This window comes from Musa acuminata, chromosome BXJ3-4, assembly GCF_036884655.1.
Source record: "Musa acuminata AAA Group cultivar baxijiao chromosome BXJ3-4, Cavendish_Baxijiao_AAA, whole genome shotgun sequence".
Classification (NCBI taxonomy): Eukaryota; Viridiplantae; Streptophyta; class Magnoliopsida; order Zingiberales; family Musaceae; genus Musa; species Musa acuminata.
Window position 1 is genome coordinate 5,202,320 of NC_088352.1, and position 59,466 is coordinate 5,261,785.

The 59,466-nt window shown below is 40.4% G+C and overlaps 8 protein-coding genes across 11 annotated transcripts; 5 read left to right on the forward strand and 3 right to left on the reverse strand.

The window, feature by feature from the left end:
• The first annotated feature begins 11,077 nt into the window (after positions 1-11,077).
• Positions 11,078-12,387, forward strand: LOC135635546 (LOB domain-containing protein 41-like). Its single transcript, XM_065146686.1, has 2 exons — positions 11,078-11,370; positions 11,457-12,387. The coding sequence occupies exons 1-2, from the start codon at positions 11,181-11,183 to the stop codon at positions 12,122-12,124; spliced, it is 858 nt and encodes a 285-aa protein (XP_065002758.1). The 5' UTR covers positions 11,078-11,180; the 3' UTR covers positions 12,125-12,387.
• Positions 12,388-19,016: 6,629 nt separating this feature from the next.
• On the forward strand, positions 19,017-20,646 carry LOC103980800 (ethylene-responsive transcription factor ERF014). The gene is made up of 2 exons (XM_009397303.3): positions 19,017-19,321; positions 19,415-20,646. The coding sequence occupies exon 2, from the start codon at positions 19,585-19,587 to the stop codon at positions 20,431-20,433; it is 849 nt and encodes a 282-aa protein (XP_009395578.2). The 5' UTR covers positions 19,017-19,321; positions 19,415-19,584; the 3' UTR covers positions 20,434-20,646.
• A 362-nt stretch (positions 20,647-21,008) lies between these two features.
• LOC135635706 (superoxide dismutase [Cu-Zn] 2-like) lies at positions 21,009-24,148 on the forward strand. The gene is made up of 7 exons (XM_065146983.1): positions 21,009-21,167; positions 21,270-21,371; positions 22,757-22,852; positions 22,923-22,954; positions 23,054-23,129; positions 23,768-23,821; positions 23,908-24,148. Exons 1-7 carry the CDS (start codon positions 21,074-21,076, stop codon positions 23,934-23,936), a joined length of 483 nt encoding a protein of 160 aa, XP_065003055.1. The 5' UTR covers positions 21,009-21,073; the 3' UTR covers positions 23,937-24,148.
• A 3,720-nt stretch (positions 24,149-27,868) lies between these two features.
• On the forward strand, positions 27,869-29,855 carry LOC135637157 (uncharacterized). Its single transcript, XM_065149637.1, has 8 exons — positions 27,869-27,998; positions 28,070-28,135; positions 28,216-28,313; positions 28,397-28,434; positions 28,536-28,623; positions 28,713-28,931; positions 29,305-29,370; positions 29,455-29,855. Exons 1-8 carry the CDS (start codon positions 27,953-27,955, stop codon positions 29,644-29,646), a joined length of 813 nt encoding a protein of 270 aa, XP_065005709.1. The 5' UTR covers positions 27,869-27,952; the 3' UTR covers positions 29,647-29,855.
• Positions 29,856-30,328: 473 nt separating this feature from the next.
• Positions 30,329-33,926, reverse strand: LOC103980803 (F-box protein At1g55000). The gene is made up of 2 exons (XM_009397310.3): positions 33,420-33,926; positions 30,329-30,978 (listed from the first exon to the last, which is right to left on the reverse strand). Exons 1-2 carry the CDS (start codon positions 33,846-33,848, stop codon positions 30,604-30,606), a joined length of 804 nt encoding a protein of 267 aa, XP_009395585.2. The 5' UTR covers positions 33,849-33,926; the 3' UTR covers positions 30,329-30,603.
• LOC135635105 (blue copper protein-like) lies at positions 33,847-35,688 on the forward strand. The gene is made up of 3 exons (XM_065145961.1): positions 33,847-33,888; positions 35,026-35,194; positions 35,336-35,688. Exons 1-3 carry the CDS (start codon positions 33,847-33,849, stop codon positions 35,686-35,688), a joined length of 564 nt encoding a protein of 187 aa, XP_065002033.1.
• Positions 35,689-35,909: 221 nt separating this feature from the next.
• LOC135582257 (chloride channel protein CLC-d-like) lies at positions 35,910-53,701 on the reverse strand. 3 transcript variants are annotated; one of them, XM_065149632.1, is made up of 23 exons: positions 53,146-53,701; positions 52,973-53,045; positions 50,228-50,449; positions 50,104-50,150; positions 49,935-50,033; positions 46,317-46,391; positions 45,164-45,252; positions 43,950-44,090; positions 43,785-43,855; positions 43,587-43,666; positions 43,308-43,457; positions 43,104-43,163; positions 42,936-43,010; positions 40,853-41,004; positions 38,819-38,954; positions 38,617-38,748; positions 38,450-38,527; positions 38,304-38,359; positions 38,138-38,215; positions 37,898-38,054; positions 37,692-37,793; positions 37,555-37,596; positions 35,910-36,264 (listed from the first exon to the last, which is right to left on the reverse strand). In XM_065149632.1, the coding sequence occupies exons 1-23, from the start codon at positions 53,314-53,316 to the stop codon at positions 36,229-36,231; spliced, it is 2,322 nt and encodes a 773-aa protein (XP_065005704.1). In that variant the 5' UTR covers positions 53,317-53,701; the 3' UTR covers positions 35,910-36,228. The 3 variants fall into 3 exon arrangements, with proteins under 3 accessions (XP_065005704.1, XP_065005705.1, XP_065005703.1); XM_065149633.1 differs by having other exon boundaries at positions 35,910-36,271; XM_065149631.1 differs by having other exon boundaries at positions 35,910-36,271; positions 37,550-37,596.
• A 721-nt stretch (positions 53,702-54,422) lies between these two features.
• On the reverse strand, positions 54,423-58,620 carry LOC135637156 (uncharacterized). 2 transcript variants are annotated; one of them, XM_065149636.1, is made up of 5 exons: positions 58,158-58,620; positions 57,733-58,074; positions 57,425-57,628; positions 54,957-55,190; positions 54,423-54,867 (listed from the first exon to the last, which is right to left on the reverse strand). In XM_065149636.1, the coding sequence occupies exons 1-5, from the start codon at positions 58,554-58,556 to the stop codon at positions 54,550-54,552; spliced, it is 1,497 nt and encodes a 498-aa protein (XP_065005708.1). In that variant the 5' UTR covers positions 58,557-58,620; the 3' UTR covers positions 54,423-54,549. The 2 variants fall into 2 exon arrangements, with proteins under 2 accessions (XP_065005708.1, XP_065005707.1); XM_065149635.1 differs by having other exon boundaries at positions 54,423-54,870.
• Positions 58,621-59,466: the final 846 nt, after the last annotated feature.

A 59,466-nucleotide genomic window follows, 5' to 3' on the forward strand; every position in this document is an offset into this window, starting at 1 on the left:
TTATGATGTGATGAGAGGAAATTAAATCTTTAAGAATATTCAGATTAAAAAATGATTTACCAAAAACCCTCAAGTTTTTTATTTATTAGGTCTTATCGGGTGACACTCAATTTTGAAAGAAATATGTTATAGAATTTCTGCAAAAACTTTGAAAAGACCCCTAAAAAGTGAGAGATCTCTCTAATGTTTTTTTTTTTCAAAATTGATTTGAAAATAATATAATTCCCTCCTTTGTGATTTTTGTTAGGATCAAGAGCACTAAGAGGGGGGGGGGTGAATTAGTGCAGCGGAAATCTTATAATAATTTAAAAACCAAAAGCTGCGTTCGTTCAAAAACTATTATGATGCAAACGCAAATTCTCAGTTTGTATCTAAGTGCAGTTTGCGTCTAAGCGCAGATTGCGTTTAAGCGCAGTTTTGCGTCTAAGCGCAGTTTTGCGTCTAAGCGCAGTTTTGCGTCTAAATGCAGATTTACGTCTAAACGCAGATTTACGTCTAAACGCAGTTTTACGTCTAAACGCAGTTTTACGTCTAAACGCAGATTTACGTCTAAACGCAGTTTTACGTCTAAACGCAGTTTTACGTCTAAACGCAGATTTACGTCTAAACGCAGTTTTACGTCTAAACTTTGAAACTCGTTTGTATACTCGCAGAAGGCAGTATGCAGTTGAAATCAAGACGTAAATGTGAACTGAAATCTGATGATTGAGCGAAGAAAGCCGATTTACGTCTGAATGCAGTTTTACGTCTAAATGTTGAAACTCGTTCGTAAAATCGTAGAGGACAGATTGCAGTTATTAATAGGATTAAAATGTAAGCGTAAACTGCAAAGAAGCTCGTTCGTAAAAGCACGGAAAACAGTTCTGCAGAATCAAACGTAAACGTAAACTGTAATGTATGAAAATACGAGTTTACGTCTGAATGCAGATTTGGAAGAACAGCACTTAGAACTTGTTCGTGAAAGCGCAGAGAGCAGTAGTGATGAGGGAGGTTTGCAGTAATGATAAAGTGCTCGAAAATAAACGCAAACCAGAGATTTAGAGTGGTTCGGTCAGCCTTGACCTACTCCACTTTTGGCTTCCTCCACCGATGAGGTTGCCGACGTCAACTAGGTGCCTTCCTTCAATGGGCGAAGGCCAAACTTCCCTCTTACAATTTCTCTCCTTTTGACAGGCTTAGGAGACAACCTTTACAGACCTTTCTCTCCTCACTTTACAATCAAAAACTTGAAGAACAGAAGGAGGAGACTTAAAGGCTTTACAACACTTTTGAGCTCTTTAGAATCACAGAAAAGATCACGATTTCGGTATAGGTCTGTATCTTTTCAATGCTGAATGGGTGGGGTATTTATAGGCCCCAACCCAATTCAAAATTCGAGCTCAAAACAATCAAATCGATCAAATCCCAGAATTCTGGGATCAGGCGGTTGCACCTCTCGACTGGAGAGGTGGCACCGCCTGGCAGAGCTCGAAGACTGAGCTCTGCCGATTGCTTCTCTCTGCCAGAGCTCGAAGACTGAGCTCGATGGTTGCATCACCTGGCAGAGCTCGAAGACTGAGCTTGGTGGTTGCATCACCTGGCAGAGCTCGAAATCTGAGCTCGGTGGTTGCATCACCTGCCAGAGCTCGAAACTGAGCTCAGGCTGATCCACCTCTCTGCCAGAGCTCGAAGACTGAGCTTGGTGAATGCATCACTTGGCAAAGCTCGAGACTGAGCTCAGGCTGATGCACCACTCTGCCAGAGCTCGAAGACTGAGCTCTGTGGTTGCATCGCCTGGCAGAGCTCGGAACTTGAGCTCTGGCGGTGCAACCTCTTGGCTGGGGCGGTTGCACCTCCCAGCCTCGTAGCCCTGGCGGTTGCACCTCCTGGCTAGGGCGGTTGCACCTCCCAACCCCACAGCCCAGGCGGTTGCACCTCCTGGCTGGGGCGGTTGCACCTCCCAACCCCACAGCCCAGGCGGTTGCACCTCCTGGCTGGGGCGGTTGCACCTCCTGGTGCAATCAGGGTCCGAATGGTTCACTCCATTCGGCCCACTTTGAATCTTTTCAGGGGCCCATTTGCCCCAAGATTAAGCTAATGGGATCACCTCCCATTTTCATGCTTAATCATCATGCTAACTACGATTAACTCTAAGACAACTTCTGCAGCTTTGCTCCGATGCGTCAATCGCTTCTTCCGGCGAGTTTCCTGCCAACTTCCGTCGATCAACCGATAACCCTCGGTGATCCTTCTGCGGACATCCGGCATACTCCTGGACTTTGCGACGATCCACTTGGCGAGTTCCGACGAGCTTCGCTTGGCAAGCTTCTGGACTTCTCGGATCTGTTCTCTCTGAACCTCCGACGACCGTCCGAACTTCCGTCGAACTCTCGAACTCCCAACGTGATCATGATCTTGACTCCGGCGCAACTCCTGCTGCTTGTCTTACTCTCATCGTAGTTAATCCTGCACACTTATCTCAACACATAGATTAGATAACAAATGACAATTGACTTCATCATCAAAATCCGAGATTCAACAATCTCCCCCTTTTTGATGATGACAATCAATTGATAAAGGAGTTGTCCTTAACTCCCCCTATCTATATGCCATAGTTGAGATAAGTCAACCTTGAATTCAAGACCTAAGAATTCAAGTGACGTATTGATAAGTTAGATCAGTTAAACTTATCAATGCTCCCATCATGATGCCTATCATGATGTATCTCTTCAAGAATTATGTCAAGGCATGACATACATCATCAAGTTTGTATGATAGTGTTTGTAACCATTCATCATGTAATCATATAAAGCAACGAAGGACTTTTTACATGATGCTCACATTTGAGATTTTCTAGTAGGTTTGCATTTTCTTCACAATATCACGATATGATGCAAACTATAGTACATGTTCACATATCTCTTAGTGATGCAAGGATGGCATAACATTGTTTATAGCATCACTCAAGTATTTACAACTATGACATAGATATGATTATGGCAGTTCAGCTATGACATAGTGTTTATCAATTCATATTTTTCTCCCCCTTTATCATCAACAAAAAGCATGATAGCATTATCAAGCATATAAAGGAAGTCATGACACATATATCTCTTTATTGTTTTTGCTTGACGGAGGAAAGTCATTTTCCAAAGAGTTTTCATAAGAGTGTACGGGAACATCCCATTTTTAGCATACAACCCGAAAAATGAACTTCTTACATGCATTTGGTTAAAAATATTTGTCACATAACATGTTATTTGATCAAGCGTTGTCAAGGCATGTAATAGTAATAACATTCGAAAAATAATTTTGATGTAGTAACACAATTATTTCAAGTGCAGCATTATATCATATTGCATAGCAGGATTTTTATTTCAGCAAGTGTAGCATCACATGGTAAGATATCAGCTCGTATGATGCAAATTTTTGTTTGATACATGGCATGATAGCAATCATATTAGCAATAGCAACCATATCAATGTCATACTGCTGACTTATCAACTTACATTGGTATGTTGCTTCATATTTTCAAGGCATAGGCTTTTAAACCGTTTCAGTGCAAAAACGGAGATAAACAACAAGAGATGTTTGCAAATATGCTTACACAGACAAAGATAACCATATCAGGGTAACATATGTACAGCATATCAGGTAACCATAAAGACAAAGTCCTTCATGAATAACATAAGGAGTTTACAACATGTCATTTCAAAAACATCAGATGTTTATACAAGCTTATTCATGAGGTGGAAGATTAAAGTGCCTAAGTAAAGAGTCAAATTGTCGATGGATTTGTTGTAGCTCGGTTAGGATTTGATCTTGTCGAAGTTCAAGCCGTTCTTGTCGTTGCTCAAATCGGTCCATCCGAATCCCGATATCTTCGATGGATGATGTGTGAGTTTGCTCAACCGGATGTGTTTCCTCAAAGGGACAGATCGGAGGAGAGTGGGTACTCCTAAAGACTGGGGTTTCCGGCTCTGGTTCAGGTTCAGGTTCAGGCTGAGGGGGATCAGTTCTTCTAGGCATTCTAACCCAGTTACCGTTTCTATAGTGACATCTTAGTCGGTGAAGTAGATTTTTGTTTATTATGCTGAATCTATCTGATTTCATTACTTCTTCTTCTAGTGGTATTTGAATGTCGTAAGCTTTCATTATTCTAGTAATAATTCCATCATATGGGAGCATCATATCTTTCGTAGATAATTCCAACATGTTTTGTTGGATCAGATAGCCAAGACAAATGTCACGTTCTTTCATAATTAGGTACATAATTCCTAATTCCAATTGACTCACTTCATCATGATGGTATTGCTTAGGAAGAATTATACTAGTCATGATATGATGAAGTATCTTAGTGTTAAAGGGCATTAGATGTTCACAACTTTTAGGAATAGATTCTACGTTAGGATTGGCAAGGATTGTTCCTAAGGCTTCAACGTAGGATGTTTCAATAGTTTTTTCATCCCATGATCCTTTAAAGTAAAGTCCTATGCTTTTCATGGGAATACCTATTATATCACAAATGAATCTATCAGTGATTGAAATGTGTTGTCCTAAGAGATAGGTTGATATCCTTTCTTCATCATCTTTTTGCATGTTGTTGTAAAATAATCTAACTAGTCTAGGATAAATGGGTTCGTTGATCTGCAAAATGGGAAGTAGATTTAGGTTTGCAAACCAATGGATAGTCTCTACATCTCTTAGTTCATTCAGATCTACGTATTTTCCCTTATTGATGCTTCTTAGTTCGAAGGAGAGAAATTTTTCAGCATGGTTTTTGGAATCAAAAAGAGTGAGATCAAACTCTTCTACTACTCTCCTCTTTCCCTTGTCCCTTGAGGATCTTCTAGATCCCATTACTACTGCTTTGTGAAATCTTCAAGAGAAGGAAGGATTCTTGATGTTTTGCTCCGAAATAAGAGGTATTTGGAAGGCTTAGAGGAGTGAAATGGGAATGGAGGAGACTTGGAAGAGTAGAGGAGGAAATGGGGGTGAGTTGGGGTCGGTTCCTCAGCCGGCCCTAGCGTGATTTTAAAGGGCAGAGCTGCTGGCGGTTGCACCTCTGGCTGGAGCGGTGCAACCTCTGGCAACCCGTGATGGCTGGAGGTGCAACCGCCAGCTGGAGAGGTGCCACCGCCTGCAGCAGGTGATCACTTAGGATGATTTGATTAGGGAGTCTTTGCCTTGAGGAGAGTTTCAGAGCAATTGATGTTTGTTACATGATTTCGTATGAGTTTTTATTTAAGGTAGAAGCTCTTTGTAAGATAGATTTTTTAACGTGCATACGAATGTTTGTTTGGTGTCCCTTTTAAGATCATGACATGTTTAGTTTCTACAAGAATTAATTCGTAGATGAACAGGTTTTGAAGATCAGGGGGGTATGTGAATTTGGATATCATATGTTTCTAATTGTATCGTATTTGTGATTTCATAGCTTCCACTTGTTACTTAAGCGTTGCGAGTTCCTTTTTGATTCTTGGTTTATGACCATTGAGAGTCAAGGAGCAGAACATTATTTCTTGCTCCGGCCTAGACTTTTAATGTTTTTATAGGAACGGATGATCTTTAGGAACCCATTTGCTTTTGGGTGCCTCATAAATAGATCTACATTTTCTATCATGTTGCATAGAGTTTATCATGGTTCCTTTAGGAACCCAAATCAATTTGTTTGGACTTATTTTCTTGAATGGACAACAATGTGTCTTGTGTCCAGATTTGCAACAAAAGTTGCACTTGGTTTGGTGTTGAACGTGTAAGATGGGGCCTTTTACAAAGGTAGTTGGATTTCGGTGAGGACTCCTCACAAATCCAATCCCACTTCTTTTGGGAGCATGACCCTTGTTTGTAAGGATCATGTTTAATGACTTGCTACCAACCTCGAATTTCTTCAAGGTGTCCTTAAGCAGCAAGTTTTCTTTTTGTATAGTTTCTAAATCATGACATTTGATACATGAGTTTAAACTATCATGATGTTCGACTTTTAACTTATCAAACTCACAAGTAAGATTATCATGTACCCTTTTTAGCAACTTGTATTTTCTATTTATAACTTTGCATTCATCAAATAAATCATGGAAGGCATTTAATAATTCATCGAAAGATAAATCAGCATCTAATAAATCCGTTACCTCCTCTTCGATGGCCATAAAGGCGTAATGAGCAACTTGCTCGGTGTTGGATTCTTCTTCCTCAGATGCGCTCGAATCATCCCATGTTGCTTGGAGCGCCTTCTTCTTTGTTGTTCTTTTCTTGACTTGGGGACAATCACTTTTGTAATGTCCCGGCTTTTTACATTCATAGCAGATCACTTGGTCCTTCTTAGGTTCAAGTTTATTTTTCACATCGTTTTTAAACTTGTTTCTTTTGAAGAATTTTTTAAACTTTCTTGTCAAAAGTGCCAAGTCATCATCACAGTCCTCATCACTTGAGTTTTCTCTCAAGTGGCATTCAGAAGTTTTAAGTGCCATATCCTTCCTGTTCTTTGGAAGGATGTCTTCTTGCTCTTCATGAGCTTTGCAAGTCATTTCGTAGGTCATTAATGACCCGATTAGTTCTTCAAGAGGGAAATTTCGCAGATCTTTTGCCTCTTGAATGGCGGTGACTTTAGGATCCCAACTCTTAGGAAGGGATCTTAGTATCTTATTAACAAGCTCAAAATCCGAAAAGCTCTTTCCGAGTCCTTTTAGACCGTTGACGACATCCGTGAAACGGGTAAACATGTCGCCAATGGTTTCACTCGGTTTCATTCGAAAAAGTTCAAAAGAATGTAGCAACAGATTGATTTTTGACTCTTTCACTCTACTTGTGCCCTCGTGGGTCACTTCAAGTGTGTGCCAAATATCAAAAGCAGTTTCGCAAGTTGAAACACGATTAAACTCGTTTTTATCAAGTGCGCAAAATAAGGCATTCATAGCCTTTGCATTAAGAGCGAAAGCCTTCTTTTCCAAATCGTTCCAATCGATCATTGGAAGAGAAGATTTTGAAAATCCATTTTCAACAAGGTTCCATAGTTCAAAATCCATAGAAATAAGAAAGATCCTCATTCGGGTCTTCCAGTAAGTGTAGTCCGTTCCACTGAACATGGGTGGACGTGTAATCGAATGCCCCTCTTGGTTTCCGGCGTATGTCATCTCTCTTGGGTTTTAATCCTTTAGAGAGTTAACCTTGCTCTGATACCAATTGTTAGGATCAAGAGCACTAAGAGGGGGGGGGGGGGTGAATTAGTGCAGCAGAAATCTTATAATAATTTAAAAACCAAAAGCTGCGTTCGTTCAAAAACTATTATGATGCAAACGCAAATTCTCAGTTTGTATCTAAGTGCAGTTTGCGTCTAAGCGCAGATTGCGTTTAAGCGCAGTTTTGCGTCTAAGCGCAGTTTTGCGTCTAAGCGCAGTTTTGCGTCTAAATGCAGATTTACGTCTAAACGCAGATTTACGTCTAAACGCAGTTTTACGTCTAAACGCAGTTTTACGTCTAAACGCAGTTTTACGTCTAAACGCAGATTTACGTCTAAACGCAGTTTTACGTCTAGACGCAGATTTACGTCTAAACTTTGAAACTCGTTTGTATACTCGCAGAAGGCAGTATGCAGTTGAAATCAAGACGTAAACGTGAACTGAAATCTGATGATTGAGCGAAGAAAGCCGATTTACGTCTGAATGCAGTTTTACGTCTAAATGTTGAAACTCGTTCGTAAAATCGTAGAGGACATATTGCAGTTATTAATAGGATTAAAATGTAAGCGTAAACTGCAAAGAAGCTCGTTCGTAAAAGCACGGAAAACAGTTCTGCAGAATCAAACGTAAACGTAAACTGTAATGTATGAAAATACGAGTTTACGTCTGAATGCAGATTTGGAAGAACAGCACTTAGAACTTGTTCGTGAAAGCGCAGAGAGCAGTAGTGATGAGGGAGGTTTGCAGTAATGATAAAGTGCTCGAAAATAAACGCAAACCAGAGATTTAGAGTGGTTCGGTCAGCCTTGACCTACTCCACTTTTGGCTTCCTCCACCGATGAGGTTGCCGACGTCAACTAGGTGCCTTCCTTCAATGGGCGAAGGCCAAACTTCCCTCTTACAATTTCTCTCCTTTTGACAGGCTTAGGAGACAACCTTTACAGACCTTTCTCTCCTCACTTTACAATCAAAAACTTGAAGAACAGAAGGAGGAGACTTAAAGGCTTTACAACACTTTTGAGCTCTTTAGAATCACAGAAAAGATCACGATTTCGGTATAGGTCTGTATCTTTTCAGTGCTGAATGGGTGGGGTATTTATAGGCCCCAACCCAATTCAAAATTCGAGCTCAAAACGATCAAATCGATCAAATCCCAGAATTCTGGGATCAGGCGGTTGCACCTCTCGACTGGAGAGGTGGCACCGCCTGGCAGAGCTCGAAGACTGAGCTCTGCCGATTGCTTCTCTCTGCCAGAGCTCGAAGACTGAGCTCGATGGTTGCATCACCTGGCAGAGCTCGAAGACTGAGCTTGGTGGTTGCATCACCTGGCAGAGCTCGAAATCTGAGCTCGGTGGTTGCATCACCTGCCAGAGCTCGAAACTGAGCTCAGGCTGATCCACCTCTCTGCCAGAGCTCGAAGACTGAGCTTGGTGAATGCATCACCTGGCAAAGCTCGAGACTGAGCTCAGGCTGATGCACCACTCTGCCAGAGCTCGAAGACTGAGCTCTGTGGTTGCATCGCCTAGCAGAGCTCGGAACTTGAGCTCTGGCGGTGCAACCTCTTGGCTGGGGCGGTTGCACCTCCCAGCCTCGCAGCCCTGGCGGTTGCACCTCCTGGCTAGGGCGGTTGCACCTCCCAACCCCACAGCCCAGGCGGTTGCACCTCCTGGCTGGGGCGGTTGCACCTCCCAACCCCACAGCCCAGGCGGTTGCACCTCCTGGCTGGGGCGGTTGCACCTCCTGGTGCAATCAGGGTCCGAATGGTTCACTCCATTCGGCCCACTTTGAATCTTTTCAGGGGCCCATTTGCCCCAAGATTAAGCTAATGGGATCACCTCCCATTTTCATGCTTAATCATCATGCTAACTACGATTAACTCTAAGACAACTTCTGCAGCTTTGCTCCGATGCGTCAATCGCTTCTTCCGGCGAGTTTCCTGCCAACTTCCGTCGATCAACCGATAACCCTCGGTGATCCTTCTGCGGACATCCGGCATACTCCTGGACTTTGCGACGATCCACTTGGCGAGTTCCGACGAGCTTCGCTTGGCAAGCTTCTGGACTTCTCGGATCTGTTCTCTCTGAACCTCCGACGACCGTCCGAACTTCCGTCGAACTCTCGAACTCCCAACGTGATCATGATCTTGACTCCGGCGCAACTCCTGCTGCTTGTCTTACTCTCATCGTAGTTAATCCTGCACACTTATCTCAACACATAGATTAGATAACAAATGACAATTGACTTCATCATCAAAATCCGAGATTCAACAATTTTCATATTTATTTCTTGTTTTGGGAAAATTTATATTTAATTTTTCTATTATTTAACATATTATTTAGACTAAACATAAATTTTACGGCGTAAAAATATTTATGTGCTGTTTTTGCATGTGATACCTAAAGATTTTTTACAACAAAGAAATTAATCTCTCTATAACTATCATATTATTTTAAAATTACTAAAAATAATGGCATGATCAATGCTTGGTTATATTACTTAACAGTACCTAATCAACATTTTAGCATAAGAACACTTCCACCACATATGACTAATATGACATCATTCTTCGGACCAATTACATCATGTTTGTTATATGCCTTCCGGATTCAATGCAATATGACTCTACCAAGATTGGGAGATGTATAAAATTATTTCGATATTAATGCGTATCTATGAGTGTAATGATCATAGAGTTTATATCATAAAATGTCACCCTTAGATTCTCAAAGATAGTTGAGCTCTTATTCACTTATCTTTAACTATTTCTATTCCCGAGACTACGCTACTATCTCAAATCTTAAATTAACTTACGTGTCATAAGGATTTTATCGGATACATCTTTGACGCATTTGAGATTCAATAGTTCTCGACATCGATAAGAGACAATCACAAAATATGATCTCATTTGGCTCAAAGTTAGCATCTATAAATTAATCAAATTTTGATATAACAACATTGATTATATATGAGTTTAATATCTTACGCATCGGATATATATATATATATATATATATATATATATATATATATATATATATATATATATATATATCTCATTTTAAAGGATATTTTTAAAAATAATTTTTCAAAGAAATCGCTATATAGAAATACTTAAAAATTAAATGTCTCTTTTTTTTAAAGGGTGTTATTGAAATTTTAGAAATAATTCTTAAAAGAAATTGCTACATGTAAATACGTCAAAAGTTAATATGTTTGATTTAACAAAATTCGTGCAGCTCATTTTCATACGAAAAAGGAGATGTTTTTGCATTTGCAGCCAAACGAACTCCTAAGAACAAACCTATTTCGTCCCCACCCAACGCGGCGGCTGAACCGGCGCATGTGATTGCTGTGCACCGAGTTCGGAGACGGGCGTCCGACGCGCACGCGCGTAAGGTGGTCCTGCGTGCGGGAGACGGCAAACTCAACCGGATAAGCACGGGAAAAAGGCGGCCTCGTTTTGTGGGCGGCAAACCGGCGTACGCACGCCCATAGCATATGCGCACCCAGAAACCAGGAGGACACCGGCGAGTCCCGCACGGCTTCCTCAATACCGGGACTGGACTCCCTTTCCCCGGGTTTCATCACCCCCGAAAAGTTCGGCATGAGCCCACGTCATCCCCCCTAAGCCAAGCCTCCGGGTGGAATCGACCGACCTCAGTTGCGTCCGCCCACTGCATGAATTAATTGCTTCATTATTTTACTGTTTATGTGCCGACACCGCCGCAATAGTCTTCGTCCCAACGTGGATTCTGTGCGCCGCGGTCTCATTTAAGTACCGCCGCGGTCTTTTAAAAGATTCCTGCAATCTATTAAAAGATCTAAGTCTTTTTTGTTCCCTGAGATTATTTAGAGTTGAAGCAAACCAAACCCGCTTTCCCACTCTTCGGAAACCGGAGGCACGTCGAAACCCACGGCTGCTTTCCTCCCACACTCTTATAAGCCCTACCCGAGTCTTCCTCCGTCCGCCACTTTCAGCCTCACCTCCCGTAGGTTAATAATAGATTACGTAGGATCGACGCCATGAGGATGAGCTGCAACGGATGCCGGGTGCTGCGCAAGGGGTGCAGCGACAACTGCAGCATCCGGCCTTGCCTGCAGTGGATCAAGAGCTGTGAGTCGCAGGCCAATGCCACCGTCTTCCTCGCCAAGTTCTACGGCCGCGCTGGCCTCTTGAACCTCATCAATGCCGGCCCTGAGCACCTCCGCCCTGGTCAGTAGATTGTTCTGCCACTGCTGGTAGGATTGATTACAAAATCGGTGCTCTGAGTGTGTATGTATTTGGATTTGTTGTTGCAGCGATATTTCGATCTCTGCTGTACGAGGCTTGCGGCCGGATCGTCAACCCGATCTACGGCTCCGTCGGTCTGCTGTGGTCCGGCAGCTGGCAGCTGTGCCAGGCGGCGGTGGAGGCGGTGCTCAAGGGCGCCCCCATCGCCCAGATCCCCATCGAGATGGCGGCCTCCACTCCGGCCCCGCCGCTCAAAGCCTGCGACATCCGCCACGTCTCCAAGGGCTCCGGCGCCGCGCGGGCCGCCGCAGAGCTCCACAAGGTCAAAACGGCCCGATCCCGGTTCAAGCGCTCCGGCGCCAAACCCGCGAAGCCAGCCGCCCCCTTGCCCGACTTCCAGCCCGCCGAGAGCCACGACTCGGCGGCAAGCCACGCGACCGAGCCCGGCCCGGCGAAGGCCGGCGCCAGCGGAGAGGACGGGGAGTGCCGGGAGAACGAGAGCATGTCCTCGGCGGACACCGTGGAGGAGGAGGCGTCGCACGTGAGCCAGGGCGAGCCGGACAGCGCCGAAGAGGACGAGGTTGGTCTGGAGCTCACCCTCGGGTTCGAGCCGGTGTCGCGGCCGACACCGGCTCGACGCGCGCGGTCTGGGGTGGACGGGCGGTGCGACCTCAGCCCCACGGATATGGGTGAGTGCACGGCCGACCTCGGCCTGTCTCTGCCGGCGGCACCATAAGCCAAGCCAAGCCAAGCAGTGATGGATGTGAACAAAGCAGAGATGTGAGTCCTTTGAGCTCCCCTGTTTTCTTGGTTTTCCTGTCCCTATTGTGCAAGAGGATGGAGGAGGCTTATAATTTATTGTTTTCCTTTTTCCTTCTTTGGGTGGTATTTCAGATGGTAGAGGTTAGCTACTTCCATGTGTATAGAAGCTTTGGCCTGAATAGGATCCACTTTGTATACTTCGAAGAAAGAAGAGATCAAAGTTTCTACTTCTGTTTACATCGTGTCTCTTGTTTCTTTATTTGTCCTGAGATGATATTTGCAGAATCCTTTGGGCTCTTCATGGAAAACCCAGCCGAGGAGGAAATCAAATTACTGAAAGAAACAATTCAGTAAAATGGATCCTCACTGACCTTTTGACCTTTCTGGCTATTTTGGAAGAACGTGGAGTCCTTTCCTAGCTTGAAAGATATGGATGGATAGCTAAAACAGCTGGTGTTTGTCGGTTTTGCTCAAAGACAGTGCATGGAATTGGGAAAGAGAGAGAAAAATGGAGGCCAAAAGCCAACAAAAGAGTTGGGAGAGAATAAGCTGCAAGAATGGTTCAAGCCAAAGGTTCTGCACGAAGATGTCCTCTCTCTCTCAGGATTAGAAAACCCTGCCTTTCATGCTTACCGAAGCTGGGGACTATAAATGCTGTGGCTCTCTCTGACATACAAGATAGAATTCCAACACTTTTGTATTCCAAGCAGCCAATCATGAAACATGAGGTTGATGTTTGGCCATCAGTATTTGGAATGCGACTCAGCTGTTGCGAAGCCATTTCTGGGTGCAGGAGACTTTTTGAGATAAAAGGTAGGGCAACTTGCAAGACCAAGTCATGTTGGGGGGGATAACCTTATCCTCCATTAACTCAATTCCATGTTGGTGGTGGTCAATTTTATATATAGAACACTTGGATGGAGTCGAGAAGATACTATCAATGCACCTTGGAATTGATTTGGATATCATCTAAGCGAAATGAAGGATTGGATTGGTTGCATCATTTAATCACCAAGGAAGACTATTTCGAGTGAATGCCATCTGAAATAACGAGAGATGTGTGAGCGAGTTAAAATGGGATAGATCTCAATCTCATATGCACGAATTGAAATAAGCTACATCAATAATAATGGAGTTTTTGGAGCTCCTGTCCACTGTTTTTAGTGGTGTTGCATCTGGTCTCAAGTGGGACTATGATCCTCTTCATTTCGCTGATGGTGTGGATGATTTATGTGTATGAACTATGTAGATTCGAATTTAAAGATATTGTGACATTTTGACTTATGAGATAAAGCCAATTTGTATGACTCCATCGAGTTTAATGCTTCTTGTATCTTACTTCTTTTTCTTTAAGAAATACAAAAATGTTAATAGCCAATTAATTGTAAGAATAAACTATACAATAACAATAGTAAAAGTGATGAGTGGAAACCCACACCACATCATCATTCTGTGGGTCTGATGTTACATTAGTATCAATAAGAATATCTATTCATCTTAACAAGTCAATTGAAGGTAGTACCTTCAGTGTCAATGTGAATTATGATACGTGATGTTTGATGATTCTCCTCTCAAGAATGGTGATACATATATCCATCTCATGAATTAACTTTTGACGATACTTAAAAAAATAAATAAAATTAATCATACGCTTGTTGTGTGTAACACCACTAATTAATCATACGAACAAAATTAAAATTAACTTATAAGAATATGATGAGTATATTATTATTAATTTTAGCTTAATCATTTTATTAATGGTTTAGATCAAACAAAATTGATAGGCTATTTAACCCATCAAACCCCGGGTCATGACATTTGGTATCAAAGCCGACCTAGTATTTAAGTATGGTAAAAGAAATCAATTAGGAAAGGACTATGTGAAGTCATCATTAGCTCACGTCTCACATGTATTATGTTAATATTTAATTTAGGTTATGTTAGCTGAGTCTTGACGAGTTTAGATCAAACGAAGTTGATACACGTTTTGTATATATGATGTAATTCTTATTTTTTAATCCCTTATTCACTTGATGTCAAACATAAGGTAAATGTGTAAGATCTACGTGAACAAATAATACATGCTAAAAAAAGGTCAATTTTTGTAAAATGCAGAGAACAACTTGTGATGCATGCATGGAAGATATTAAACATGGAAACATGACAGTTTGTTTTCCTCATCTCTGAGAGAAGTTTGTGTTTTTTTGTTCTTCAAGCAGGTTGGTAGGTTTTCACGGCCACCCAAATGTGAATTGAACATGGTCTTCACTAGCCAGCTTCGTTGAGAGATGGCTCCTATAAAAGTCATCATTTCTGGTTACAGCAAGTTGTGATGCATGCCACATGAAGAATCTGATGTCCATGAATCCTGCACTTGGATTTCTCTTTTCTGAAACCAAGTGCTAATTTTTATTGGAGAGAAAGTTCAGTCTTTCCTGTAATACCTCGGTTAAGTTTGACATGGATAAAAATTTAGATGGGTATCACATGCATATTATTATTATTATCATAGACTTAACAACTATAGATTAATGGTCCAGACTTAATAAAATAAACACATCCATTATTGTAATAATTGATATCTGACTAACTTAGTATTAATCATATATTAGAAGTCGACAAAGACTTACATTAACTTATAAAAATGTGAGTAGCGTAATGTTATTCAGTTGACGTGAAATTATTTTCGATAGTCAAAAGATCAATCTATTATATTTATACCTTTAAATTAATATATGAATAACTTATTAGTTTATGGATCATATTTAATTAGATATATTATAGATCTAATTGAATTCTGATAATGATTATCAATAAAAAGTAAATTTAATTATAGTAAAATTTCTTAAAAGATAATGTTGATGGGAGGAATTCTCCTAGTTACTTATTCTACACCCTTTACTCTCACATATATATATAGATAAATCTTGTAGGAAGAGAAAAAAAAAATGTGAGTTTAGTTCTCCTTGTAAATCGACATCCTTACGATTTTCGAATCCGACGATGGTATTGTAAATCAAATAAAGATTTTTTTGAATAATATTAAAAGATACGCATCGTAAATATGATTTATTATTATTTGATTTCAATCTTGATATTAAAAAAAATTATATAATATATAATATTTTATGACACTATCGTGTTTTTAGGTTCACAATAGCAAATAGTGGATTCAATTAATCCTTTAGAGTAGATGATTGAAACTACTACACCTCTCCCTTTCTCTACAACCAAATTGGGACGGGATTAGTCCAAATTCAAGAAAATGACAACTTTAATATAGTTATTAGCCACTTGGGATTAATTAGCCGCTATACCTTTAATAAAGCGACGCTACAACAAGAGAGTTGTTTAATTGCTAGTAGTATGAAATGGAGACTCTAATTAAAGCGTCTCTTCGATTGATAGGTTAACGATGGTGATAATTAGGATGGACACATGTGGTGATAACTTCGAATCTTGAAACTCTACTTAGCTAGCCTTGCCAATCTAATGTCCATGTGTTACTTCGTCTCCAACCTCATTTTAATCTCTTCTATCTTAAACCCTTTTCTTTGTTTTTTTTTTTTGATAATAATGAGTGATTGTCGTCATAAAATAATTGACTCATTTACTTGTCAAAAACTTTATACATTGTGTTGATGGAATAACAAGTGATTGTCAAATCTGACTTGATGAAATAATTAACTTATTTATTTATCGAATCTTTATATTCTTATGATGTGGCGCAGATCGAGGTGTTACAATTGATTAAAAAATAGAAATTATGATTATTTAGATTATAAATGATGATACATTAATAGGTATAAAATGATCGTAAATGATGAGTCATCATTAGGTATTCCATATCCAATACTAGGTTTATTGTAATATTATTAATCATGATTTGATTCGACAACATAAATGATGTATTAATTTGATGACCTAAATCACGTGATCTAAATTATTTTAGATAAAATTAATAATAATAGACTCATTATTATGATATTACGATGGTGTATAAGATAAGTTGAAAGTTCAAAACCTCATTGAACCTTTTATGTTTAAAATCTTATTATATGTATTTTATATCTAAATAATATTGATCACAAATGAGACCGGCCACTATAAATGGTCTATCTAAACCTAATATTTATAATTATAAATGGTCTAATACTTACTATAATACATTGGAAAAGGTAAGCCGACGTTTTCCTGTAATTTGCCAAATGAGAAAAAGCAAAAGCATGAGAGAAAGCTTATCGATCCGAATAAAGTAATCCTCTACCTTATGGTATTCCATAGGGTAGCAAACTACAGCCGCCACCTTTCCGTCCGTGGACGACTACCGCTGTAGTCATCCTCGTTACGGAGTTCCAAAAGTGTTAGAGAGAGAGAGAGACGTCTCCATCTCTCGACATCATATTTCACGTCCTTCGTCACTTTCTTTCCTTCGTCCTCTTCTTCAGCGACGAAATGGAGGGGTGCGTGAGAGAGAAAAGGCCACGGCCGACGCAGATCGCAGCGAGTGAGGGAGATGATCAAGAGGAAGAGATGGGGAAGTTCTACGCTGTGCTTGCAAACATCAGAGCAGCGAGAGATGATCTATCGAGGACAACTGCGACCAGGAGGCTGATGAGGGAGGCGGTGCCGCTTTGGAAGCCGAGGTTCGTGATGGAAGACTTCCGCCATGGCAGGGAAGTTGAGAGCTCGGTGGCGGGGGCATCGGATCGTTGGGAACAGAAGACAGGAACTGAGAAGGAAAAGGATGGCGTAGGAGAAGAAGAGAGGAATTTGGATCTCAGTCTCTCTCTCAAATGCTTGTAATTAATCCCACTGCTCCATCACTGAAACGAGGCCTCTCTCACTCGAAATATGTAGTTATCATTCCTCCAATGTGTATGAAGAACCTGCTTTTTTATATTAATTTAAGGTGCATTATACGCGATATTTATGCATCTCTTTCCTGTTTTACATCAGTGCATGATGTCATGACCCCTGCGACGTGCAGTAGCACGTACGCAATACGTGGGCTTATTGGATGGTCTGAGATGGACTGTCCGGCTCGACCACATCATCTGATAGGCCCATGCAATCGTGTCCGGTCATGGCTTGACTTGACCTGTACCAGTTCGAATTATTTTGGATTCACGGGTCTATCCAACCTACTTAAATTAAATCTTAATTATAATTGAAATATATATATATATATAGAAAATAAATACATGAATTGGATGTGATTTGAGTCCATAAAATCGGTAGCTGTTATGCCATTAAAATCTGTCTTGCTTTTCGAAGCACTTATAAAGAAGGAAATGAAATGACTTATGAGCCTACGTCAGAACCAACCGCTCCCGGATTGCGCTGCCACAGTTTTGGCGGGAGCGAGCGACGCAGCTTCGCGCGCTTTCTCTTCACCACCGCGGGAAACGAGACTCAGGGCCCACCCCACCTGCTTCAGTTCCGTGGCCCCCAAACCTTCTCCCCCAATTAGTTATTTCTCGGTCAAATAGGAAAAGAATCGAACGGCCTGATAAAAACATGGGTTGGTGTCGTCGATGCATGCGTGGATGGATGTCATGTCGTTGATGACATGAACGAAACTATATATATATATATATATATATATATACTTTTTTGTATTACCATTCATATATAATTATTATTTAGGGTCCTACGACTAGTTAGAATAAATGATTCAACGGATATGGTTCCTTAGTTAACTAAGTTTCGACTTAGGAATTATCATGAATTATATTATTTGCTTTTCTTTTTGGAAATTCTATTTACAATTGGCTGTCCTGTCCATGGCGTCTTGCGATGGAACTAAAACCCCGTAATTACATGGGAAAAGTGTGGTGTGGTTGGTAGCTCATGCAACTTGTGCTGGAGGAAGGTTGTAGGAGACTGATCCAAAACCTGGGAATTGGGGAGTGAAGCATGTATCGAACCAATTTGGGTTTCAAGTTTTTAGATCTTTGATTAGTTCGGATTCAAATAAAATGAGATTTAAGTATATTATTTTTTGTTTTTCAAGCCACATCTAAAGGTTTGGATGTGACAAAATTAGGTTCATGAGATGCTTGAAGCAGTGTGTGATTACACAATTTGAAAGGGTTAATTCTGATCAAATATATTACCAATTTGATAGGATATGATTAGGATAATGCGGTTTAATTATCTTGTCATATATTTTTCAAAGTTAAAAAATATTATGTTTATTTAGAATAGGTCTCGTTTCAGCTATCCTCCATCATGCCATAAATCCATAAATTTAAATTCAATTCTCAAATTTCATGAGAATTAAATTTAAAGGATACTAACAATTATGATATCCTTTTTTTAATTGATATAATATTTTTTATCTTTAAAAATAATATGATAAAAATAATTAAATATAAGAATATTAAAAATTGACTTGAAATCCGTGGATTACTCATTTAATTTACCAACAACGTTTCCTTAAACCATCGTAATATAATTCTTTTAACTTCTCAATCACGAAATCAACTCATTCAAATTATATGATGTCACCGTAACTTGGTTTCCAAGCATCTCACGGACGGCCGCGATCCTCTCTCAGATCATCGCCGTAATGTCATCAACCTTCTTACCTAATCTTATCACCATCATGCCACCCCCATGCTATCGTGCCTCTACGAACCATAGCATCCATCAATGTTATTATCTATACGTGTTCATCGTTTACTCCCATGGAACACCTGACATAACACCTCCCTTCTGGGACCCAAATATACTCGGAAGGAATGTATCTCAGCGAGTAGCACGGTAACGAGTACGACAAAGCCTTAACATTTGCCGTCGTGCTTCGTGTCGTGCCTATAACGCACTCCCTCGACCACTTCCGAGACGGTGCAGAGGAGAGTAAAAAGGAGGTCCGTTTTCTATTCTTTCGACCACTGCTACTAGACCGTCGTCCTGTTGGGTCTTCCTTCTCTTGCTTCCTCTTGTGGACGCTCCGGTGAACAAAGCAGAGTAGGATAGCAAGAGCAGATAGAAGGGGATTTATGTGGGCGGTTGCCGTACCCCTATTGGTCTTCTTCCGCTTCCTGTTATCCGCAAACGAAGGACAACCAGTTCTCGAGAGGTTTGGCCGTCCTTCTTCTTCTTCGGCAGTGTGCATGAAACAGAGGCTTCTGTGCCTGGTCTCCATGCGCTTCATGCACATCTGGTATAGATCTACGTGAAAAGCAGTCTCTTATACTCACCAGTTTTGTTGTGTTGATGGTATTGAGATGTTCACCCGAATGCTTTGATCTTGCAGGGCTGGTTTTGGTTTCGGAGTGAAGTATTTCGGTTTCCTGCACATAGATCGGTGTTCCATCCTTGCCCTCACATAACAGCAGGAGTTTCTTTCAAGGTGCCGTATTCTTCGCGTTCAGAGTCTCGAATTGACGCTGGTTGTAGTTCTGTTGCAAAGAAGAAAGGTGAAGGATGTTTGCTCTGTGCGAAGGCAGGACGAGGAGGAAGAGGAAAACGAAGAGATTGGATCGGTTGGACTCGTCCGATTCCGATCGGATGAAGAAATCGCAAGGATTGTCATCTTTCCGGCCCAATTCCAGGAAGCATTTGAACGGCCTGATCGGGTCGGGGAAGGCCGCTAGAAAGGTTCGCATATTTTTTGCCGACCCGGACGCCACGGACACCTCCTGCAGCGAAGACGAGGAGGACAAGTTTGGGACCGAATCGAAGAAGAGGAAGCGAGTACTGTACGAGATTCCTTTGTCCCCTGCAGCTAAAACCCTAGAGATCCAAAGGGTATCACAGCATAGGGCGCCGAAATCGCTAACGTCGTCCACCTCAGCCGCTTCGGGGAGGTATAAGGGTGTCCGTCAGAGGCGGTGGGGGAAGTGGGCGGCGGAGATCAGAGACCCCATCCGCGGCGTCCGCCTCTGGCTCGGAACCTACGCTACCGCCGAGGCAGCGGCCGAAGTGTACCGGGCGGCCGCGAGGCGTATCGAGGAGGAGAAGCGCAGCCTGCTCCACCATCGCCACGGGCCTTCCAATGACAGTGCAGGGTCTGTCTCGTCCTCCTGCATGTCGGCACCCGCCGGGGTACCACCCTCCCCATCCTCCGTCCTCGACATCTCCTTGGCCGCCAAGCCCAAGGGGAGACCCGCCGCGGAATTGTTGGAGGAGCTCTCGATGCCGGAAATGGAGTTTGGGCTCGACGAGGAGCCCTTCTTGGTAGGCGAACTCGGCGAGGATGTGATCGGCCTCAATGATCTGCCGCTCAGTGAGCACCAGTTCGACGGTGACGATTTCTCCTTCCTCGATTCCTAGTCGGAGCCCCCAAAACGGTTCAAGATTAAAAGCGTATGCCATTTCGTCTGCGGATGGCAGTTAAGTAATTATGTAAACATGATTTATGAAGGAGTACGTACGTGTTCATGTCTTAGCTCTAAGAATTAGTCGTAGTTAAGTTAGATGTCGTTGGCGATTTCTCTCAAATAAATGTATTCCAAGGTCCGATTTCAGTGGGAATCTTTGGTATCATCTGCCGGGCTTGTCAAGTACTTATAAACCCAATCTTTGCTATGATTGGGTTTATGAATTTTAATAATGTTATATATTTATACTTAATTAATTTTAGATCCGTATATGTTTATACTTTTATCTGATATCGAATGCTGTTAAGAAAGATAAAAGATCCGGAAACTTTTGAACCATATCTAGTTCCTGTGGGCGATGGGTTTTATTATATGCAATCTTATTGGGTCGGGTCGAGCTTTGAGTTTGGGTGGGACGTTATGTGGCTCCGAACGTTCAACCCTGTTTGGTTTGGCTGCGTTTGTTTGATATCGGGATGAGGGTTGGTTGTTCGACTGTATGCGTGTCTTTTTCTTTTATTATTTTTTTCTGTGTCAAATAAAAGAAAATAAAAGGATTAGGTGGAGGGGAAGTGCGCCGGAGCGGTCGAAGAATGGCAACGGGAGGCAATCTGAAGGGCGTGGCGATCGTCAGCGGCGGCGACGCCGTCCGAGGTTCTCTTCACTTCATCCACGACACGTCCACCGGTCGGCGGTTGCTACGCTCGGATAGATTTCTTGGAATCCTCATGCTGCCGTCTCCTCTCCTCCCTCATTCTCTCCTCTTTCGTGGTCGTTTTCTACCTGCAGGGCACACGCATGTGAGGGGGAGGATCAGCGGACTCGCGCCTGGTCTCCATGGCTTCCACATCCATTCTTTTGGTGATACCACCAACGGCTGCAACTCCACTGGTAACCCTCGAATCTCTTTCTCCTCAATCTTTTCTTATTCTTTTTGTTCTTTTGTTGCTGCGAATTGATCGTTTGTAGCAGAAGAACTTGTGAAGAGGGAACCTTCTATAAAAGCCAAATACAAAAAAATCTCCATGTGTTAAGTTCAATCATGCTTATTGGTGATGGATTAACTAGCTTAATCCTGATGAAAAAAGCGAGATGATTTGTGGTTAATAGATAGATAATTATATACAAGCTCAAATAAGTACCACTCCTTGGAGACACTCTTTTTTCAAGTTATTGTTTCCTTTCATGCTTTTAATGAGATCTTCTGAACTTCTATTCATAAGATAAACATTTCTGTCAAAATGAATTGGTACTGAGGAAGTTACCCAAGTTTTTTATAGACTTGGCCTAACCTGACCTGTTTCACTGGAGCTGCTGAGTTGCTTCAAGTCTGACAAGGCAGTCTTTTAGGAAGAGACAATTAGCTACTACTATCCCTGCCAAATTTCCCTATTAACTTTCACTATTAGAAGCGATTAAATTCATTATAACAAAGAAAGGTCACGAGTTTCAAGTGAAGCAAAGGCATATACTCAGTAACCAGAATGATAGAGCCTAGGTTTGGGCTGGTTTAGTGAATCCTTTCTGTTTGTCCAACTCCATCTACGACTATTTCCTTATTATTGATAGTTTGGTGCTATTGTTCTTGTCCTAAAGAATTAGTTTTGAAACATACCACTGTCTATCAATATTTAACCCTCTGGCAGGTCTAAATCATAATCAGGTAAAAGGAAGGAGCATTATAAATTTAACACTGTCAGTTTGGTGAAACTTTAAACTTCAGCCTCCTTAAAGCATATGGCCATATGACATATTCATAACACTTAAATACATTGAGTACTTGACTCGATACATACGTGGGTAGTTCCGAAAGTCTAAATTTGGCATTACCCTAGAAAAGAATGTCAATGTTGAAGTCTCATGAATTTTTTTTCCGTCCAAAGACTTTGAAGTCTGAAAAGGGTGCTTGAAGATAGATTGTAAAAAAATATATGGTGTGAACAAAAAACTCAAGTACTTTGTGGTGAATAAGGGGAAGTGCCAAGTACCATTTAGGTGACTAAAGAAATGGAAGGGGAATTGTGGTGCTTTGGGATGTTATAGGTTGACTCATTGGAGGCAACCTTGGTTATTGGAAATTTGATGATAATTTATAATTAGGTTAAGAGAAAATTTTAACGGAAACTAATAATTAGGTGAACTGAAGAACCTTGTCTTGGTTATCTATTTTCAATGATGCTAATAAAACAATTGTAGTTATTTGGTGTATACAGGGTAAAGGAGAAATCTCTGGATATCGTGTTAGTGGCAAATGACTTCTCCTTGTTGTCATGCAGGACCTCATTTTAATCCGCTGAATAAATCTCATGGGGCTCCACGTGATGAGGAACGACATGCGGGTGACCTGGGAAACATTGTAGCCAACCAAGATGGTCAGTGCCTAAAAATATTGTGTATTACCATACAGCATTATGATGACATCATGGAATATGGTTGTTGCAGGAGTAGCTGAAGTATACTTGAAAGATCTACAGGTTTTGCTGTCTCAACCAATAACTTTTGGATATTGATTTTGACAGTCTCCAGAAATTTAATGAAAATTTCGTTGGTTAATCTTTTTCCTTTTTTTCAAGATTCCTTTATGCGGACCAAATTCGGTTCTGGGAAGGGCAGTCGTGGTTCATGCTGATCCTGATGACCTAGGCAGAGGTATAGAAATTGTGTTTAACATAAAAATTTCTGATATCCAAAAATTGTGAAACTAGATTTTGCTTGCATATAATTTGAAGAACAAATACCTCTTGACCTTATCTAGTTTGAAGAATAATTAGAACTAGAATGCTCAAAGTAAATTAGTTCCACAGAATGTCCCCAGGTAATTTAGTGCTTTTGTTGCACATCAGACATCTCACATCAACACAAACTCTACCTAGAAATGGACTGATTTATAAGTTATAACTGCACTTAGAAATGGACTAATTTCACTTGCATCAAAGTGTGTTAGATTCCATTTGGTATATATACATTCTATCATTTGCATGTGTTTTCGGTTATTACAGTTTTAATGTTCATTACTCTCTTCTCTTTACTGTTTGCCACTTTGATTGATTAAATGGTAGTGAAATTTGTGTCAATATTCATAAGAGAGGGGCTTTCACACTTAGTCTAATACTTGCATAAAATAGCCATCGTAGGCTTTTAACCAGGTTGATATGCAAGATATGATAGTAATTTATATATTAAACATGGCAGTTGAGTCATATCTGCTAGTTACAGATTGTCCATTGCAGAATACATGTCAGACATGTGATGAATGTTATATTTACTTGCATTTCTCCAAGTTGCAGGTGGTCACCAACTCAGTAAATCCACTGGTAATGCGGGCGCCAGAATCGGATGCGGTGATACATCCGCCCATTATTGCATTGCATATGCACTTGGTTTTATTTCTCTATGAAAAACCTTATTTGCACATATTGCTCTCCAGGAATCATTGGTCTTCAGTCGGCAGTTTGATGATGGTTTATACATATGCACGAACCACTGTCGTGGCTTCTCTCTACTGCCTTTAGAAGACGCAAAACAATTACCATGGGCCAGCCGGTACTTGTGAATAAGTAAACTGAAACATGCTCGTAAAATTTCATAGACCTCTTGTAATGATGAGCATATTGATTACTGCTGCAACTTAAGTTCAAGAAATTGCAAGTTAATGGCTTGGAACTCGATGCTTCTTGTCTCAGTTATGATCTTTTACTTACAGCTAGTCATCTTGTTGCAAAAAATTATATTGGAGCTTCAAACCAATGAATTCCAGGCTATGGTTTTTTGGTTATGACTAATTTGGTAGCCATATATTGATTTGAATTGTTCACTCACCAATTTAAACGTGTTGACTGGATGAGACTGGGAGTAGGCCATCAACACCGGGAGAGATGGGTGGCATAGTCATTTGACCGACCATTGGCCAGTCCAATATGTTGTTGATTTTATATATATATATATATATATATATATCAGAAAAATATTCTACTATAGTTACTATTTTTATTTTTCTTTTGAAATTATTTGAAGTGTTTTGAAAAAAAGATTTATCACATTTACTCGACTTGCCACTCTAATCATCTCACTGTTGCCCAACCGCAACTCAATCTTCGTGCTGGTCAACGTGGCTCCTTTGGCGCCTTTTTGATGTTCGTTTATATCGAGTGTCGCTGCTGTAGCCCGAGTCAGCGCTCTCAACTCTATCGCTTCTTTGAACGCGATCCGCGCGGGCAACCACGCGTTCATCGGCTCCCATAGCATCTACCGTTCTACACCATCCGACTCCGTCAACTCCTCCATGCCGAAAGCGTAGCCACCTCCCTCCGCCACCTTATAAGAGCCCCGGCCCTGCAGCCCTATCCATCCTCGCAACCGAAGCAACCCACACCTTCCACCATACCCAACCAACCAAGCTCAAGCCCCTAACGCAGCAGCAATGGCGGAGACCAAGACGGCTGTGGTTGCTTTCCTCCTCGTCGCCCTCCTCGTGGCGTCGGCTGCCCCCTCCGCGAGCGGCTTCTGCTTCCCCGACTGCTACGACCGCTGCGCCAACGGCAAGGTCGGCAACGTGCCCTGCGCCACCATGTGCGCCCAGGCCTGCATCGTGCCCAGGGTCCTTCCCGACGGCAGAGACCCGACCATGATGCAGCCCGGCGGCAACTACTAATAACTTGGAAAGAAAGATGAAGAAGAAGATAGTCGTGGTCCCAATCTTTGCCATGTTGTTAGGCACATGTGATGTGTGCTCTAACAGTAGGAATGCTTATTAATAATCGTCAATTATTATTATTATTATTATTATTATTATTATTATAATACTACGTGAATTTTGGGACACTAGTCAGTTTCCACATTCTTCGGTTGTTTTCTGTAACGATGTGGAGATTGACTGTAAGCTTTTTTTCCTGAAATATATGCATGTGTTCTTTTGTGCTAAGTTATATGATAGTTCTAATGGATCTATCTACGCTCCAAAGAAGACAAATCCATTTCCTGCCAGCAGAGACCAAGCATGGATAGCATCAACTTCGTCCAAGAGCTCTGCAATCCCCTCACCTTCTTCTCATGCTCCTAGTTTGCTTTCATTTCATTCAGATTACATGACTCTGCGATCCTTTTTGCTACAAAAATTGGATCGGATTCCAACTGCACTCGGTGCATTGAGACAGATTCATCTGCCAAGAGCAACAATTCCCATTGATGACAGCTCTGGCAGAGGCAATCATAGATAAAAGTGGTGCCATCTTGCAATCTATGATGATGATGATGATGATGATGATTGTCCTGTTCATGAGATCTGGAAGCAATGCATTTTCTCAAGGCCATTCTCTCTCTCTCTCTCTCTCTCTCTCTCTCTCTCTCTCTCTCTCTCTCTGAGAGTTGCCTTACAACTCTCTACTGAGAGATGACACACCACGTCATGAACCCTATTCACGTCCGTGATATCTAATTGTTTAGAACGTATGACACACCAGTCTCTGCAAAATAACCAAACGCAGTGGGTTCCTCTGTTGTCTTGTCTGGCATGGGAAATCTGGCATCGACGCAGGAGCTCAATCCCAAGCCTTGGGATTGTCGATGGAACTTGTGCCACTGTCATTACAGGTGCTTCATGTGCGAGAACTCATCCTCTAACTTTTTTTCTAATGCAACTTTTCCTCTCGTGTGAAGCTTGGCAATGGCTTTGACTCGACCTATGTTCTGTGTCGTTGTTGTTTTCTTCCTATCTTTCTCTTTCTTGTTTGTCCAGATAATTGAAATCGTCTCCGTTTTGCTTTTGTTTGTGTGGAATGTGGCGGAGAAGTTCTGCAACGATGCCTGCGTGGAGCGGTTTCTCAGTTCCAAGGGCGGCAGCGTGAAGAAGAAGACGGCGAAGCAGCTCAGAACCGCCCCTTCTTCCAGAGACAACATTGGAACTGGTAGCTTCCATTTTACTCTCTCTTTCCATATCGTTCCATTGTTGAAATAATTTGTATTATTCAGTGTTACTGATTTGAAGCATATTAATGATTGACAAATAGTTGTATTCCTAAAAATAGAGACACGCTCTATCATGTCAGCTAAATAATTATATTTGCTAACTATTTATGATTCACCTATGTTTTGATAAGCATATTATTATCAGTTTTTATTTTATCAGAAATAAAATTGTCAGACATCAGTTATATATATCTCACGTTCATACATATTTTCAATTAGGATATTCTCTCGTAAACTCACAAGGTGTTTCACTCGTATCATTTCAAGATATACATCCACGGCAAAAGCTTAATCTTATAAGGGCATGATAAACGATCACTAATCAAAACAAATCAAGAATCTCTTTTAGGAGTAAGGATATAAATGATTAATAAACAATTATATTTTTAATAAGTCCTAATTAATCTATGATTTAAGGATTAATTATCTTGATTCATATAGATAAATGATAGAGAATCAATAAATATATGACTCCACAATGAATTTACACGATATAATTTATATTACTATAATGAGTGTAATAACAGTTTTTATTGATATAAAAAAGAATACAATTATAAAAATTTTAAATCAAATTAATGTGTTACAAAGATTGGAACCCATGTTTATTGGGTTTAAAACGAAAAATTCAACCTCTACACCATGAGGTAGATTTATGTTATAAGCTTATTTTTTATATACCTAACCAATTAAAAAACCGACAAATCGTTGATTCAAATCGAACTATGACCAAAGGTAGCTTTATCTTTATCATCTCCATCAATCTATTAACCCTTTAAGTATTACGAGATGAAAACAACTTAAATATTAAAGTTTGATTCTTTTATAAATATGATAGGTATTTTTAGATTTTGATGAATAAGAAATACTTTAATACTCAAAAGATAAAGTAAAAAGTAAATTCTTTAGAGTGTAGGTAAAAATGTGCACTTATACTTAGTGTGAAGAATTTAATTTTTCTTCATAAATAGACATGATAAATATTAAAAACCACATATATCGATTTTATGATATATTATTTAATTAAACTCTGAATTTTCTTTCTCCCTCTTCAACAATATATATATATATATATATATATATATATATATATATATATATATATATATATATACAATGCATTTTCTGTCACAACCCTTTTATCTCAAAGCTCCCCCCACCAGCATTAGGAGGAGGCTCAGAAGAATCTAAAGCTGACGCATCGCTTCTCCGTCACAACGTAAACAATCCCTTTTCTTTAGGAAAAGAACCGATAAAATAGTCGAACGCGGTGTCGAGTCACGTTTCCGGCGTGCAACACGTTTCGACGAGGCCAACTACCGTCACGACAGTGCGTGCGTATTGAACGCACGTGCAATCGACGCGGAATGATCCGACCTAATCCGCGCCTCTTGTCGTGTCTCACGCCACCACCTGTGGTGACTTTAAATACGACGCTTCCCCTTGCCGCATCTCGTCCTCTGCTTCTTCCTCCTCCTCCTCCTTTTCCTCTTGCTGCAGCCCGCGAGATGGAGATTTGTGGCTCTCGATCCCCATTCGACTGCCTTCTATTAGGTAAACTCCATCATTTTTAGCTCTTTGTACTCTGTATCCATACATGCGTCTTACAGAACTGTTTTCTGAAGATCTTGATGACACCTTGTACTCCCCCACAATCGGCATCGGACAAGCCTGCAAAAGGAACATCGAAGGTACTATATGTCTGTATCATCAGATGCTTCGTTCCGCGTGTTCCGTCAAAATTGCTGATCGATGATGGTTTGTTCTTTAGAGTTTCTTGCCGGCAAATGCGGTGTGTCAGCGGAGCGAGCTTGCTCCCTCCGCGTCGAGCACTTCCGAAACCACGGCAGCTCGCTCGCAGGCCTCCTCGTATGGCCTTCACCTCTCTCTGCTCGTCATTGACACTTCGTTTTGCTTGCCCTTTCTGTTGACGTTGGCTCGAATCGTTGCAGGATCTCGGTCACGACGTGCACCCCGACGAGTACCACAGGTCTGTTCCGACTCCAATCTCCTTGTTGCGGATAATACACAACGGAGCAGCAGGGAACACACCTGATTCTGTTCTTGGCAATCTTTCTTTCATGGTTTCAGCTTCGTTCATGGGAGGTTGCCGTACGAGCTGATCCAACCTGAGGCGGAGCTGCGGGAGCTTCTCGGCAGCATCACCCAGCCCAAGATCGTAAGCTCTCGAGCTTGACTTGGAACTCCGCGAGCCGCTCCGTAGCATACACTAATCGTCTGATGGATTTCATCCGGGTGATGTCGCAGCTGTTCACGAACTCGGATAGGCAGCACGCGAAGCGGGCGCTGCAGAGGTTAGGCATCGAGGAAGAGTGCTTCCACCGCATCATCTGCTTCGAGACGATGAACCCCCACCTCTTTGGGGACGAGAGAGAAGATTCGAAGACTCCGGAGGTGGTCCTTAAGCCCTCAGCTAAGGCAATGGAGACGGCCGTGCGGCTCGCTGGCTTTCCTCCCCACCGCACGGTAAGGAGAGCAGACAATTTCTCAAACAAAGCCTCCAAACCAACTCATTAAACTGCTGCACGCAAAAATGCTCCTCCATCAATATCTCCAAGGACGAACAAACATAATAACCACTGACATACTCGATAAAACCTCTCGATGTTTATCTTAATTTAGAATTGTGGGCTCGATAAAGAATCGAATCTATATACCAATAATTCAAATAGATTCGAGAGAGTTTTAACGAATATACTTGGGATCTTTTCTTTTTATAGTATTTGATTGAGATTTTGATCATAAATGTAAACATGAAATCATACTCCCAACTCGTAGAATATGAAGTGTTATTATTATTATTAAATGTTTAAAATCGTTGTCCTTTTGTGTGGAGCAGCTGTTCGTAGATGACAGCGAGAGGAACATTGCAGCAGGCAAAGCAATTGGCCTTCGAACCGCTTTGGTAAATGACATCCCTGCAGTCTCCCTTTCCCTATCAAACATTACGTAGGCTTGTGTGCCACGATCTCTTGTTTTACATGTGAAGGTTGGAAAGCGTGAGAAGACGAAGGAAGCGGACTACTTGTTGGATAACATCTGTGCGTTGAGGCAACTCATACCGGAGATTTGGGGAGAGCAGGAAAAGGTGGAGGCAGGTGGAGAGCACGGGGTGACGACGACAACAACAACGAGGCCTGAATTGGATTCCATTAGAGCAACCACCATAATTGGGGCATAGTCACGGCGCTGCTGCTGCTGCTGCTGCTGCTGCTGCTGCTGCTGCGTCGCCATCACTCGTCGTCAGCTGTACTCCTGCAAATAATGCTCCAATTAGTAATCTAATCTTCCTTGTGCGTTGCTGACTGGATGTACATGTCTTATGCCTCCAAGCCTTGCGACGGCTGTGTACATGTATAGATATAATACATCCAACTGTTGCATTCCACACATCGATTCTGGCTGTCATTATCTCCACTCGTAAAATGTCTACAGATCGATGGACATCAGTGACGGAATTGTTTGAACTTGACGTGACATGTTGCGTAGGTCATTGGTCTTTGAACTCTCGATCTCATCTTAGCACTAATGAGTCGGATTGGAAGTTTTGATTTATATATCAACAGGTCACCATCTTGGAGTGATTTGGCTGCCAAAATTTGATTTGCCACTAAAATTATGAGTAAGAAGACTACACGGAACAAAGAACCTCATCAAGAATTCAACGATGGGTCTTAGGTCTGTGAGAAACAACAGATGGGATTTCAGGGGTGATTCGTCTGCCATAATGATTTAATTCCATTTGCGGACTAAATAACTGCTAATAAAATATATGCTCCAATAATGAAGTATTTAACCATCCTCAGATCAACAATCAGCCACTGTAACATTCATAAAGAACCAATATAATCCTCTTCTCATGATACACAAAATAAGATTAAATTCATATTTGGTTACTCGGTCACTGCCATCTTCGATAATAAACATGATACAGATACGCATCTCATTTGCAGGAGAACCCTGGAGAGCTTAAATTCCAAATGTTTATTACAAGCTCATAGCTGTGACTAATTTATACCATTTCACAGTTGAATATATACGGTTTCGTGATTAATTTTTTATGTAAAGTTTGTGTAGGTACATTTCAGCCGATACAGTCAAACTCCATAAATGAAGCACATCATCTTGACTCCAGCACTCATGTATCTCTGTTTTGCTGTTCCCACCTAAGATCTTCGGTGAACTGCAGCATGGCAGCCCTCGGATCACCATCCGAAACAGACAGGTAGTATTCTGCAGTTCCATCATCCACTTGCATGCTTCGCTTCACGGAATTGAAAATTTTCCTTTTGCCTCTCTCGGTAATTGTCCTGTTTGCTGGATAGCCAGCTTTTCCATCAGGACCGCCTTCCAGATACAGCACCGCGACTTCTCTTTTTGCATGTTCATCCAACTCAATGTAGCAGGTGCTGTTAAGAAGAAGCTCTGGTTTGCTAATGGGGATCAGCAGTCTCTCCCTCGAGTATATACCATGGTCACTCATCATATTGTTTAATCGTCTGATGTCCATAACCTACATATGGACCAGATTCGTGACAATAAGATAAATCTTTCCTCCACGCCAAAAGGAATAATACAAACATGCTACAAAAATATTCATAAAAAGTTTCAGAAGATAAGAGCAAATTTCAGCAGTACCGATGGTAAACAAGGAATAGGAAGGAAACAAGAAGAATAGCAAAACAAAAATGTCTCCTAGATCAAGTTAGCTGTACCATGAAATATAAATGTAAAGCAGCAGACTTGTCTAGTGCAACTTTAAGTTGTGCATCTATGTATTTACTGGAAAAACAAAAATATTATTGATACCAACCCATTCCATTAATATAGAAAGAAGAAGACTCATCGAGTTCGATAGTTGGAAGGTCCGGGTTTATCCTTGTGGAACATGTCTTCTGTAACTGATGCTATAAACATGCGTAGTTAACAAATGACATGTCTGAAACAAAAGCTTATTCAATCAACCTTCAGCAAATTTATGCATACAATGAGTAGGAAGTAGTCAGTCCTAAAAGCAGAAATCTGTTTATTTCATTTACAAAGCAGAAACCTCTTATCATCTCTTACTGCATCTGCAGGGAAAAAAATGAAATATTCTCCCTTTGGTGGAGAAGATGTTTATACCGCAGAAAGGCTATGTCAGAACTCAAAACACCAGCCCTGCATCAGTGTGGTAACTCCTTGACAATGACCTAAGTAACAAAGAGCAGGTACAAGGCAAAATACAGGTTCTCAACCAGACTCACTCTAGAGAACATTTAGAGAACTTTTCATAAGGACATGACATGGAGCACTTGTTAGCCTGCAGCAACATGAAACCAACCTGCCAAGGCACAATCCAAGGTCTGAGTACTAGTTCTTATTTGGCTGCAATTCAGTTCAAATCCCCAAACCATTGCTAACTTCAATCTACTTGCAAACGTTGATTTACATGACAGAAAAGTTAAGCAGACATAAAAGGCTATGACCACAAGTAGGAAACTTATGTTACTGGGTGTAGAAAACACATTCAACCAGGAAGCATCTGTATAAACCCAGCCTTGATGGCTGCTTTAAAAGTAACTGAATTTCTTAGAAAAAGAAAGAAAGAAAGAAAGAAAAATAAAACTTCTAATTCCCAAGAGTCTTTTATGAGACTTGAAACTGACATCATCTGCTGGTTATTGAATCATCACCCTTTACTAATCCTAGTTACACCTTCACAATAATTCCATCAAAACCATTTATCTCACAAAAAAATGATACAAATGTATTTACCAATATGGTGCTTTTGGCCAAAGATCATCCAGTTTTCAACTAGATATATTATGTGTGGCCTACAAAATCCTCGTTCGTACTACCTCGAGAAATAACTTCTCATGATGGACTTAAGTGCCAATAGATATACCAACATAATATCAAAAAAGGAACTTATGTCAATCAACTCATTATCAATTGGCACATGTCATGCTGTTACATTACTAGCATGCCCATATTTCATGAACTTTAATACGTTGATTCGTCCTATTAGAAGTCCATCTACTAACTGCACAAGTTCTTAGTCATGCTTGTATTGCAACTATCCTCAGAAGGTGCACCAGAAACCAAGTAGATGAACGAATAACTACGTATTAAAGCAAGCTTTATTACAACCAAAATCAAATATTTCCAAGATGGAAAAAATTCCAGATGGAGTACATCAAAATTTCAGATTATTTCCTAAAGAAAGCTTTATTATTTTTAATACTCCGAAATTAAATATCTTTCAAGTTTTCACGCGATTTAGGAGTCGGACTGTATGGTACACACAAAGGCAACTCAAAATTCCTCTATTATTACACACAATGGATGGCAATTACAATGAACAAATAATGACCATTTACTTGTTTCCTTTCCTACACTTCTCAATAGACTTGATCATTTCTGGAGCCAATTAAATTTTGAGACACATGCTTCAGACAATACCAGTTTGGAAACAATTAACCTTAAACAAACTCAACCTGTAGGCCAACATGGAGTGCAGACACCATTCAGTAAATAAACCAAAATGTAACCGTTCATCTTTGCATCAACCAGGCACAATGATATCACTGGTTGCAACCAATGACACTTTTACAATATCAATGACAATTCTGTGAGCTTCAACCTCATCCAAGATTGTGCTTGATCATCAACCTTGAAGCTTAAGATACAAGAATCTAAAATTTCCATGTGGATGAGTCGCTTAAGAAGCATGCATCTCAAGTTTAAACATAACTGCTGATAGGGTGAAGTGTCAATTAATAGAGGGCAAGACGAGGTATGTCAGTTTGCATTCACAATATCCACGAACCCAAAAAACTCCTCTTTTTTTCTTTCCTCCTAATTCTATGGGGTGAAGATCATATAACTGATCAATCCATTACAACCCAATCTTCCACGGACCACAGATCGCCTATAGAGGAGGAGAACAGAAGAGCCCAAGGAGGACAATACCTGGACGGAGTACCTCAGGGCGAGGCCGGGGACGGTATCGCCGCGACGGAGGCGGTGGGAGATAGCGAAGCGGTCGAGGCCGGGGTGACGCCAGAAGGCGACGGAGGACGGCTCGCCGAGGACCCGGCGCACCTTCCAGGGCTCCCGGAAGGCCCACTCCTTCATCTCGCGATCTGATGCAACGGCGCGCCACATTCGGCAGACGCACGCCGATCGGGCGAGATCGCCCGGCGGCAGTAGCTCCAGGATCGCCCGGAGGAGATCCGGGGAGCCGAGGGCCGAGAAGTTGGAGTTCATGGGGGAGAGCAACCCTTCGGAGTAGGAGGACGAGGAGGAGAGAGATAGATCAGGGTTAAGGTCAAGGTCGGAGATAGGGGCGAGGAGTTGCTTGAGGACGTCTTCGTCCTCGTCTCCTCCACAGCGTCCCATGGAGGGGGTGGATGAGACGAGGGCGAAGCTTGACCGGATGGTAAGGCTGGAGGATCTCGTGCGTTTCCCCTCCCGGGATTGGAAACGGGTGGTGCTTTTTAAAACAGGAAACAGATCGCGTTCTAGATTTTTGTTTCGTGAAACAAATTTAGGTAACGAGTTCGCCTTTTCTCGCATTCAATCAGGATGCGGTTCGCGAATCTCAAAGTATACGCGTTGCGTATTTCTGATTTTTTTTCTTGAGGTATTTCGAAGATAATAATGAACTTATTTCTTGTATTTTAAGTTTAGAATGTCAATTTTAGACCCAATCTATAGATTTAGATTGGATCAGAATTGACTAACTTTAACAGGCATTGATGAGACAGGAGTCGTGTAAATCAATCGTCGATAGAAGGGAGAAGAAAAGAGGGAGAGACTATGAACAGAGGACTTTGGAACTTATCATGTAGCAGAAGACCTTATTAACAAAGGTCACATGGTGTTGATGGTCTTTAAATCATTATGTACAGTGAAAATTATGTTTTAAACAGTGATTAAATGCATTTATTTCCTTAATTACTTTCTACATCGCGGGTTAGGCCTTCAAAACATTGTATTAGTCATTCACTTTCCCTCATATATGAGAGATTCTGCTCCGTTATCATTTTAATTTTTTATTCTGATTAAAAAATTAGGAAATCAAACAATGAAAGATTACTTTGTGTGGCACAGATTTCAATTAGTAGGTCATGTGAATGACATGATCACCTTGAGCACATTGTGAATTAGGTGTCTTCTCGAACTGGAAGTATGAGAATCTACCGATTATGGCTGCACTTTTTTCTTTTTTTATATCTTGGATGATTCCTCCACCAAATGCCCGTTTGTTTCACTGCATGCAGTCAATTATGGGGCATTAATCCATGTATAGATGCACTACGCAAGCAACACAATAGAGCAGGTGAATCAACGATGGAATGCGAGGGCTGACATGTACGTGTATCCAAGGAAACCCAGCGGCGCATCGAGCTCATCCGACACCCATTACAAGTTTGCTTATACCACCACGACACAATCCAAAACAGCACCGGGAGGAGCGAGTTATTTGGCAAGTCTTCGGTGTATGTGAGGTTTGTATGTATAGCTGGAACGGCATACCATCTCTATATGTAACGTACTGCGTGAGACCGTGCAGGTATTCTTCTTCTTCTTCCTCCTCTGCTTCTTGTTCTCCTGTGGTTTCGGTTCCGAGTACTGTTGCCATGGAGAAGGGATGGTGGTCGCCTTCCTTGTTCTGGTGGCGTGCATGGGCCTCTCGGAGGGAACGGTGCAGAGAGTTGGGAACGCTTCAACTACTCGAAGTGGTCTTCTTCGAAGATTTTCCGAGCAGGGAACTTCATCGGTACGATGGATTTCTACCTCCGCGCCCTGAAGAATGCATCATTGTTACCATCACAACTCTCTTTTTAGTGGCTGGGCTCTCGTTAGTTTAACGTTGGGTGCAGTGTTCGAGTACCACAAGGCGGAGCACAACGTGGTGGAGATAACGCTGGCCGACTACCAGAGCTGCAACGCCGCCAACCCCATCGGGGTCTACAGTACCGGCAAAGACACCATCAACATCTACCGAACCTCCCACCGCTTCTTCATCTGCGGCCGTGCGAAGGACTGCCAGGTCGGCCAGACGGTCAACATCAGAGTGCCCGAGGCAGCGACCTCGTCGCCGCCGCCTTCGGTTCCTCCATCCCATCCTCCCTACGCCCCTCCTGCCAGCGGAAGCCCGGCATCGCAGCACGCGGGATGGTCTTCGGCGCTCGCTGCTGTCGTCTGCGCCACCATCTTCTTTCTCGTGGGGTAAAAGTATGAATTGGTTCAAAAGTGTGTCTGCGCCACCGTCAGCATTGTGGATGGCGGGCACGGCTGACATCAAAAGAATACGTAGTGGTAACATCTAAATGCTTATGGCAACCAGTGAGGTTCAAACCTACAAGCAGTATTGCTGCTGGAAATTTGCCTGACCTTTTTGTTACCGAGCTTCAGTAATTAATAGATCATTCTTTTCAGAAAACAAAAGGCTCATGGCAACAGCATCGAGTGAACAAAAATATTGGGCAACGTGTTCTACATACAATGCAGAATTTTAGAACCCTTTACCTCGCAGTAAGAATCAAATAATATAAACCTCTAGCTTATAGAAGCCTACATTTGTTCTCGGCAATCGGATGGCCGCAGCCAACTGCAGCGACCATCACTCCCTAAAGTAAAGAAAGATGCAACGAGAGACCAAAATATCGACGTAAAGTATTACAAATTCAGAGTTAACCGGTATATTGTGCTCCTCTGCGTGAAGGTAGCATGTGTTATGCAAACAAAGAGAGTCTGTAAACCGTAAAAGCTTTTATTCTTGGTTGAGAAGACTATCAAGAAGAGGATGCTGAGATCTACAAAGCAACAAAAAAAACATTTCTTAGCATATACAAGCAAAAGGCTATATGATATCAAAAACCTAAAATTTCTGCCTATAATTCCAATTTTCCTCGTGACCATATTTGGTTGCAAGGATAACACGACATATGTTAATCCGCCTTGGATTTTCAATAATAGCAGGTCGATGCACGAAGTTGTCGATCAGATAAAATGGTTGATGCTTGGAAAGCAATGCTGAGGATTAACATGGCATGAAATACAATGATCATATAGAAGCCAAAAGAATGTTTCCAAGTGTTCTTTGCTTTCATACAACACAAGATTTATGATTGGTTTTTACACCAAAACTAAATCATATGACAAGTTTATCCGAAAAAGATATATTATTAAGATAAATATATTTGCTAGGATATATCTGAAAATTTATCTTACTTAAATCCCCTCTTTTCACTAACTCTTCCCAGGTTCTCTAAGCCTATCATGTTTAGGCTATCCTCCATAATTTAGCTTTGACCTAGTATCAATGTACAAATACCATGATGGACTCTAGTCTGGGCCCATGAAGGTGTAGCTTTTGTGGTGCGTATGCCATGACAGGATGATCAAATCCAAAGCTAGGTTGGCACGAGCACATACGCACTTTCCCAGAATCCAAGACCATGTGGTCCAGTTTGGCCCAAATCCAAGGTCATGTTGGTGTGAGCACATTAGCTAAAAGAGCCCAGTATGACTCTGGCTAGGCATGGATGTAACCTCAGCTACCTGGCTTGGCCTTCCCCCCTCTCACGAACTCATCTCCCTCTTTCGGCTCCCCCTCACCTCAATTGACTGTCATGAGTGTCCTATCATCGTCTTCCTCTCAATCAACCCTACCTCCACCTCCTCCCAACCTCCCTTTCCTAGATGCTGCCATCACCACTTCATCCTTCTCCTCGGAACAACCCACCCCAACCTCCCCTTCACCTCCTTTGGTCACTACCTCCTCTCAACCATCCCTCTTCCACTACTTCCTTTGGCAGCCTCAACAGAGGAGTCTGTCCTAAGCCAGTCTGGCCCAATTCATATTACATTTCAAGGCTGTAGACATACTGTGCCTACTTCTCCAAAAACTCAAAAGTTTGAGCCTGCCTTATCTCATATCTTATCCGGTATCCATATTTGTGCTTCATAGGATAGCAGTAACTTAGTGATTCTTGATTGATAACAAAACATTACAGTCAAAACTTGAGGCAAAAAAATGGGAAACCAAAATTTTGAAGCATGAATCAACTAAGGTGAAGCCACGTCAAGACCTTACACTAGTTGATTGAAGTTCCGTCGTTGCTGAATGATCACTTTCCTGCAATTCAACACGGGAAGTTTTAAAAACGTGTTCTAGATATAGATACAAATAGCAAGTGTTCTCACAAATAACAAAATCTTTCAGCTGACTACCTCAAGTAATAAATCCTTCCTGGTAATTAAACCTATAACACGGGAAGGACGAGGAATGACAAATATATGCCTCAGTCCTAACTGCCGGAAAAGATTGTACACCTGTCATAGGTAAGATATATCATATAACAAGCTAATCACCAAAGATGATATATGAATAAGAAGCTAATCTCCTTCCAAAATGAACTGAAGCAAATTTCATTTACCTTTGCCAAAGACATATCCTCTGGCACAATATAGGGAGAAGGGTTTAGAAAAGGGGCAAGATCTAAGTAGAGCTCAAGTTCATCCTCAGTCAGATGAATTTCCTCAATAGACATTCCTTTACTTGAGACAGGTTTGACAAAATCACTGAAGTTGTGTCTACAAAAGGAAAAGAAGTAAACCATCATTTTATTGCAAAGTAGCCAAAGCATCTGAAGTAGAGGTTAAAAAAAAGTACATGCCTGTTGATTCCCCTCATATCGCAAGGAAAAGGACTGTTTTGAAAATCCATCTTGGACTGTAGTAGTACTAATAAATGACTGGAAAATCAAGAGATATACATCAACTGAGCCACACTATTTAAGCAGTTTTTTCATGAAGTTTGCCCATGACTGATGCATGATATACCTGCGAAGAATGAGACCAATGACGAGTGTCTCTCCATTCTGCCCCTGATCTACTACCTGGATAAAACCATATAAAATGAACTGCAATAACATAATAACAAGCAAACTTAGTTCAGAATAACACAATTTACTAGAGTTCTGACTCACAGGGTAGCCATTGTGCTTGTTGCCACGTAACACAGAGACAATGTTCCCAACTTTAACAACACGAGGGAAGGATACGACCTTTCATCATAAGGGAAGTCATATGTCAAATAAAAAGCTAAATAAAAGCCTGTGGCTATATTTTTCTTAAGCCTAATGACAAGTAGAACCTTTTGATTCTTGCTTGCCTCCTTGGCTGTCATGTTACGCATATAAAGTTTTGGCCTCGATTCAAGCAGAGGAATGCCTCTCAATTGGGCTTGCTCTTCATATAGACCTTTATTAAAAAAATCACCAACAGCCTGGGAGAAAAAATATCAGTACCATCACTAAATTCAATATGCTTAATTAAGAATAACATTACCCATATACCTTTGATATTAGAAGAACAAGCATGATAAGGGGTAACAGCTTCAAGTTATTTGTGATTTCAACCATAATCACACATAAAGAAACGGTCATTCGCATAGAACCGCCAAGAAATGAAGCAGCACCAAGTAGAGCGTACCTGAAAAAGGAGCCAAATATCAAGAGCGAAGAGGGAAAAAAGTACATAAACAATTATGTGGATGCATTGAAGCAATTGATTAATAAATTGTTGAGAGTGCAACAATCATGGCTTGGACCATCCTATTCAAGCTTGTAAAGGAATAAACATTGTTGAAGTTCACTGGAGAGACCTGATGATCAACAACTGTTGATTCATAATCAGAAATGTCCAACTATTAAACTGCAGAGAACAAGGCCAATGATTTCCTAGGTGGTTCTGGTCAAAAATTAGTATGAAAATCCAATACTTTTCCCATGCTTGGAGATTATCAAAATCAAGTAAATAAATGCTTTAGAAAAACTCAGAAAAATTGCATAGTTGAACCAGACACCTGAGAGTTTGACTGCAATAAGATCCATAAATCTTGAGGATCAAATGTATCTCATAATCAATACCATCATGTGGACAACTGTAATGACCCAGTTCGATGGGATGACTAGTCCATTAACTTAGCCTTAACCAGGCCTAGTTCGTAGTAGTAGACCCACCTATCCTTATAAATTATCTCAAATCTCCTCCTACATCCAATGATCAAATAAGAGTGTTATAATTTTCCAATTTAAAATTTGATATCCTCATCAAAGCATAGTTCACAAGCTAGAAATGAGCTGAGGAGTGGCATAGTAGTAACCTATCTAGCTGTACAAATTGACTCAATTCTTCTCCCATACCAGATGTGGGACTAAACAAGGATATTTCAATCTTCCCCTTTTAAGGCTTGATATCCTCATCAAAGCATAATTTGTAAGCCAGAATAAAGCTGATATGTGACTCCATATCACAATGTGTCCCAAGCCCCATTCACGAATAGTTTTTTCCTACTTAAACCTTTGACCATATCCAATATTAGATTCACTCTGATATCATTTGTCACAATCTAACCAGATGAGATAACTAACTTGTTAAATTGATAGGCTTAAACCACTAACCTAAACTGTTTAAGTGGGGTCAACTGGGACGTTATAGCAACTAAGTGAATAATAAAATCTCACACAAATTGATTTAATTCTAAGCTCACATTCAATGTGGGGTCAACTAGGATGTTATAGCACCTAAGCGAATAATAAAATCTCACATTAATTTTACTTATTGGTCTTAGCAAACTATGAAAATTTAGGGAACCAAGTACTAGGACAGATGTGCTGCATCACTAGCCTACATTGATTCCTTTTTCATGTCTAAAAATTCTAAAGTATCTAGCAAAATTTGGAATATTATTTGAAGAGGGCTAAGATCAAATAATGAATACCCACTGTTTCATTAAATAGTTTATGTGCATATAACTTATCCACATCGGCATCAGCTAAGTGGATCAAAGTTGGAGCATCAATGGAAGCCAGAGTGAGCCAAGAAAAAGCACACTCTTACCCTTTTGTCACATGGAAGGGTCTTGAATGTATATTCTTGCTAGAAATAGCAAAAAAAAGGAGAGAAAAATGAACAAAATATCAGGGAAGTTTATGACTGTCAAAAATATTAAGGAAAAGTTTTCACTATATTTTTATTTTTCGAGATTAATGAAAATGGATCCTCATGTTTTTCTTCATTTATTTATTATATGTTTTCCTTGAGCTCGAGGATCTCCCCACATTGTCTTTATCAATAGACTAGGAAACCTTTCTGTTCTCTTCTTGCTAGTTTCTGCATCAAATCTTCCATATTGTTTTCAGGTCTCATCTCTATTACATGTATTGGTCCTTTCTAGGGCTTTGTCTACATCACAATGACATATATAGTACTTTCAATGAAAAAATATTTGCCATCAAAATCTCAAATGGAGAAGCTTTTGAAAAAGAAATGTTCTTGAAATGGAGGAAAATAAATGATAAGAAAAACTGAAAAGATGCAGAACTTACGTTCCCTCCTCAACATTAAGCTTTCTGTAAAATTTCACCACAAGCATTCCAACAAGACGTCCATAAGTTGATCCAATCATTATTCCAGGGACAAATTGGCCAGCCGGAACAGCAGTCCCAAATGTCACCACTGCTAAGGAATAAAACATTACCTGAAAATAGCAGTAGTATAAGAAACAAGCAAATATGCATAAGATGTGCAATTCTGTCGAGAATAGGTTGTGGATAAGAAGTCACACCAGAAGAATAGTATAAACCACACAACATCCATTTAACCAAGGATAACAACACCAGATTAAATTCTTCAACAAGTAGGCTCCTACCCCAAAAAGGTGGGTCTTCTCAAACGAACATATGACATTCATGTTACAAGTAAAGACTAAACTAAACATTTTAGTTTAAACCAAACAATTCACTTAAATAAATGATCAAATAAAAAAGAATAATGTAAATACAAGTTGATGTTTCTTTCTATGGGATGACAACATTTGTAAAATACAGACGAGAAACATAGAGCGTAATGGAAAATCACGAGTATCAGGACCAAGAACTAGTTAGCTTTGGTGCAGACAATGTTGTAAGGCAACAAGAAATTAAGAGTAAATGGAAACAGTTGATTGACAATCATATATACAATGAGCAGTTGTTGTGGGGAAATGTAGACTAATCAAACTTATTCATTTTTCTAACCTGAAAAAATTATTTTAAATTTTAAAATGTCAAGTCAACAGACAGGAGGAAAATTTAAAAAGGAAGCAACAAATCCACACTGAAAGAAAATAACTGAAATCAGACAAATGGAACTCGAATATTGGTATCACTTAAGTGTAATAATTAAGAAGGGTTATATATACCGTGTTAATTGCATATTTGCTTCTCCAACTCATCAATTTGCATATAAACTCAAGAAAACCGAATTTATTTACATCAGCTATTTTGTGGATAATAGATATACTGACAATTTTAAGATGTCTGAGGTCATGCAAAGTGACAAAGTACATATGTGCTTATCTTGCAAGATTCTCATATGGCGAGGATGAAAAAGAGGAAGAATGGATGACAAGGATAAAATTGCACTAATGTCCTAAGATTGAATCCCTGTAACAATGGTTACATCGATAAAATGAGGGGTTACAAGATAGGTTTGTTGCTTGGATTTCGTGTAACCTTGGTTTAGTTAGAAAAATACTTTGTTAATGGACAAACTATGACAGTAGGGTACTGGTGCAAATGAATTTGGTTTTTGGAGCCATGCATGCAGACTTGTAGGGCGTGAATACACAAATTGACCCATTGTAAAGGGGCATAGTTTGAGAGTCTGTTCTAGATTGTCCATAGACTCCATTAGCCCAGACTACCAAAATTAAGACTGTACAAAACCTGTATGGTTCTGTCTTGCTAATAAAATCAGGTCTATATTAAATTATTAAGACTTCTCCATAGAAATTTTATATGCACAGCCATTGTGATGTAGCCGGGTTTTCAATCTACTCCAACAGTACTTAACTTAGGTCAAGATTTAGTCATGTCAGGTCTACAATTACGTTCCCTTTTATTCTTTTTGTATTTTAGGCCTTATTTTTTAGTAGGTAAAGAGAAGTCTGATTTGCTAGATTAGGGTCTAAATTACCTGTTCATAAAGTGTTGTATTACCATGATTTTCTATTTTCAGTTTGATTTGTGTTTTATATGGGTTTAAGATAATTAAGTTCAGCTTTAGAGTAAAATTAAGATTAGCTGGTATGGTTAAAGATGAGAGTCCATAGATCACAATAGTCTTAACCACAGTAATTCTGTTAATGTAATATCTAATGATACCTAATATAACTCTAGATAACTCCAGACTGCATCAAATTACCTTTCCTGAAAGGTAAAAACTAGTATGGAATACAACAAATTGATTCTAGGAAAACAAAAGGTTGCATTATTAGGTGACAACCAAGGAAATTATGTTATTTATTTTCAAAATCTAAAATGTATACAAAAAAGAGGCTAAAGATATTAGTCATTGAATGAATAATGTGATACAATTTATTTATACAATGTCATAAATCAGACTGAATAATGTGATAAAATACAATACCAAAAAAATGACAAGGCTTTGAGCACTGTACTCGTGGAACGTTTTTGCACTAAATAAATTGCGTATTGCATCATCCTGCAGCAGAAATGTCATGATGTCAAAGACAAGAAATCAGCTTCCATAAAAGTGCTTTATATAATAAGAATTGTTGTATTCTGCTAACATCACCTGTGTATTGAAGAAAATTGTCGCCAGATCATTATATTCACTATCCTTAGCACAGTAAAACTGCATGTTCAATAGTGGAATGAAGTTTATAGATACAACAGATAAAAAGAAATACTTACCAGAATTGAGAGGCCAGACTACAATATGGTAATGGTACTTTATATTATAATAGAAAAAATAAAAGAAATGTGATAGAAATCTCACATTCACAAAGTTTCCATCTGTCCCAGGTGGACGAGGGCATTCAATACCAGGACTCATCTCCGAATCAGGGCATGCACTGCATCTTCTCAGAAGTGGCAATCCAAATGAAATAACTGAGGTTACCAGGGATATAATGCAAACTTCCAAAATCTGTGACAATGAGCATAACATTTTAACATCAAGCTCACAAACATGAGCTTAACTTTGCATTGGAGCAGTAGAGATTCCAGAAGAAATGTTATAGCCAAATGCCAATATCAACATGAACCTGTAATCTACCTTGATTCTATTTCCCTTCTTATGCAAATATTTTCGTCGCCAACTTGTTATAAAAAGAGTAAGCTGATTAAACAATGCTCCTGTAGAATTAAAAAACGTGGAAGGGTAGTTTGAGCATAGAACCAATTACTGCAACTGGATATGCTATACAAAAAATAGAAATGTAGTTTGGGAGATCCAAGGCTATTGAAAACGCACCAAGAAGACCACCAATAACCCCAATAATTGCCATAGGCAGTAATTCCTGAAAAGAGTAGTCTTCTTGACCACTTCAGAACAAGCATTTATCAGAATTCAGGGTTCAGTCCACATCAAGAGTTCTGTGAGCAGAAAGTGGCAGTGGCCAATAGATAGAATGCTAACCCTGATATGTCCCAGATAATGAAGCCACCAGAACCAAAATGTCCACATTTCCCACTCTTGCACCAGTTCATTGCAGATCTTACCACCACAGCCACAACAGCAGATGTAAAGAACACTCTCCACATAAGCTGGCTTCTCCACCTTTAGGGGAAAATAAGACCAGGAAACATAATATATGTATAATTGCTTACAACAGAAAGGAAAGCCCCTCAGTAATGAACAATGAAACAAAACAGAATTTCATATTGATTTAAATAGAACTCACCAAACAAAGATATAAACTACCATTAATTGATAAACTATATGAATATGTGTCCATTTCTTAATAAACTTTGTTCAGGTATCTACCTGAGGTTAGAGCGAGAGAGAGAGAGAGAGAGAGAATCAACAGCCAATTTTATCTTGAACGTTCGTCTATAAGCACCGAAACTTAAAATTGATGTTGACACCACTATGACAACTCTGTATTCCTGTGCATTTGAAAGTCTCAAGTAATATAAGAATCTAACAATTCGATATGTGCATCCATGCAATAATAAAAACTAAAATTAAAGTGTAGAAATCAAAAGTCTTTTATTCAATCGTAGAACTTTAAAAAGGTGACCTAGTGCACAAGTTCTTCATGAATGTGGAGTTTAGGGTTAATGTATGTAGCCTTACCTATGCAAACAAATAGCTATTTCAGTGATCCAAATGTGTTTGCTGAGGTCCCAGGGGAGCAAACTCACCATTGTGCCAATTTTACACATTACAAACTTTTATTAAAAAATTCCAATAAAATGACTTCTTCAAATGACAATTGGTCTGCACATAGCTATATTATGATATTTGCTTTGATGCTGTATTTCAGATATAGCCAACATCTAACCTACACTATAATTCAGGCAAGACTTTTGTTCAGTCCACATTTTCACAGTGCTCAACCCCTCGTAGGAATCTTAAGTTCGTACTCGTTCTAAGTGACTATGGTATGCATCCACAAGTAATTGCATCTGACTCAAAAGTCATTCGTATACATTACAGAGCAAAGTTACATTGTAAAAATATTTATAGGTCAAATTGTAAAGAAACAAAAATCAGACTGATCATTAAAAGTTGGATTGTTTCTATCATAGAAATAGAATACTGTACATCCACATAACTGTGGCAAAGAAGAAAAGAATAGCCATTAGCATTAAACTAATAGATAATAAGAAAGACATTAGCTTAATCACCATGATGTAACTTCTTCCAGGGCAAAGAGTACACCACCAACTGGAGCTCGAAAAGCAGCAGCAACCCCAGCTGCACATCCGCAGGTCACCTTTTAAAAAATTTAGCAAAAGTCATAAACCTATTGCAAAAAGAAATGTAATCTAGATGAACCAAACTTGCAAATGATAAACAATTAGACAGGTTGCTTCACTGCAACCCTAGTCCAGCAGTCAGGTTGCTTCACTGCAACACTAGATTATGGTTCAGATGACTCATAGCATCTCACCACAAATGAGGACAAGAGTGTACATGTTTCAGCCACCAAACACCCTGCCTTTGAAATGATGGGCATTTAGTTTTTTATTACATCTTGATTCCAATATATAACATTCCCATGCTAAACAAAGTTGAAGAACACACAGAAAGCAACTGAAATTCTATGTCATATGTAAAAACAGGATGAAACCAATGCGAGCTAAGGTCAACATAGTACAACAATAAAGGAATAACTGTAGGTAATTATATATAGTAAAGAGATTTTAAGAAAGGAAACAAAAATGAATATTGTCAATATCAAACACTTATATACAGCAGATGAGATGGTTGAACATTTCTGTGACAACATGGCTTCATGAGATTTCTTTTTCTTTTGACTTCCAGTTAGATTTGGAATTTTCTTGGGCCAAAGAACACCTATATTTAATATATAATATAACATAAACACAACTGGGTCCTATCCTAATGGTTGATCTCTTTCTTCAAATTGAAGAGGTCTTTGTTTTGACTCCCTATGACGGTGGCAGCCATGTGTATGGTCGTGGTAATTCTATACGTGTGATGGATCTCCCCTTCTGTTTTCTTACATATGTAGGTGTGTTTGTGTATGTGAGTTTGAAGTGCAATACATAAACCAATGTGTACATATGAGTTTAATGTGTGTGTATATAAATATATAAATACATATATATATGACTGTGTATACAAATATATATATACATATATGTGTGTGTATAATGCAGAAACTATTAATAAAACAAAATGATTAAAACATGAAAATTTTGAATCAATCAAGCTATAAAGGTACTAGGTACTAGCAACATAAGAATGCAAATATGGAGTACAATGTATCCCATTAACACATAGTATAGCTGACAGAGAACATAGGCAACGTACAAGATCACGCCGATCACGGTCACTCTCAAAGACACGTACCCACTTGGAACTTAAGTGGTATCTTTTGGATCCACCCTACAGAAATTCAAAAGAGAATGAAATTAAGATGATTAAATAGTCTCATAAATGGTGATAATGTTGTTAATATATGGAGATCAAGTTGCATGGAATAATGATATAATGGAGGCAGAGATCAGTCGAGAATCTACTCAAATTGAAGTTTTCAGATAAAGCATAACAGGAAAATCACAGGATAGAAAGTTGAATTTGAACTGTTAAAGTCAAATTTTGGTAGGTTACAGAGGTTGATCAGATGCCCTTATGCAATGAGATCAATCTTTTCATGATTGCATGTCATTATACTGAAATACAAACGTTGGTGAAAAGGTTTCAACATTGAAGACATGCATAAATCAACAATTATAAATACATAGATAACAAAAACTACTGCTATCACAGAATGCATAAGTAGTCCCAATCAAGGTTGACAAGGCAACCAAGTGTTCCTAGGTACTGAAGTCCTTAAATGCCTAGATGTTTTACGAGGATCACAAATAAGTTGATCGAATTTTCAAGTATTAATAAAATAAAGAGACCAAAATAACAGTAAATACGACATATATCCACCAATTTTACTTAAGTACAGACATATAAATAATCACACAACCTACAGCCAGGAAAAGCAAAAGTTGGTCAATAGATTAATACAAAGTAAATAAATGTATTTTACTCCAACAAACTAAAATAAGATCAAAACTCCTAATAGTTATTCAAATTTAATTTTTTGGCACTATTGTTGGGTATAAAATAAGCTATTGCTGGAAGTTTAAACTTTTAAAGTCACAATAGCTAACAGGAAGGGATTCAAGAGTAGCTGTGACAAACAAGGCTAAAGAATATGATGAACTTGAAAAGTCAAATTTAACGCAAGTATGTTGTATCGCGCCTTCATTTACAGCCTAAATATGTTAAAGTTTTTAAGTTAACTTGCATACATCAGGCTGAATTATTCACTGAATCCACTTCAGCACATAGTTACTGATAACATTACCTCTTGTCATAAGTTACAAGTTACAACCAACCTAAAACTATTGCATCTAGTATACCTTTAAATTAAGATTGATATGTATACCCTTAAAATATTGAAGAGCACTTACCTATGCAATGTTAAAATGAATAAAAAAGCTTCCATTATGTTTTCTCATGTTCCTTATGTTGGCATTAAGACCCACATTAGTGCTTGGGCTGCCTACGCAGCAACATGACAAAGCATAAGATTTTCCACACATACCTATATGTATTTTCTCATTCACTTGTAGTGACTGACTGCAAAGATGGGTACAACTCCCTCTAGTTGGACAGATTGCAACATGAATTTTTTTGTAAGTAAAATAGCATAATTCAAACAGAACATCAACATGAGAGCAGAAGATGACAATTGTGAAAGGCATGTCATGGTTGCCATTCTTGTCTGAAACTTTTGAGAACAGAAATGTCTTCATTTTCAGAAGTTTGTAGAGAAAAACATAGTCAAATTCCTACAATAAGAAACAGAAATGTTATTCCCAAACATATTATTATGTCTGTTTTCATGCTTCTATTAGACAGGAGCAATTTAGAAACCCCATTTAATTGCTTACTTATGTTCAATCTAAGAATAGAATAAGAAAAATGAAGATCTCACTCAAGTTCCACGAGAACCAAATTATATCATACACTGTTCTCAATATTGGACAAGTATTGTCTCAAAAAAATCACCTTGAAACATATAATTAATTAATCGAAATGAAGATGTTCTTTCATTCAAACCAATGGCAATGTAAAAGCCAAAATGACAAAGTCATCATGCTCTCTATACCTACCAAAAGTAGGTTGATCTCATAATCATCTTGAATATCCAATTAGTTCTTTGCTTCCCTTTGCAGGCTCTTATGGTTTCGCCATAGGCTTTTTTCCACTGACCCAAATATTTCACACTGGAATTTAGCTCCCATGTCTAGGTAAAAATCTTAATTGATCAAGCTACCAACCTCTCTAAGTTTGTAAAACACATGTATCAAGTTCACTTCAATAAACTAACTATTTCAAGCTCCTTTCGTGTCTATAAACTGCACTACAAAGAGTTCTTTAAACCTCAGAAAGAATCAAAAAGATGGTACCTCAATTAAGATGCTAAAACAACCACCGTGTCGAATGGAATTATTAACATATATACCAAATTCTACCTCGAACATTTCTTCTCATTATCCATAAAATAATTGATCACAATAACTCCTGCAATGCTGCTCCGCCTTTCAGAAATTGTACTTTTCTGACAAAAAATTGCTTCTTCCTCATGAGAAGTTTTGTTTTAAGGATATCGCAAGTTATAGATTTGCATGGTTTCTACTGGTTTGACAAATGGTAGGGGTTTTACTTGCCAGGTGAAGTAGTCTAAAACTCTAAATGATATCTTTTCCCTTGTCAGGTGCCCATTCTCCTGCAATTTGCATGTGTCATAGATTGTCATACCGAGCCATATAACTGAAGTATACCATAGTGCAAGTACCAATCTAGTGTTTCATGTCCTCCTAGGGCTTACTAATACACCCTTAGCTACATGATTGGTTATACTGGCTGACAACAGCTCGTGCCAAACTTTGCAACCATTAGATGTTCCTACCATGGAGTGCGCATACATGCTTATCATTAGAGAAATGTGGTAAAAGTAACACCAACTCAGAAAAGGTCAAGCCGACTTGTTCATCCTTTCTATTGTCTTTGCTGTATCTTGATCCAAAAACAAATATTATCCCATTTGTCAATGTGTTTTTCTGTTACAAAAGGACTTATACTTTCATGAAAGATTTCAATACCAGCTAAAACATACAGTTCAAAACCAAACAATTTTGTTTTGGTCAATTCAACTACATACCACCCTGATGCTATAGCTTTGACCAATGTAAGCTATAAACAAATATCTTTTTTCTCCCCCTCTATTCCTTGTGTCCATGCAAGTTCCCAGCTCAATGCCTCAATCATCTGCACTTGCCTTCCTGACCTCATTGCCTCATTACCTACTAGATCCCACTGTTATCTGGCCACTTCCCATCAAGGTGATCTATAGTGGAGGTTTAGACATCATTTGCACACACTGTCCTGCCAAATCTCAATCTTTTTCACTGATATTAGCCCTTTTTCTCAGGACATGACTGATCCTAGCCTCCTAGTGATCAGCATCAACCAAAAAGGGAACCATCAGCCCACTTAAGATCATCAGAATATGTGCTTGCTGCCTCAACCATAACTTTGCCTATGTATGTTTATTGGTAATTGTAAAGCAAAAATGCCACAGCTCCAGTAAGGTACCTTTATGAGCTTCATTTCTGGTAACCATATGCATCATGTTTTCATAAACATAAAAGTTTAGGTTCAAGGAAGGATGCAATTTATGTAATCAATATGCAACAATTTACAATACAATTTTCTAAACAAAATGAGTAGACTAGGAAAGTTATTTTAAGTAAAACTTCAAAAGGTTAATAAAACAAGTTAATATTTGATATTAATAAAAAAATTAATATTTGATATTAACAAAACAAGTTAATAAAATTAGCCTTTAAAGTAGCAACCCTGTACCTGTCCAAGAAGAGACGCAATACAAGCACCAGTATGCACAAGGGGTCCTTCTTTACCCAGAGCAAGCCCACCACCAACAGAGCCAATGCTTCCAAAAACCTAGAGGTAAAAACTTCAATAATACCTCACTGAAAACAGCAGACAAGAAATATGCAAATCCAAAACAAACCTTCCCAATCAATGTTCTAAAAAGAAGGATTCCAGGTGTGTCCACTCCTGCATATATTTCAGTTGGTACAACATCGACCATCAAAAGAAGACACACACCAATTTGAAAGTTAGGTAATGCTTACCATTCAAGTAACCCTTAATCTCAGGTATACCAGATCCTGCTGCAGCTGGTGCAAACTTTGTTACAATATAGACGGAAGAAAAGACCAGACCCAAATTGAATAATATGTACACCAAGAAACCCACAAAATATGAGTGCTGTATTATAGAGAAAGTTGCAGCATATTTCCAGCCTGAGAAGTTTTCGACAGCCAGATTAATGAACACAGCAGCCAAACCAGTACCTGAGAATAAAAGATAATAGTTATTTGACTAAATTAATGACACTGCCACAAGGAAAAATCAAGAAATATAAAGGAAGACAATGAGCCAGTGTCAAGTATATTTGGAAAAGCTGGCCACAAAAAAATTCAGCAAAAGCAACTGAATGCTGTAGATGAAGTCCCTCAAAGAGAAGAAAGTAAATGAGAAAAACCATAAGGAAACAAAATTGAGAATCCACAATTGCATGTGATAAATATAGTATTTGTTCTCCAGAAAAGTATAATAGAAAAGTCAAAAAGACACTGTTCAGATTCTCAAACATGTCTCGGACTATCAATCTTAACATATTCCATTTGACACATTCAATAATTATTTAGTGGTTTGGAGTTGAACATGCTTCATATCATGTAACGACCCACTCCTTTATCTAGACAAAGTAAATGTGTTTATCGTCAAAAGGTAAACTCTGAACGAGGAATGCCACAAAAGATAGCTGTATAATTTATCTTCTTTTGAAGAACATAATACTTGTTATTCCAAATATCTAGATAAATCCCATCAAGGAATACTAATATCTCAGAAAGTCATGTCTTCGAAATGAATTGATGACATCACTAGATATTAGCTACCATGTTTTCTTAGTAAAGATCAACCCCACAAAACTATGAAACAAAATCAGTTTAACTACCTCATCGGCTTTTGTCACTTCCAAATAACTCCAAAAAATCCGGGTACTATAAGACAATTAAATTGATTACTCCTTGTTTTATAAAGTTGCATCCTTCTTACAACATTCTTTTGACCAAAAAATAAAGAATAGAATAGTAATATGTTTTTCCATCATTTTTTCACTTCTAACAATTCTCTTTCTGTCAGACACCCACTTTACACCCATTTTGATTTTCCCTCATCACTATGCATTCGTCTCTCTTTTATTTTCTTTCCTTAATATTCTCTTAAAGAAAACTTCCTAAAGTTAATCCTTCAGGTTCCTAAAAACTACTGATGATGTCATCTTCACAACATCCAATTCCTAGGAAGACCACATGTGGAGACCATGGCTCGCCTTATCGTGCCAACAAAGTATAGGGACCTGACCGGACCAGTGTTGAAAGAACATATTACTAGTTATCTCTAGGCAGTAAGCTTAACAAACATAAAATAAATACAGTGTTCTTTGACACTGTAGCTAGTGTTTGTATATTTTGGGCCAAAACGTTTAACTCATATGTATAAAGTGCACGGTATTAAGATGGTTAATCATAAGTAACCTAACCTTATGTTTGGTTTACCCAAGAAGCAAAATAAATCAACTGGATCAACCAGCTTGTAGCAGATCAGCCAATCGTCCTTGGCTTTGGGACTTTCACATTTCATATACATGTGCCAGTTCCTAAATGCATCAACTAAAAAAGAAAACAAACATATAATATCTCGGATAATTAACCTAGTCACCATTTGTGATAAATCTTTAGAGAGAAGCTCAAGAGATTCAGCACCAAACATTAAAGAAGTTGGGAGTAACTTAGTTTGGACCATGTGAGGCAAGTTGAATACATCTTAGATGACTGATCAATGAGGGATTAATGGCAGTGAACACAAAGATTCTATTCGGTCAAAATGGTGTACAACAATGAAATAAGTTGTTTCTTTATGTCCTATGGATTTTATCTGAATGAAATCTTTCTGTTTCTTATGATGCGTGTTATATTACTTATTATAAAATTTATTAAAAATTATTTCAATATTTCATTTATGAGCAAAAACCAGAATAACAACATTAACTGCACACCATTCACGCCCATTGTTATATCTTCGCTGCGATTGGTAGGCTCTGTGAGCAATGGGTGGAATCTTGTAGGCCCATTACATTACACAAGTATGTTACACGAGCTATATGCATGAAAACCAAAACAAATCAGTCCTGATTAGACAACTGCAGGACAAAAACACAATGCTCCTGATGAAAAAAACAAGGGTTGAACTCTGATCTACTATGATCATCACTCACTGTTTGTCTCACAATATGATAACCTGCTGTGTTAACATAACTAACAAGGCAAAAATCTCAGGAAGGGCCAGAGACAGTGCAAGCCACTTGAGGGTACGCCCAAGCACAACTGTGTATACGACAGCCACTTCTGAATTAGGGGTGAAGACATACTATTGTCACAACAGGTTTTCATGAATGCTTTAGATGACTTAAAGATGACAGCATCTACTTACACGCTCAATCCTCCACCAATACAAGGCATAGTTTAGTAGTTAAGATAGAACTTCATCTCTTATCTTCTATGGGGCAAGCCTGCCCTTCTACAGTCCCCACCCCACAATTCATTTTTCACTTTTGGTTTTCAGAAAATGTGTTAATATAGACGCAAGTATGCAATGATGAATCGGACTAATCTTCTAGTCCACAGAACACAGAAAGTGAACAATCACGGCTGCATAAGGATATCTAATGATCTCCAAAACTGCATCATCGAGCTAAATCAGGCAATTAAAATTCAGTTAATTTGCATAGCAGTATCCACGTTACTTACCGATACCGATGATTAAAGAGAACAACCATTTGAGGACTACATAATATGAAACCCAGAGCTTTCCTCTCTGTGCCTGCAGAACCCAGAATAACCCAAGGATCGTGTGTTAACAAGACGATTTATCACAAATTCCTTTAATTCCACAACAACGAGAAACCAAGGGGATACGGAACCTGCGCTTCCCGGTAGGCGTAATTCTCGATCACCTCGTAGTCGAGGCTCTCAGCGCCACGGCTCTGGCTGGGTAACTCGATCTCGGTTCTCTCGCCCTCCTCGGAGCTGGGCAGGCGGGACCATACGAGTCGCGCCGTCTCGATCCCGTTCTGAAGGTGATTCGACAGCATGGGGATGGGATCAGATCCAAACGAACCGCTCGATTCGCAATAGATCTGATCCCACGAAGCGATCGGAACCGCTCCTCCGCTCGCCCTGCGAGAGCTGAAGGCGCGATCCGCGAAGCGAGAGGGTTTGGTGGTGGCAGGGCTACGCGGAAGGGTAAGAAGAGAGAAGGATATCCCTTGTTCCGGAGGAAGAAGGAAACAAGAAAAAGAAACTGAGGTAGCGTAGGAGAGCCGTCGATGAACCGGGGAAAGGAGCGAAACGAGGTTTCCGGTCTGTGTCGCTGTAGTTGGTGACCGTCGACCACGAGTCACCGTTTCCCACTGCGTCCCGGAGATTTCCACGAATCCCACTTGACTCCATTTGCGGCCAGAGATGCCTAAAGAAGCGACTTAGGGTCCGTCGGGAAAGGCGCACTGGATCTGAGTCACACACCCCCGATTCGTGACTTATGTAGGACACAGAGTCGTATAAGGGGACTTATTGGTCTTAACACCCCATTTAACAATCTATATTAAATTACGAGCGGGCCCTTAACACGAATCCCCTCCATTGGCATATTGGATCCATCTTTACGGTGCAGCTGAGCCAAGCTTACAGCATGTTCAAGCTCGTCCCCATCAACCTTCGCCGATGGCAAATCCAAATGTCTGTCATTTTCTACTCCACTTGGAAGCGTTGCACTTCATCCTCCCATCACCCTCTTCCCCCAATTCATGGCAGCTTCGTCCGTCCCATCAAGCCCACGTCCAGACCCAAGCGATCACTGTCTCGCCGGAGACATCGCAGGAGGCGGCTGAGGGGAAGGGCAGGAGGAATGATGTCAGGAAAGGAAGAGACGGTGGAGATTGCTGATGGACATGAATGGTGAGGCTGCGAATGACGTCACCGAAGCAGAAGGGGAACTGACTGGAAAGACGTAACGCTTGTGAGCTTCTCATTTGTTGCGTATGTCTACGTCTCCGAGAAGATTGGATCAGTCTGCTGTGCTTGGTTGTCCACGGTCAGGTCAACCAAGCTTAGTTTGAAATTTCTGCAGCTTAGTACAGATTTCATGCAATCTAATCAACACACTAAAAGAAAAGCAATTTACTCTTCCTCACTGGGAACGAAACCGAGTTGGGTGGACAGAAAACATGATTATTATGTATAACCTCTACGGATAAAACATTCTCCGAAGCTTAGTAGCGCATGCTGAGATCTTCACCATCACGCCTCCATTATTCTGAACTCCGTACTCATTTTCTCGGTCCGAGGGGAAAAATGTTATCGATGTTCTGCAATGGTGAGCGTCTGGTGAAATGGTTGTGTGACTTGGGCTGATGGACGAGAACACGCATTTCCTCCTTGCACGAGTTGAGCGATCTCATCTGCTGGTTTTTAGCTCCCCTTCGTGACTCTGCAGTGCGTAGCTCCAAGTGCAGAGGGGGGGAGGCAGTGGGGGGATTCAGAAGCTTGCCTTTCGATGGCTGGAGCTCTTTCTGCAACTCCGACACAAGCTTCTCCAGCTCAATGACTTTGCGTTCGGATGATCGTGCCCTTTGCTTCCACTCGAGCTTCTGGATCAAAAGAGTAAGAGTTACAGCCAAGCTTTATCTGCATAAGACCACTCTTCTAAGCATAGAAGAGGAAAAGAAAAGCTCACTTGAGTATGCTGGGAATGGAAATTGATCTCAGATACAATTGCTCGTCGCTGCCAGTGGTCTCTAGAAGATCGAAGCTCTTCCATCTCTACCCTGACTTGTTCCAACATCTCCTGCATCTGACTCCATTGCTCCGACTCCGCCCTCACCTGCTGCATTATCCTCCCGACCGCCTCCTTGCAACTGCAGCAGCTCACTGGACCCATCTTCTCCTTCTCCCGCTGCAACCACAGAACCTGGAACTCCCAGTCAATATTGAGTCTTGTGAAACCTCTATATATATGCTCAAAGAATCAAAAACAGCTAAATGCTCTGGCAAGAAAACAGCTTAAAGAGTCAATATTCCCCTTTAAATTTGATCATAATTCTCAGTTATAAAGCTAGTGTAGTATGTACTCTGTAGCACACAAACTTCCGACCATGCAAATTATCAACCTGGAACAAATTTGCTTGAATGTTTCTGGAAAGCAAAGAGAGGTCTATCACATCCAAATTATCTACGCAAGATGACCTCATGACGAGTGAGGCAAACTTTGGATCAGCAACATATTTATTGCTAATAAATTTTCCCTGCCAAATAGGACAAGGTTTGGGCAGCAGGTGGATGCATTCATGGCGAAGTGGACACACAGTCTGAGCAACAGTCATCATAGCAGATACAGGGAGTGCCTTGCATTCACAGGTCCTAAAACAAAAGCTTTTACTAAAAGAATAATGATGGCATGCAAGTCGTTTGGTGCACGCACAGGTGATGTTTGGTGCACGCACAGATATCCATTAAGACCAGTACCGAATATGACTGACTTCTTCAACTGGGAACAAATCATTCAAGTAGAGGGAAAAAAAAGCTCAAGAATATTACCCTTCTGGTAGGGAAGATGAGGATATCAAATTGTGCGTAAATTGTATGAAGATGATTGATTGGACTAGTGAGGGGGACCATATTATGTTGGTGTTGCTCATCAAGTGTTGCGTGAAGAATTCGCAGTGCATTGAGGTGCACCACTTTACTGAGAAAACCAGTTACCTTCTTCTTGTGGCCTTTTGATACAGTGGCCAGAGTTTGACCCTTCGACCACTGTAGTGATTTAAGTTGTCGACCTAACAAGATTCTAAAACAAGCACCAAAACAATCCTAATGCAAACCAAACAAGAAAGGAACATGAGACATGAACAACAGATGAACATGAGACATGAACATCATTACATCCCTACATCATTTGGAAGTAAATTAAAATCAATCAAATTAAACAGGACTAACAGAAGTTAGGGCAAGTCAGTATATGCTTCCTGAAAATTAAAAAACAAGTAACAAAACACATACCACTAGAAGCCTTTCTCAATAATATCATGTCTGATAATAATTGGACAAACAGCTGAGGCAGAGTTGTAATTTTTCCTAACACAATTTGTGAGATGTATATGAAAAAGAGTGTGATCTCTTTCCAATAAGAACAAGATATCCCAAAGTTATGAAAGACTTCAATTAGCAACATCAACCATCATTATGTAAAAAGAGATTTACTTAACAATTCTATGTATCAGTTTCCATCTGTTCTTGTGCCAAGACAGGAAAGATTCCTTGTGATTGTCATACACAGAGCACAGAATCAATCACTTGGAACTCATCACATAATTCAATTTTGAGAGTACTGTGGTTGAATCAGGTCATATCATCTTAAGTCTTGTTTGGGTTAGGAATTGAAAGTTTTGGCATAAGCTGAAGCTCTACGGAATAGTTTTTAAATTTGATTCATAAGTTCAAGTGGTCAACTGCAAAGAAAATTGAAAAAGTCAACACATTCTTTGTTCTGGAATATAAGGAAAGAGTGATGGCTTTGAAAATTTAAATTGAAGCAATTCTAGATATGGCTATAAAATGGATAGCATTACTGAGAAATGTATTTAAAACAATGGCTTTCACTAGTGATAAGTGGTCCTGATAAATAGGACCACCAAGCATTTCTCTTAGTAACATGGCCAAGCTATACCTGGTGCATAAGGGCAACATAACTAAGAATTGTACTTGAGTTTGATGTTTTTTGCTTCCATAATTTGGTAAATGCTGTTTCTGTTTTTGTTTTCTGAAAGTACTTCTTCCCATGGAACTTCGGGAAGTAGAAAATATTTACTTCCAGAATTCTTGTGACTTTCTGTTCTTTGGACTCTTTCAGTCCTTGAGCAGAATTTGTCACCATTCCTCAGATGTCAACAAGTATAATATAATTTACTGCACAAGGTAAGCCAATGAATCTTAAAATGAATGCTAGTGTAGTGATTAGGCTGAACAGGGATATATGACCATGCCATAAGGATTTCTCCTAATATTCCCTTTGCCTGATCAACCTTTGTTTGCTTTGAATAATCAATATGTAGAGCAATTATGTATCTCTAACTTGCACATCTAAGTTCATTCTCCATGGCATGTTGTGTGTGTCCGAAAGCAGATGATATGGGTTCGAAATCTCACCAGCTTCTCCTGCGGGGGCTGCTGCTTCTGCCGGAGATGAAGGAAGGAGTTGCCTGCTGCTTCACTGTATGCAACAATGTTGTGTCTGCTGCTAATGGCGCTACTGTTGTTTCTGTTGTTGGCGGAGAGCAAGTAGCTGCACTCCTCCATCCTTTCCAACATCCCCCTGGACATCCCCTCCATCTTCCTCCTCAGCTTCTCCATCTTTTCTCATCCCCGGTTCAAAAAAAAACAGACATATCGATGCATGAAGAATAGTCACAAAAGTAAATATCAAGTATGATCTGAAAGGAAGTGAAGATTACTACATCGTCGGGGAACTGGCGACCATGATTCGAATCAGGAGTAGCACTCTCAGCTTGTTCTGGCTGTTCAGCTTCTGGATCCTTCTTTGGCAAGGATGGCAAGGAAATCTCTTTTATGTCCTTCACGCTGGTGTCTTCCGTCATCTTCTCCAGCTTGCGTCGAAGCACCGACGCCCGCCGGTCAAAGTTCCCTCGGCAACTCCTCCGCAGCAGCTTGCGGGAGCTTCTTCTTCTCCTGCTGTCACTGCTCCCGAACTTGAACTGCTCCAGCTTCTCCTTCAGCTGCTCGATCCCCTCGTCTAGCGCCGCCCCTACGCCATCGCTCCCGTCGATCTTCTTCCTCCCCTGATCAGTTTCCATCAATGTCCAGCAGCATGATCGGAAGAGTCAAATAGAAAGCCATGGAATCGAGATCAATCAGAACACACCGAGACTAGGCTCTCCATGGCGGATTTCAGTGCGTCTTCCATTTGAGCACGGTTCCTCTCCAGCTTCCGCTGCGCCACCTCCCGCTCCATCCTCAAGAAGTTACACTCGGCGCGAAGGATCTCCGCCTGGAACCGCCACCCATCCTCGGCCCCGGAAACTCCCACGCTCTCGCCCGAGGAGCACGACGGCGCCGGCTCCGGCTCCGGTGGCCTCGCACTGCGCTCCTCGTCCAGTAGATCGCCGAGATTCCGGCATAATCCCGGCTTCGGCGGAGCGGACGCCCGCGTCTGCCTCCATCGTCGGGGCAGGTTGAGAATCACCGGGGCCGGCGGTAGCGCCGGCTTCCACCGTCCGTTCCTCGCCGCCATTCCTTCTCCAACTCCGTGTGTGTTCGCCATGAAACGATAAGTGGAAGCGGTTTTCAGGAAAGTGAAGCTACGGAAAGCAAGCGACGGCCGAAGACATCGCTGCGGAACACCAGAGTGTGCTTCGTTTTCCGCGAAGAGCAGTTCGATTTGAAATGGACCTCTCACGCCACCCGAAATGACCAAACCGCCCCCCATCTCGAATGATCACCACCTCGATGGCCCAATGATGAGAACGGCTGCTCCGAACGGGAGTGGCAGAATGGAAGCAAAGAAGCATCTTTCAGGGCAAAATCGTGAAATCGCTTCGCATCATTGATGTACCGATAATTCCATGCAGGGATAAGACACCCGAATCACTCCGCCCAAAACTGCCTCGTACCACCGCGACACACGTGGCATCACGTGAGCAACCGATGAGGGCGTCTCGTGATTCGCTCTGGGCAGGCGATGGCGTTCTGCACGAGACCAGGCTGCGCGACTGATCCCACGATGTCATCCAATCGCCTTACAGGTACGAGCGAGTGTTTGTACAAAATGTCGGAAAATGTGCTGCTTTAATATTTGCGCCGTCGACGACGAGGCTGCAATCGATTTAACTTAATTAACCACACTAAGTTCAAACTGTGAGCAGAAACGCGTGTCCTCTTGTCTTGTTTGGGTTATACGCGATCTCGTGGTCTGCTGCACGAGATGCTTTCGTCGGTCACGTCGAACCCAAGGCAAGAGTTAATTAGTGCCCTAATTAGCACGAGGAGATCGAATCGAAATGGAAATTGGAATTGGGAAAGAGAGAGAGAGAGAGAGAGGACGGCAAGAGTCAGAGAACAGAACATCTTCTCTTACAGGTCTTATTATTATTATTATTAGTCTAATTGCTATGCTATTATTGTTACTCGTGGAGCGAGTTCATGCAGAACCTAGGCGAATCCGAGTCCCAGAG

Excerpts from the sequence above, each read along its gene's own strand:
- LOC135635546 (XM_065146686.1), top strand. The coding sequence starts at position 11,181 with ATGAGGATGAGCTGCAACGGATGCCGGGTGCTGCGCAAGGGGTGCAGC. Across the intron at positions 11,371-11,456 it reads CCCTGAGCACCTCCGCCCTG|CGATATTTCGATCTCTGCTG; the intron begins GTCAGTAGATTG and ends TTGTTGTTGCAG.
- LOC103980800 (XM_009397303.3), top strand. The coding sequence starts at position 19,585 with ATGTTTGCTCTGTGCGAAGGCAGGACGAGGAGGAAGAGGAAAACGAAG.
- LOC135635706 (XM_065146983.1), top strand. The coding sequence starts at position 21,074 with ATGGCAACGGGAGGCAATCTGAAGGGCGTGGCGATCGTCAGCGGCGGC. Across the intron at positions 21,372-22,756 it reads CAACGGCTGCAACTCCACTG|GACCTCATTTTAATCCGCTG; the intron begins GTAACCCTCGAA and ends GTTGTCATGCAG. Across the intron at positions 23,130-23,767 it reads TCCTGATGACCTAGGCAGAG|GTGGTCACCAACTCAGTAAA; the intron begins GTATAGAAATTG and ends TCCAAGTTGCAG.
- LOC135637157 (XM_065149637.1), top strand. The coding sequence starts at position 27,953 with ATGGAGATTTGTGGCTCTCGATCCCCATTCGACTGCCTTCTATTAG. Across the intron at positions 27,999-28,069 it reads ATTCGACTGCCTTCTATTAG|ATCTTGATGACACCTTGTAC; the intron begins GTAAACTCCATC and ends TGTTTTCTGAAG. Across the intron at positions 28,314-28,396 it reads GCTCGCTCGCAGGCCTCCTC|GATCTCGGTCACGACGTGCA; the intron begins GTATGGCCTTCA and ends GAATCGTTGCAG.
- LOC135635105 (XM_065145961.1), top strand. The coding sequence starts at position 33,847 with ATGGAGGGGGTGGATGAGACGAGGGCGAAGCTTGACCGGATG. Across the intron at positions 33,889-35,025 it reads GGGCGAAGCTTGACCGGATG|GTATTCTTCTTCTTCTTCCT; the intron begins GTAAGGCTGGAG and ends GAGACCGTGCAG. Across the intron at positions 35,195-35,335 it reads CGCTTCAACTACTCGAAGTG|TGTTCGAGTACCACAAGGCG; the intron begins GTCTTCTTCGAA and ends CGTTGGGTGCAG.
- LOC103980803 (XM_009397310.3), bottom strand. The coding sequence starts at position 33,848 with ATGGGACGCTGTGGAGGAGACGAGGACGAAGACGTCCTCAAGCAACTC. Across the intron at positions 30,979-33,419 it reads CCCTGAGGTACTCCGTCCAG|GTTATGGACATCAGACGATT; the intron begins GTATTGTCCTCC and ends GTCCATATGTAG.
- LOC135582257 (XM_065149631.1), bottom strand. The coding sequence starts at position 53,316 with ATGCTGTCGAATCACCTTCAGAACGGGATCGAGACGGCGCGACTCGTA. Across the intron at positions 53,046-53,145 it reads ACGCCTACCGGGAAGCGCAG|GCACAGAGAGGAAAGCTCTG; the intron begins GTTCCGTATCCC and ends TGGGTTCTGCAG. Across the intron at positions 50,450-52,972 it reads CTCTTTAATCATCGGTATCG|GTACTGGTTTGGCTGCTGTG; the intron begins GTAAGTAACGTG and ends TTTTATTCTCAG.
- LOC135637156 (XM_065149635.1), bottom strand. The coding sequence starts at position 58,556 with ATGGCGAACACACACGGAGTTGGAGAAGGAATGGCGGCGAGGAACGGA. Across the intron at positions 58,075-58,157 it reads CCATGGAGAGCCTAGTCTCG|GGGAGGAAGAAGATCGACGG; the intron begins GTGTGTTCTGAT and ends GAAACTGATCAG. Across the intron at positions 54,871-54,956 it reads TCCATTCCCAGCATACTCAA|AAGCTCGAGTGGAAGCAAAG; the intron begins GTGAGCTTTTCT and ends CTTTTGATCCAG.